Raw genomic sequence first — 72089 nt, forward strand, 5'->3', positions numbered from 1 at the left:
CTCAATCACCAAATCTGTTGGAATGTGAACAAGGAAATCACATCGAAGGACACTAGAGGCTAAAACCAGAATAAATTTTGATGTTATTTAATTTTAAACTAATTCAATACTGTTGTCAATGTTGCTAGGCATCTTCGGGACTACTTTTGACAATCAAATTATGTAGAAACGTTGCCAAATTGTACAGTGAACTGTCAATCAAGGATGTGATAATTCGAAACGGGCAATTCTATTTGTACACCTTGGGCAACGCGTAAGCCCTAGGAATATTCCCATCGCTACAGTAAAGATGCCTATACGTAGTCATCAATCAGAAATGTACTTTGATTTTTTCCATCCTGCTAACGAACATCTTAAGTTGTTATTAATTTTATTATCACAATCTTACGTTGTGCGATTACTTGGCACAAGACACTATATATACTGTGTCTCTTGAGTCTGCATCTTAATACTGTATTTTCTTTTTTAAATCTTTTTATTATTTTTCTTATTCGGTATTGTTCAACAATTATCTTATTAGTGTATATTTTGAGGTCTAGCAGCGCCAAGTTTTCGTACTTTTACTTTTTGAAATAAAGTACATGTTATATATGTGGCAAGAAAATATATTACTTTCATAATTGGCGCAATTTAAAGATTTCATTTCATTTTTTGTATACTGTAATAATACATGTAATGACTTTTTGTGAGGTGAACGGGCATACTTGGTGCCTTTTTTCTTTTTTTTTTTTTTAAAGATAATTTTGTTGAGATGTCACGCATTTTGTAATGTTAAATATCTCTTATAAATCTGTATATATTATTGTATATATACATATTAGATTATATGTATACATATGTATATGTTATTATTATATTCTTTTTAAAGACATATTTTTGAGATAATTTTATGATGAAAATTTTAATGTAAAAATGTCAAGGCTATAATAATTTTTAAATTAATCGCAATTAAATTTTGCTAATCACAGAGTTGACATTTCGCGCATGACGATATATGACAAGTGGTGAATGTACGAGGGCCTCTCTTTAACATGCAATATTTTTCAGAAAATTTGAAAAAAAATATTTGTACATTTTTAATTTTTTATTATATACACATGTGCATAATTAATATGCATAATTAATATCGGATAATATATCGTAAAATATTAATTAATTCAGTAGCAAGATAAGTATTACGAAAATATCAACTGTTAAAATAAATTCGTAACTATGCTTATTTGTCTCGTATAGTAAAAAAACATTTGTATTTACATCGATATAAAATAATAAATTTGACATTTGGACTTCTCATCGCGACATTTTCCTTCGTAAAAGTTTCCTACGTAGAAAATGAAAACACATTTATAATATAATTTAAATCCCAATAGTAAATTGAGACTACTTAAAAGTTGATAAATTCAACCGTTTATTGAGAGAATCTAATAATAATCTTATAGGTGCTCTCGCAAACTCATCGACTCGCGTAAAGATACGGTGCGGTCTCGCGCTTCGCGTTCACTTGGCGCGAGACACTATCGCGTCTCTTGATTCGCACACGAAAAATGGTTCTGCGGACAAGAGATTCACGAGGTACGTTCACGCGCGCATGTAGGTATCCTTATCATTTCGATAACGCGCGCGAGAAGACAGAGCCACTGTTAAGAGGAGAAAATCTAAAAGGAGACAGAGGGAAAGAGAAAGGTAAGAGTGAGAGTGGGTCAGTATAGGTGTCTGGTTCGGATTATGGATACAGCAGGTACCGATGCAAGATACCTTCGCAAATGATCGAGGAGGAAGCGCGAGATTGCGGTCTGCCACACGGCAACACGCGCATCCTTCCCTTTCCTCCTGAGCAACGGTACCGTCTATTTAGACGTCACGCGAGTCTAAAACCCCGACCTCGATCGTCGGCCTCGATGAGACCCCCTGTTTCTCCTTTGCTCATCTCTCTTCAAGGGCGTAGCGACAGGAGGGAGGAGGTGATGCTCTCGGATCCACTGGAGAGATATAGAGGCTGTGCGTGATTTATTTTCGATTGTGTTTTATTTATATAAAGACCCAAGTATATACGTGATAAATAAACGAGGAAAATCTTTCTCCTCTCAGATCATCTATTATCTTCTCTAAGATTATTTTACAAAAACGAAAATATCGCTGCAATATATTTCTATAATTGAAGAGAACGTATCGTTTTTTTCATATATTCAGTAAAATGAGTATAAATATCTCAAAGTTTTTAAGAGAGACCATATTTTCTTGTTTCATGCAAAAAGAGAAGATAGAGAATTTCAGAAAATGGATGCAAATAACTTTTTCTACACAGTTTATTTTGTCCTTACAGAAACTTGCACTTTGGATCGGAATTACTATATGAGACATTCCGATCCAAAGTGCAGGATTCATCCGTAGAAATGGAATAAATTGTACCTACTGTGTAAAAAAATATTTACATTCAAGGTATACAGAAAAACGGTCTAAATCGAGCAATAATAAGATTTTTTTTTAATTAATAGTTTACAATATTACTAAGAAACATAAAATAAAGATATGAAAAATATACAAAAGTATCGAATGTTTCGGAACTCACAGGTTCTTCTTCAGCGATTCATGAAGATGTTTCGATGTCAATGAAATAAATGCATAATCTCACGGTCAAAGCGACATGGTGTGGTGTTGTGCTGGTATGACAATTCGTTTGAAAGAGAAATGATTCTCCTGTTTTTGCGTGAATGTGTGGAAATTGTGTAAAATGTATGAAAACAGGGAGAGCGTCATTTGTTTGTCTGATTCCGTTAAGCGCAAGTGTTACAACACTTGCAAATTTATATAAAAGCATACTGGGAGGCCTAATATGCGCTTTTGCTTTTTTGTATTTCTGCTTTGTCAGCATTCTTCTAATCATTTGCATGGCGCAAACAGCGAGTGTATCTCTGAACATGAGTATAAATTCTGAGGTTTCCTATTAAAAAGATAATTATTTGAACTAACCTCGGCTTAAAAAATTTAAAGCCAATTTAAATTTTAAAAAACTACAATTTCATGTATCTATTCTCTCATGCGTTAAAAGAGAATTAAACTTTGAAAGGAAGTATATAGTTTAAAGACAAAATATAAAACACGATTAAATTAAATCGAGAGAATTTTTAGTATCTCTTTCTAAGGGCAGAATTAAAAAGAAATAGAAAATTAAACAAAAGCTTCGGTTAACTTCAACGACAGTGTGACTTTTAATATCGATAATTACCATCAACGTAGGGAAAATAATTTTGCTAATATAATCCGTCCTTTGTCTCGAATGTAAATATCTTACCATCGGAAGAATTTCACACTGCGTGGGTGGACCAGTAAAGTGGACTAGGTGATGCGGTCGAAAAAGATGAAGCACATAGAAAGTCGTTTTGTATATATTCATTTCCTGTCATCCTCGTTATTTTTTTTTTTTTTTTGACAAATACATTTTGACGCTGCGACTTGAAGAAGTGAAAAAAAATTATTCTTACAGGACCTTCGTATAGAAAATAATTCAGCCGGCTATAATTAACCATGTAATAACTGGTTTCCCTAGTAGTATAATTTATTGATGCAATATTGGCCCAATTCATATCAATGTTTAACCAATATCTCGTCAATAAATTGTGCTACTCGCGGATTGTAAACCTTGGGACAATTTCCTCTGTCCTCGCTCGCATCGTTCGCAATCGGTGCAAAAGTGACGAACTGTGTCCCGTTCGAGAGAATTTCGTATATACTCGCAGTCGGAGGTGCAAGCTCTCCTGTTGTAGGGTCGTATTGATTTCTATGATGGCGGCAGGCCGGCGCCTGCACCCTCCGCGATCGGAGGAATGGCCAGGGAGCGTTACTCCGTAGTGTGTTTTTCCGTCCTCGGGGACAACGCGCGCGAAAACGCGGCGACAACAGGCTAAGTGGTGAGACGCGTGAAAGCTAATTATTATCGCTTGACGGAAACGACAGTTCGTGTCGCGCCGGCGACCACATTATACTTTCGATTCCGCCCTCGTGGATTTGCACGGAGAGACCACCAAGGTGATCTGTGTTCGTGGGTGATGGTATTCGTGTTCACGTATGGATCGTCGGCGTGGACAGCGATCCCTGAGCAACCGGGCTGCACTGCGATCCCAGTGAGAAATGACTATGGAATCGACGTCGAGTCGATGCCAATTTGATGTCGATTTAATAAAGATTCTTCGATATTGAGCGAACATCGATTCGACGTCAATTCCACTGTCATTTCTTCCTGCTACCAGATTTTACTAAGCTCAGTTGGTGCTTACTGCGTTAATGGACGGACTCTCCTGAATGAGAGCTTTCGCGTATTCCAACAGGATACTCTTTGGTTGCCGTAATCGCGGCGGCGGCACCGGCAGCGAGGGTCATCGCCACAAAGTATAGAGGGTCACGCGTGATCGTCTTTATAATCACGCCGGTGAAATCAGCAGGGAAACGATATTCTTGGGTAAGAGATAGATGATCCACGCCAGATGGTTTTACTATACTGTGACTAGAATAAAAATTATACACTCGGAAAAGATTGTTGAATGTGCTAATTTCTCATGAAATGTGCTTATACTCCGCATGTAATACTGGACCGCTTTAGAGCTATTAGATATTTTGATTCCGATAATTCGAAACAGACATCAGCTAGTAAAGATCGAATTTCGATGTTTGTTGCAAAGATTGATTATACATATATCAAGAAAATTGTTTTAATTGTTAAATTATTAGATATCTCTGCCAGATGATCTAAACGTAATATAAATAGAGCTCTTGTTTATTCTAGGCTCAGAGAGAGAGAGAGAGAGAGAGAGAGAGAACAGCGTATGTTTTTATTTTCAACAGCATATCGATTTTTTTGTTTCACGTGGATCGTTTTGCAAAAAGATATACGACTACTTTTAGTGATTGACGAAAGAGTTGAAATATTCTAACTCTGTTGAAACTGATTATTCTTTAAATTGCGATATCCGTTTAAGTCTAATTGTTACTCATCATTGAAACAGTTTGCTCGAAAGACGAAATATGCTTTTCTCGTCATATTATAAACATGATTTTGAAATGTTTGTTAAATTCCAATTGTGTCAATTAAAACAAACGCGAAACTTTTCGCGGCTGTTTTACCGCATCTACACGTGAAGACTATACCGCACTTGTCACTTGTCATGTACTCGTGAATGACTCGTTTAGCTGTATAGCTTACGCTCTATCGACCGACTTATATCCCCTTTCGTCACTCGTTCATGTGTCTTACTTTTAATATCTCGGTCATCAACTCATTATAACTGCGTAGCTCTGTTCAAAGACGCCTGAACAATATCCCAGAACAATCCGAAAATTCTCGCCTAGATCCGTGAGATTGTTAATTGCCGCAGCGTGCGCCTTACGTTTCCTATCTGATTAATGTAGAATGAAATGAGAATAAGGAGACTTGATAATCAATACAACAGATTAGAAAAAGGCATAAGGGTCAAGGAAAATTAATCCCGAGAGAGAGAGAGGAGAACAAAAAGTCAAAATAATAATTTCAAAGAAGAAGAAAGTCTAAATAATATCAATTTTTTGACATTATAATAATTAATAATCGATGATATTATTTTTTTTAATGATTCGGTTAATTTTCTTGTTTTTTTGACTATGTTGTTCTTTTTTTGGAGGGCGGGAGGATAAGTTAAATGTAGCGAATTCACTTAAAACGAAAAATACATACTACATGTTTCGATTCATTTTTTAGTTATTTTCAAAGCGTATTTAAGGTAAATGTACCACTCCGTGGACATGACACAATTGTTGGACAAATTGTGACAATTTTAAATATTAAGCTGTTGATGATATGTGTTACTGTAAATAAATTTTTAAGCAATTTTTCATATTATTTAGAAATTAAGTATTATATAATTTATTCATATTAAAAATGATACTTTTGTAAAAAGAATTTCGTTTATGGACAATCGTCCATTTATTAGGACATTCACACATATGCGTGTGTCAATTATTGGACATTCCTTAGCTTACCTGTTTACTGAATGATTAAAAAACATATTTTGTATATATTACATATAAAACTTTATATAAAACTTCACTAATTACAATTTCGATAAACTTTTTTGAACAATCTTGATTGATAAGTAAGTAAAATGAGATTCTCTTCTATAATAAGAACATTGCTTATTATTTGTCCAATAATTGGGTCATACTTTTGTGGACACGTCACATTTTTTGTCCAATAATTAGGACATTTGAATCATATTATATTTATGACTAAATACAATTTATAATAAACGCAAATAACATATTTGATAATGGATTTAGTTTCAGAAAACATCCATTCTTACTAAGCATGTGTAATAAACTAAAATTTTAATGTTTCTAAAGTTTAAATAAATGATTTCGTCGTGCAATTCCTTAACTGTCCAATAACCGGTATATTTACCTTATAGGTAATAACCGAATTACACAGACAATGTTCTGAAAATGACTGTCCACAATACAAGAACGACTCGTTAGTCTCTGTAACTTGGTTGCTTATATCTACGCTTGAAGGATGGTTCAAAAATGAGTTGACACATGTATGTACTCTTCGTTTTAGTAAATCGCTTACTTGATTTACTATCTCTGTACACTTATTTCCGCGCTCGACTCTTATGTCTTTTTTTTTTATTTTGCTATTTTGAATGTAAAATGAGCTACAAAGTCGCCAACCAAAAGGCTAAAATGTATATAAGTAATCATTCAGCAATGATTGCAAAGCGGTATCTTGTAAAACACGTGTACTTCCCGTCGCGATGATCGACGATTTTCAACAAAGGAATTACGAGCAGTGCTCGATTGAGGTCGCATTCAGTAATTCGCATAAACAATTTTCTTGTTTAATATGCTATTTGACGAACCCGCGGGAAGAGGCGCTAGGTTTGCGCAGCGCTCGTCATCCTACGACATTTAACGAGACGCGACGAGACGTTCAAACGCGGTCAATCGCGCACTTAGTCATATGACATGTGACAGTAGAAAGCATCATCAACATCGCGATTCAAGGCGGTTTAGTTAGCAGATGAATCGAAATGGCTTGTACCCACCCATCATGCGTTCAGGTTGACGAATCTGTCGACATCATAGCCGTTTATTTCCTCCGCGATTCTAATTTAAACCGCGTTCCGTTTTAAAAACTCCAATCCGATTTAATTAAAATCTCGTTTCCTTCTAATTTAAACAGTATACGCACCCTTGCATTTAACTTTGACAAAAAGCACGCACTTTCCATTCTCGAGGAATTCTTGGCAGGCGCAATCGCTCGGGTATTACGCCATTAACACCGTAAAATCGCGTGCGAAGACGTTAACCGTGTTTGAGGGATTTTACTTTCGCTTCTTCATTTGTCAGATGTACTGGACATACCAGCTCTGGCGTGATACGGAGAAATCATCGCGACTGAAAGAAACACCTAATGCGCATTTACGAGACTGACGTGTCTACAATCAATAAGAATCCAGGGATATTGCTGGTTGATCTATGTTCAACACATCGTATTATCGATATAATATACGCAGGATAAGCATTATTTTATCACAACAAGGATAACTATAATTTAAAGTATATAGAAGCAGGGCGAAGAGCCAGTAAAACAATTACGAAATTTAAATTCAAATAATAACAATCATACACAGTTTAGTATAAAAAGACAGAGAAGTTTGATATAAATAATACATATTTCGTTTTATACTTATAGAGTCTTATAATGTTTATTATTTTTTTATACGCGGGCGAAACAATGCGTTGTAATAATAAGTACTTTAATTTCATAATAATCAAACAAAGAAAGGACAATAAGAGTCAGATAGTAAATAAAAAAAAAGCGGTTAAAACATTTAAATAACTTTAACTGTGTATATACATAGAATTAATTGAAATACAATAAATAAATTAGAAGTACTTAGCCGCTTGTGATGTTATAAGAATGATAAAAACGCAAATTTGTAAAAAACGCAACTAGTTTCGACTCCAAGTAGTTTCGACTTTTTTTTTATTTTATTTACTATCTGACTCTTATTGTCCTTTCTTTGTTTGATTATTATTGTATATAAAGAGTCCTTTATTTTTCATTTTACTTTAATTTCATCTTAACATTGAGAATGACCCGATCAAAGTCGAAACGTACGTATCGTATTACTTACCATATATTAAACTTCTCTGTATTTTTATACTAAACTATGTATGATTGTTATTATTTGAATTTAAATTTCACAATTGTTCTACTTTTGCCCTTCTTTCACATACTTTGTTTTATACTTATAGAGCCTTATAACGTTAACTATAATTTAATCGTAATCATTAATAACCTGATATATCGTTCTGCTGTAATAACCGGTCTTATATACCACGATAATAATTAAATGCGTAATATTGGATACACCTCGCTTCTGCGATTTTGTTTTAGGCTTCAAACAATAATAGTTAAAATTATTAATAATAAACTGAAATTTCCCGTACGGTTCACATCGCTCATTCGCACAAACGATACGTGTTGTAGAGAGGTAAGAAATTTTTGCGTGCCGAACAGTCGTCAGTCATTCTCATCAAGGAAAGTTGTGGCTATACGAGAGGAGTCAGTCGCATCTCGCGGGTTTACGCACACCAGGCCTAGACATTGACCTCGAAAGCGAGGTGATCATAGTCGGCGTAGAGACGTATCGAAGAAAGTACGCCAATCAGCCTCCAACCGGTTTGCGTCTTACGTGTATCACTATGATCGGACGTTATAGTCGATTTCCTTCCTCAGAGAATTCTCTTTTGCGAACCGATTAATCAATCGGCGCGCTGGTATTATATTCGAAAAAATGTATACGTACTCGTATTACCCCAATAGGCTAATTGATAGGTATACAATAATGGTATGATAAAACCAAGAAAATCCCATGAAAGGGAGCGAGTCAGAATGCCACGTAGTTGTTGGTACGCAATTAATTAAAAGTAGATCCCTCGAAATCCGACTCTTTTTAATTCGAATTTCGACTCTTTTTTAAGTCCTCCTCAGTTAATACAATCAGTAATTCTCCTATAAATTTTTGGACAAGCAATGTATATAATATCTTAAAAGTTTGCTCCTGAAATGTTTTTTCATCGGGAAGTGTGCGTATGCTTGGTGCATAACTTTGAAACATTTATGAATATAACGAGAGGAGGGATAACCAATACATCGTAACTACGATACGTGTCTGGCTAAAACAGTACGGATTGAAATACACAGCATGATAGAACGTAAAAAAGTGTATTATCATTTATTAAGCTTTTATTAGTTTTTCATTACTCAAATTTACTTAAACACTGCAGTTGAGATCTTTATTAATTTCTATCTTTACTTATCAATTGCTGCTGTTTTTCAAACACAAGAGAATTTAAATATAATAAAAAATAAGAGAAAAATCTTGATTTCAGAAATTAAGCATATATAATCATTAGAGAGGGTTGTTTTTTTTATCAGCATTTAGCAGAAGTGTAAAAGGAAACGATAAGTGATCGCATAAGTTCAATGAAATTGCTTTCACTTTGTCTTGAAGGTAACAATTATGTATCGTTTAAATTCAGTGCCCGATTGTTATATTGATATTGTAGATCGATCAATTCTCCGGATTAGGGTTCAAGATTCCGGTGGTATGCTATGCGGATAATCCGCGCGTTACGGTAAACTTGTGGTTTACGTAGAAAGCGAAACTTAATGGTTTTAAGTATAATATAAATATATAAAAAGGCAGTGGTGAAACCGATCATCAGATCGATATTATCTCTTTTCTACCTACGAACGATACGTGCTGTGCAACGCCGCTGTACATAACATTTCACTTTTCGCGTATGATGCCAATCTACGTTGGTCTAGAAATTAAGCACTTTCTCGAATTTAAAGAACAAAAACGACGTATTGTAAAACATCTCATTAATATTTAGATAAAAATTATGAAGATCTATATAATGAAATTATCGGAATCTCTCTAATTACTGGCGCATTGTAAGTACATATCCAAGGTTTTTAAGAAAAAAATTAACGCGTTAACGTTCGCAATATCAATAATAGAATGTAGCAAGATATATTCATATATCGCATATTTCAGGAGGAGTTAAAGTACTGAAAAAATTATTAATGTTTTTATTGTAGTTAGGTATGTCAATAATTACGATAGATACGATCCTATCTCTAACTGATGCAGGAGAAAGGAAGTGTAACCACTCTCTATCGTACAACTTTTCCCTTCTTTTCAAGCAGGCGTTAACTGTAGACTGGTTATCGCAAGAACAAACACGTCGAAAGCAGTTTCACTTATTAGAATTGTCAGCGTTTTGCATTGCGCATAAATAATACCAATTGTGCAGAAAATGCAAATTAAAAAATTCCAACAACCATTACATAAGAATTTTTTCGATTTTAGATTACCATTTCATGTTCGTTCAAGTACACTCTGTGATTCTTTTAATTAAAAGGCACTTTGTATCATTGATATCTATATAAAGTCAATAACTGATATGCTTCGCATTATGATGCGAAGCAATAACAATCGATTATGTATCTAATTTCCTAAAGAATGCAAAGGCTTTTAAACAACATCTGGAAGATTATTATAAGTCAATAGACATTTTTACAACATGTTTGAGTCATTTGCGAATTACGACGTATCTTACAACAACGATCTATGCAAAAACAAATGTTGAATTTATAGTTTGTTTGATGTTGACTTTAATTGTACGATTGTATTATTTCAGATCATGCAGCACCAACAATTATTTTATACGTAAAATTAGCGATGTAAATGGCACGCGGTAGAATAAATTTTTTCCCTCTATTTAATTCAGCGTGTGTCATGGAATACTTGATCTTTGAATGATGAGCTCAGTCACGGATTTTAGTCGGTGCACTACTATTTTACCTGTAGGAAGTTACGTGATTTGAATGACAAGAAGAATTTGAATCTTGCAAGTCTAAGATATATTGATATTTAATGTGTGACGAGTTCTCGGAAGATCTACAACGGCCGGCAAATATTTAAGGAGACGCCAAATATTATTTCTTAAATTCGTGGTTGAGTAATTCTTAACTATGCATATTTCCGCAAGAGGTGCCAAAGTGTGTCAGCTATCATTTTCCCAGGAAGTATGCGATATTAAAATCTGCTATATGACGTCCGACAAGTTTATTTTCTCTGTCGTGCGAAACCATGTTTGCCGAGTTAGGCACAGTTTGAACGCCGTAACACATCATGCATTGCAATGCAGGCTTGGTATTGCATTGTTATTGTCAATTATCGAAGCATGAGCATTCAAAGTTTCGATCATACTAGCGGCATCTCTAAAGAAATCAGATCAAAAGGTACTATCAGAGTATAGTACAACATTTCAATTAAAAGATCTCTTTTATATTTTTTATCGAAATAAAAATTGTTTACATAATTATAAATTAAATAAATTAATATCAATAAATAAAATTAATATTATTTATATATTCAGTCATTTGTTGATATATATCTTGCGAAATTCCAAATATAAATTGTGAAATATAAATATCTAACTTTTAACCGTTAATAAATTTTTTATTTTACACATAATATTGATTAATAGATTATTAAGCGAAAATGTAATGTGTTTTCTTCGCTTGTTAAAATTAAAAAAAAAATTGTTTCGTTCTAAGAGAGGAAGTATAAATAAATCTAATTTTTCGTTTCTCTCTCTTTAATCGTTGCCATTCAACTGCTTGTAAAATAGTGTAAAGTTGTCGTCGCGCTAAGCCGCTAAAGCGACGAACGAGGTCGTACAACATGTGGCATTCTGCCTTTTTTCAGCTTAAGAAAGATGTCCACTGCTTGAAGCGCTATTTATTCATGAGCAGGCGACACATTCGTCTAGGATGATTTGAAGAAATTTACTGGATGAGTACTTCACGTGTAATATGCCCTAGATAGGTCCTAGGCATGTAGGACTTAAAAAGCAATTACAAAGAATTTGTTGATTTATATCTATTATTCAATCTCTGTCGCGCGAGCAGTATGTATATTTTACAATTAGCCAAGTTTTCATTAAAGTAACAGTTGGCAATATTAACGGTAATATATGTACACGATAATGCTAATATTATAAAGTTAATAATGGCGTTTAGGAATGTATAATAATTGCTTGCGTTTGATTCCACTTCTTAGGAAATTATTGTAAAGCTCAACATTTTATTTGTAATCGAGAAATGGGTCGTTATTAGATTTTGTTATCAAGTGTTTGAAGATCCTAATAGAAAGATCCCGTTATAATTCAAGCACGTATATTAGACCTAAATCCATACGTAAGCGATAGTGATGTAGCGCCATTCTCTAATTCTATACGGCGGAGAATGTTTGCTGCAATAATTTGCTATAATGATTATTTTCATCTAAAGTTATTTCTTTATGTATGATAACAAACTATACAATATGTTCGACGTTATTGAAACATGTATTTAGAATATACGGAATGTCTCATTATTATGATGACGTACCGATATTCGATTGCTGAAGTATGACACTTTCGAAATACCTATGAGATGTTCATGTTTTAAACTTTTTAAACTACTATTGAGGAGTCAAAAGTTTTATTGAGAAGCAGACGATGATCAATACATATAGAATGACAAATGGAGTTTGTTATTTATTAATTCAACTGTCAGTTTCAATATTGAAACAATATTAAAAAGTATTTTATATTTTTTACCGAACTACTTTTTTCGTCAGATTGTTTCTGTTGATTAATTAAAAGTTGATGCATTAAAATTGACACAAATTTACATTTTATAAAGATGTCTCGGCTAGATATAAAGTGCCTCGTATAGATTCCACAAATGTATTTAATCAAATGCGCAATGTAAAATCTCCAGACATTTTTACATTTATTTAAAAAATGTATTTTTAATATTTTATTTATTAGTTTACGTAAACTAATATCGTTTCGCGATTATTTTACGATTTTTAAATAATCCTATTTCGCATGATTTCGTTCTTATTTATTTCGCTTGTGTTACATTCATCGCGCTTTATAAATCAAAACTGTACAAAAATTACGGCGACGTTTCTGGAAAATATTTCAATTTAATAGAGGGTTCCTCGTGTTTTTATTACGTCATTATGTCATTAAAAGGTACATTTTAGATTCTTTACAAACTCGTATTACTCCGTGAAGATTCGACAATCATTCGTTTGGCACAGGGCCAAACAAAAAGTATGCTTGCGAAGGAAAGTTCGCTTCGGGGAATATATTAGCCAGATTTCTTTTGGATGAACGCACGCATCTCGTAATATGTGTTATTAAATTAACGCTGAACGTGGAATATTTTTTTTATAAAGTATTCTACAGTTAATTAAGAAGAAGGAAGCCAATGACGGTCAAAGTTGGATCACAATGCTTATTATAATTATGTATTTTATAAAATTCACACATAATTATAATAAACAATAAAATTCACACATAATTATAATAAGCATTGTGATCCAGCTTTGAACGTCATTGGCTTCCTTCTTCTTGTTGTTGTTTATCATTTGCGGTCTTAAAAAGATTCTAATACTTTTGTTATCTACAGTTAATTAATGTTTAAGAATATTAATGAATATTTAATATATGTTTATCGGTGTTCCATATTATATTAAAATTTAATATTCCCTATAAGATATACGTAATACTTTTTATTTCTGTAATTATTGATTTATTAATAAATTAATATAAAACAAGAAACGAATTATGGCACAATCTAATTACCAGCAATTAAAGCCGATAATATAAGTTTTGTCTAAATTTATTATTATACTTCCTAACTTGTTAACTGCAAATGTGAACTGCAAATAATTGGATCAATTGCTCGTTCAAGAAATAAATGCCGTTTTAACCAATTCGTTATAGTTTCTAACGGTACTGCCTTTACATACGTTACTATGCTGTCTAGTTTACCGTTCGAAATTAATCAATCATAGAGATCCTCGCTCTGAAAGTGATACGTGTTCGCTTTCTTCTTTGTAAAACCGACTCCGGGTGACCTTTTTCTTCCTGCCCGTCTTTGGTTTTCTTTCGCCTCCTGCACGGTAAAAGGAGCAATTTGATAACAAAACGCCGATCGATCGATGCTCGTTTAACCGATACGGCGATACTTCGATGACCCATTGGTACCCAGTAACCCAGCTTCCAGTATATAATATATCTCACCTGCTGATTCTGGTCCGTGCTTCCGTCGGCCCACTAAACGGCCAAGAGATCACGTGAAACAGGTTCCGTTTTATCTCTTTTTCCTTATTATCATACCGGTAAGGCTCGTGCGAGGTATGTCAGCGGCTAAAAATGGCATGTCGAATTATCGGAATATTCAGAATGCGCGACACCTCAATTTTTACTCTTTCACTAAAACCATTCGCGTGTATCGTACGAATTAGCATCAGATAACTGTCGCGTGTCTGTAACTGTCACCGTATCAGATGTCATCGAGAAATGTGACTTATTGACAGTGTGTTTCTGTTTCATTCAGTGAACAATGAGAAATGTGAGAAAAGCTTACCGATTCAAATGTCAGTTCATGAGTAAATTCACGAGCAAGGACATACCGATGGATTGTTTCCGATGATTTGTCATACATTTAATTGCATTTAATTTGTATAAACGAAAAGTAAAGGGACGTTGTAAGAGTCATATGAAATAAAATTTATAAAGCTAAATAGAACATAACAGTCACATGTAATAAAACGTCATCTTGCAAAAATTCTGAGCTACAATTCTATACATTTCTAATAAATACAAATTCTAAATTTATTAGAAATGTATAGAATTTTGTATCTCAGAATTTTTGTAAGATGACGTTTTATTGTATGTGACTGTTATGTTTTATTTAGCATTTTAAATTTTATTTCATGACTCTTACAACGTCCCTTTACTTTCGTTTATGTTTATATCGAGAGTCCTTTACCAACTTTTATATTATTATCCATTTAATTTGATTCATTTAATAACTTAATTAAACACTTGGCTTCATAATACCTTTGTAAGAGTGCGTGATTATCTTTCGCATGATTCTTCATAGAAAGGAAATGCATCGCGACTTGTTTGCAAAAGAAATAAAAATCTCAAAAGTGTCATTAATTAAATTTCTGGCGACTGTACGTTGGACACGACAATACTAATTTGCCTTCCTGTTCCAAGGTCTCCCATATAACAAAATTCGTACGCAATCCTTATTGTTTGAGATTTTTGCATAAGGATCTCGCGGAGAATCAGTTTATCTTTTAGCAATCCGGAAGAAACTACTTCTTCAATTCATTCGAATCGATTATCGGTGACAGAATAACCGAACGTTTTTACACGAAACAGTTCTTATACTAGCGGTGTCGGTGAAATCTGCGAATTCGTAGATAAGTGGTACCATAGTCCATTTACCGATGTAAATGGTAAATCATGACTAGGTGAAAGGTAAACAAGCACCGATGGGGACCTTGGTGCGTGGACCAAACGATTTGGATTTTGGAACCGTGCTACACAGTCGGCGAGCGATCCATTGACCCGTTTCAATTCACCGGATTATCGTTGACATAGGTTTTGTGCCTTCCACATCGCTTTCTCCTTGATCGCCGTTTTTCTTTTCGCGCCACACTTGCTGCGAAGCTACGTGGAGAAAAATTCTCTTTTCGTCGCGTCTGCAAAGAGATACAATATCTGCAGATTTTTTTTTATATATATATATATACTGTAAAAAATAAAATGTTAATTTTAACTCAAAGACGTTGAGTAGATTTTCTGAGACACGCAAAAATGTTAGCGTTAACACAAAAATGTTAATTTTAATTTTTGCACGTCTCAGAAAATCCACTCTCAACGTCTTTGAGTTAATAAATTAACATTTTATTCTTTACAGTGTATAAGCTTATTATTTTACAAGCCATCTTATATTTTAGGACAATTAATAGAATAAGAGACAGGTCTTTTATGCGCTTTCAAAAGTAATGTTAAAGGGCAATAATTTTCTCTGAGAATCGAATTAAGACTTATCGACCCAGGGTTGCTTAAATCCTTATTATAGGTATATCTACGCTTCTATATGATTTTATACATTAAATACGCGTTGATTTCACGTTTGTAGATTATTACTTATCCTGAGGTAATATTTTCTAAGGTTAACGAGAGGGAATCTCGATATTTCTCGCATTTCTTCGTCCTCTCCGCGACGCTCCAGCGCCCACTTTTCTGACACGAGACTCTTGGGCTGCAAAAACTTCTGTGAGGAGATCTCGTGACGAGCGCGCGGAGATGCTGTACGACTCTCGCCTGGGAAACGAGGCTACAACAGTAACGTGGTAGCCGTTGGCACCTACATGACAGCATTCCGCCATCAGTTCGAGAGATGAATCGTTTCGACACATTTTTAGTCAAAGAATTCTACCAAGACGTACGTTATCTCGTTTACAATTAGCCTGCTTGCAATTAGCCATCATACGAGTAATGCCATCGACTATATCGTCTGTAACGATCGATGATTGATTATATTGTATATATACCGATGTCAGTAGCATAATCACAAAATAGAGTTTTGACAAGAGGCTACTTTTAATGAGACTAGACACTATTATGATTACTAAATTGCTTATTTTGACTAGATAAGATATGAAATGATAAAATAATGTTTTGTTGCCGATTGAAATATATCCCCGTTGTTTGTGTGAGAAAAAAGTTACTATTTAGTAAAAATTATACACATTTATTTTATATTTACATTTTCCTCAAAACTAAACGGCGTTGAAATTTAATTATTATTTTTTGCCTCACATTATTTTCAGTCTTAATTACAATTGTAATTAAGATCGATGAAGATAATTTTATTTTAAATATTCAACAAATTAATTTTATATATGTTACAGTTTACATTAGAATTAAATGAACAGGTATAATTTAAATGTAAAGTATTATATTTATGACACCAAAATCTTTGAAAACAAATAAGAGATCACGAATGGCTGAAAGCAATATAAAAACTAGAATGTATAATCCATGTATATTTTTACTGACATAAAGACCTTGATTATTAAAACAGTAAGCCTTTGTATCAATAAAAATATACATGAATTAATTACTTAAGTTAGTGACAGACCATGATATAGATTTTAATTGAATCAACAGCATTTCGTTGTCTCAGTATAGTCATTCTTATATCTTATACATTCTATTTTGAGTAACTTAATCAACACACGAACAATTGCTTCGAGTCCATCGCATTGCAAGAGGAAGTAGAAATCTACAAAAGAGACCCCGCGGGCCGTTGTCTCCATTCGTATAGATCCTGTTGCGAGATCGGCAGAAAAGGGAGGGGAAGACAGAGAGAGACTGGCAACGATCAGAGGGTGGGATATCCTGGGGATCCTACCTCGCGCGTTTCGCCTTGACCGATCTCGGCTGATCTATCCCCACGATCGATTCCCACCACGATTTTGGCCTCGTTTGCGTTTACATCGCTCATGCTCGCGGAAGATACCACCTCCGACGTTCTGATCGGCCACCACCAAAGCCCACGGGTGGCAGAGGATACCAAGAGGCAACCAAAGTTATAAAGCAGACCGGCTAAGCTGGTGCGCGGCGCTGCCACTTTGTCAAGCGACCACGACGTGCCACGGTTTTGTCTCCCGCTTTTGTAAAAGAAGAGGAGAGGTACTTTTTTTTTTCCCCGGCGGACCGACACCTCTCCCGCGGTGTCATCCTCTGAGGCGCACGGTCGTCGGGCCATGTCATTTTGACGTGGAATCGTGGGTGCGGTTGTAATACTCCTAGCATAATTCTTGGTACGCCACTACTCGCGCGCACGAAGAGAACGAGGATTCGAATTCAAATACACGACATAAGGTACTTTTGATCAAAGAACCGCGCCAGGTAAGAAGATTCTTTCCGTCCCTCGCGACAAGCTGTTTTTCCAAGTCGGGGTTACTTCGCGGAGCTACTTTGTGATAGGAAACTAGATCAACCAGTTTTTCCCTGATTGCTTAATTAACACAGTGCAAACGATAGGTGTACAAACGTCATTGGTAATTACTGGAACGGCTTTTTTTTTGCAAAGCTGTTATGCAAAGTAATATAAATTAAGCGACTTTTTTTCTAAAAATTTCAAAAGATCTTTGAGATGTGTGCATATCAAGTGTATAATTTCTGTAAAAAGTACAAACTGGAAATTTATATACTTTCCGTATTATTAATATTTTTTTTATAAATATGAAATAGTTCCGTAAGATATTCATCAGTGTTTATATTTAACAATACAATTTTACAGTTTAAATAAAAATTTTGTTATTTTATCGTAATTATTTTTAAAATAACAAAATTTTTTTAAATCGTCTAATTTTTTGTATTAATTTTAGATTAATAAACAAACAACACAAAAAATTAATAATTTCATTTTTACAATTTTTTATTCTGTTAAAAAATACGTATAATATACGTTCTTAACACAATGATTTCTTTTTATCATCACAGCGTATATTATACGATGATGAGAAAAATAATTTACTTAAATTAATTTCTAATTTTCTCTTAAAAAAAAAAAAGATAATGTCGAAATATTATATTTGTGAGCGTGTAACTGTGTATGCATGCCTTGTTAATTCTTGAAAATCATAAGTAAGCATTTATTGATTTTGCAACATAAAGACATTTTAATTTGATTTCAAGCGTCATATTACTTTCGCAATGTTTTATGATGAACAGCTGAAAAAACGTCAGTAATAAATCGAAAATTATGTTATAAAGATAGAATTCAAATATTAAGTTCAGTTGAAAAAAACTTTATACTATTTTTGCAATATGCAAAGAAATATGAAAGTTGAAAATATTTTCAACGCGCAAAAAAAAATTTTTTGCTGCTCCAGTTAGAATTATCGCTTTTTTTGTATCTCATAGAAAATTATGTATCATATGCACGCATAGAATTTATAGCACACATTTAAATTCCATCTCTGTCATCTGTATGATTAAATGCAAAACATATCCAATATTGCAATATACTTTTTAAAAATTTATCAATTTCAGCTAATTTTCGTACCTAGATAATTTTCGTGACTACTGTAAGATCACTTTTTAAGTGAATATCAAAATTAAAAGAGACATTTTGTTCAAATATTAATCATTGAATGAACGTTTATAAACTTTATATAAATGTATGAGTAATATATATAAATTATTCTTCAAATATTCAAGTTTCAAAACGTAACAAGTAAATTAAAGTAAAAGTACATAACGACGTGAATAATTATATCCTATCTAGAAATGATTAGTTGATCAATGTCAAATCAATGCTCATTTAACGTTAATCGACCATTTCTGATTGAGACGTTTATAGTTGACATAAATACACTTCTCAACAAAATTAAAGGATCACTTGTTCCACCCTGCAGAAATAGGCAAACTTTGAGATAGAATAACTTCGTCAAAAATTATCATATCGAGATGTTTAAAAAAGCATTTTAAAGCTTGAAATCTCTACTTTTCAGACCTGTACTTCAAAAAACGGTCTTACTGATATTTCGTGAAGTGGCACAATCATAAATAAAAGTGTGTCAAACCTAAGAATTTTTTACAAAATTTGCCAAGTTCCACGGAGCCAAGTAAAAATTGTGCACAATTGCGGTTTATAGCTTTCGAAAGAGTGAATCTTTACCTTCAATTTGCTTTTTCGTTGAGCTCTGTACGATTTTTTTTCACTGAGTTACTAATGTTTAAATAAAAATGGCCTTCTTACTTCAACGTTGAATAACTCGGTGAAAAAAAATCGTACAGAGCTCAACAAAAAAACAAATTGAAGGTAAAGATTCACTCTTTCGAAAGCTGTAAACCGCATTTGTGCACAATTTTTAATTGGCTCCATGGAACTCCTCAAATTTCGTATAAAATTTTCAGGTTTGAAGCACTTTTATTTATGTTTGTGTAACTTGACGAAATATCAGTAAGACCATTTTTTGGAATACCGGTCTGAAAAGTAGAAATTTCAAACTTTAAAATGCTTTTTTAATCATCTCGATACGATAATTTTTCACGAAGTTATTCTATCTCAAAGTTTGCCTATTTTTGCAGGGTGGAACAAGTGATCCTTTAATTTTGTTGAGAAGTGTATATTATTAATATAAAGAAATTGAATGTTCCATTAATGCAAGACACTCGTTTTAACATTTGTATCAGAAATTAAAAGAATAAAGGCTCAAGTGATTAACATTTAATTTTATTATTAAACTTAAAAGTAAATCCTTCATTGTAGATAAATCATACGGATGCTATTCTCTCTTCATCTTTTTCATTTCCTCTCTAAAAAGGTTTTAGAAATAAGTTGTCTTTATTAATAAGCTTATTACAGATTTGTCGGATCATTTATACGGATTTGTACTTGGATTTACCATATACTTACAGTGTTCATTAGGTTAACTTTCGCTGGATTCGTATTGCTCGTCTGTTTCGTAAAGATACATCTGTCAAGCAAAATGTACTTGAATGGAGATCAAAGTATACTTTAACGAAAAATTCAAAGATTTCTCTTTTTCGCTTCTACCTATCTATGCCTGCCTATGCCTCTCCATTCGAAATGAAAGTTTTCACGTTGTTACGTATCATACAGTACTTAATGACCGTATGATAATTATATTGTCATAAAGACTCGAGCAATAACGTTGAATAATTTTTTATTATTAATATTTGTACAATGCAGATTACTTTTATAATTAATAGGTCATTTTCATTAGTAACTAATAGATCATTATCATTAGTATTGTCATTAATATTACCCGATTTGGTTCGCGTGTAAAAGGAGAAACGCCGCGTCATGAGTTATTGGGAGTTTAAATGCTTAGACTTGAATCAAAAATGTGTGATTTTCCCGTTATTTGTTAAAGAGCTTTCACATCCTTTCTCGATTTATCATCCATATAAAAGAGGGAAGGTCTCGGGTCAGAATACTTTATTATTTTTCTTCACATAAGCAGCAATTTAAATTTTTAAATACTCCAGTTCTGTCGAGACTGTAATCTCCCTCAGCGATGATTAATATTAAAGATGCGATACTCATCATAATATTTAGAAAAAAATTAATACGTCCGTTATCCTCTCAAACATTAATGTACATTACAATATACACGAATACGTTATACAATGCATTCGCTGACATATCGCTTATTTGATAGAAAAGTGACATCTAAAAATTAGAAACTTTTCAGGAAAGCATTTTTTAATATTTCGAATTGGAACAATATTTTAGGAGCCTTTAAAAATAGTATAATTTTAAATAGAACGCTTTTTATAATTATTTAATTATCAATAACATTTCTTCGCGACATCTATAAAAAAAATGTTTTATATTTTCCAAAGACAATCATTGGAAACTTAATCTAAGGACATTTCTATCTTTTAGTGATAAATTTATCGAGAGAGTTACAAATATACCTTTCTAACAAAAATATATATCTTTAGAGTTGATTTCTTATCATTATCGTAAAATTAATTTTGAAATTGTGTCGTTCTTTTTATCAAACAAGCGATATGCATAATGACGATGGTAAATGATACGTTTTGCAGTGAAGTAACAATTTGTTACGCGCCGTAATTTTCATAGTTTTCGAAAATTTTAAAGAAAATTTCTCTGGAGAAAAGCCTTTATCTGGAGAAAAGGTCCAATAACTTTTTGCAGCCCTCTTTCTCCAAAAAATCTTTTCGAAATATATCTAATTTTTTTAGACGAAGATTTATCTTTTTTTTTTTTTTTTACGAAAAGATGAATCTCTTTTGTCTTTCTGCAAAACAATTACTTTGATTTCCGTTGCAAAGTGAATTAGTGAACCGAGATAAGACTAACTTCTCCAATTAGAGCTTAACTTATTCAAAGTCTCAACAATTATGCCATAAGTTCAATGCGAAATCGCTCACTCAAGGAAAGTAACTTTCCTTCAAAGGATATGCTAGTTGATGGATCGTCGACTTGACAACAAGCTGCTCGGAAAAAGAAAGAAAAAATCCGTAAAGAAACAAGTGTTCACGTCGGGACACGTTTATGGAGACTTCGGGAGATAGCGGTAGTAGTTTCTTCGGAGCGTGAAAGTTATGTTCCGCGGTACATACTGCGAGTGAACGACCGGATGATGTGCATCGAGGAAATAGCTATTAAGAACTAATTGCGAGCTGATGCATGTGTACAGCATGTTTCGTTTACTGATTGCTCTGTCGATCTCTCGAATATCTTAATATCATGCGCACGCATAAACGTAGCGATTTATTTGTTCGGAATGCATGTATACTTTCTCGTTCGAGTAAATTTCAAAAATATCGGATATATCTTTTCGGAAAAAAGATATCCGATCGAGAAATAATTAAAATGGCAAAGCTCGTGCTCGTTGTTATGCCTCGTTCAAATAAACCATACATACATCGGAATGTTGGGTCATGTCAATTATTTTTAACGATGTGGTAGTAGCTTTCGATTGCTCATTTCTCAGATTCGCTACGTCAGTAAAAAAAAAAAAAATACGTCAGCGGTAAAGAATGCATAAAAATTTGATATTACAACGCCTTGTTGTATCTAAAAGCAGGATTGGATAGTAACACGTTACTTTATTATTTATTGTAACAAAGTTAGTTAACAAATAGAATTATTTGTTTGAATAACTGTAACATAACTTCCTTTCCTTTCGTCTATGACAATAACTTACGTTAGACACATTTTTTTGATAACTAGAAACTAATATAATAGTTATTTTTGTAGTTACTTTACAGTTATAGTTTATTTCAAACTTATTTGTCACACAACATATAGATTGTCCAAAATGAAGTGCTTACAATTAGTGAACAATTATATAAAAAAAAATAATTATTTATTGTGATTGGAATATTTTAGTATGTAAATGCATCTGAAAATATTTATCTCAAAATTTTGAGATTCCACGTAAACATCTTAATTTACTATAAATAATAAAGCTTATAATGTTTAGCATAATTAATAAAATAATTTAATAATGTCATAAATATATAAGATTTTTGTGTAGGAATGCAAAAATTAATTTTTAAAAATTAACAGAAAAGTAACTGAAAATAACGATTTGTTACTTTTTAAGTAACTATAATTGCATAATGTGTTCCTTTTCAGAATGGGTAATGCAACAGTAATAGTTACTTTTCAAGAGAAAAACTATAACTGTAACTCTAGTTTTTTTTTTTACAAAATAACTTTTCCAATTCTGCTTAAAAACCTTGACGTGGTCAAAGCGATTCTAAAGATAAGGTACTATATATGTATATAAAGTGCTATTTCATTAAATTATTCAACGAAATAATCGACGCATTTGACGGCTTTTAACATTAATGGAAATGATATTTACAAATAAAATAATTCGATGTGTGTTATAATTTTTCGAAAATGCGAGTTTATTAGAATCAACCTATTCTTCGTGTTGCAGGCGATGGCGAGCCTCATTAATTCGACAACACAATTTTGTAACGATGCGTACGACTATTACCTCTGGACTCTGTCCCTCGCAGGTAATCCATAAAACTTCTATTATATTATATATTACAATTATCTATGATATATATATTTAGTATTAAATAATCTCTTTAACAAATATCGTTTGCAATGTCATTATAGATATGCTTTTAAAGAGCTTCAACTTACGTAACTTTAACAATATAAATTGTTTTAAATATAATTACAAATTTCTATACATATTATATATTATTTATAAATTAAAAAAATCGATTTAATTGTATAGAATATTAAGTGTTTTAAACAAATATAAGGTATACCGCGAAATTTTTACAAAATTATTGACACATTTTGATTTTCAGATGAAAGATCAAGGGGGTGGTTATTGGTTGACTCGCCGAAACCGACATTAATATACACAATGCTGTACCTCTTTATCGTCTGGATGGGTCCTAAGGTCATGAAGAAACGGAAAGCTTTCAAATTAACGTGGGCTTTGGTACCCTACAACCTCGCCATGGCTTGCCTCAATGCTTATATTGCCATTCAGGTGAACGCATTACTTCCTCTCCTTGATGATGGGAAAATATCACGGAACTTACCTTCGTTTTTCTTATTGATCTCTATGTAGTCACTTTCACTTGAAAGTGGGTTTCCATCGCTTATCTGACATCTCTCTGTATTCTTGCAGTTGTTCGTAGCATCCACAAGGTTACGATATAGTTACGTGTGCCAGCCTATAAGGCACATCACGCGTCCTGATGAACTTCAGGTAAGAGAATTATTATAAAACAAAAATATAGAATATTCAAGATCGTTCCTCTATATCTTTTTCCGTTATAGTTTAGCTTAAAAATATTTACTAAAAATAAGTGTTTTGTTTTATTATGTTAAGAAAAAGATGGTACGCGTATAAAAAAGGATTTATAATTAAAACTTTCCACTTATAAATTAAAAAAGATTATTTTGTTAGTATATTAATAATATAACAGATTTAACAAGGTACAAAAATGTTCAAAGAGATCTAAAAGAAAATATGTAAAATATGTAAAATATGTTAAAATAAATAATACATTGATAGAAACATTTTTGAGCCCCAAATATAAATAACGCGAATAAGGAACAGAAATTTGGTTTTTCTTGTTTATATATAGATTGCTCACGCGGTTTGGTGGTACTACTTTAGCAAGCTTCTGGAATTTTGCGATACATTCTTCTTCATTTTGCGAAAGAAGGACAATCAGTTGAGCTTCCTCCACGTTTATCATCACTCTACCATGTTCTCATTATGGTGGATCGGTATTAAATGGGTACCGAGCGGATCCAGTAAGTGTCTCTTTATTTTATTATAATATTAATTCTAGTATGCCATTGATAACAATTATTATTTTAGATTGACTTATTAGATTACTTAAAATAACGGTATTAATTATTGGTAGCAGTAAGCTTATATCTTTGGATGAATTTTAATATAGTACTGCTCCAAGTACGACTAAAGTTTGTGTGACACAAAAAAATATTTTGCTGATGGAGATAGATTTCTAGGTGTTGCAGCGAAAAATTATCGCTCTTTTTCGTATCTGCTAAAATATTGTTTGTCACATATAAAATTTATAGCAGCATTATTCTAGCAATACCTTCTAGAAAATTTAGATCTCACTGGCAATTATAAATTATTGTATTGCATAAATATAAGTTTCGACAGAAACTTCGATAGGAAAAACGAACTAGAACAATCTTTATGAGAAATAATGGCTGCCGATTATAACTATAGTATCAAGATATAGTAATATACATCTAGAGTCACAATTAATTTTTTAGCTGTAGCTAAATTATACAGCCTTTTTATACCAAACGTGTTCTGCTTTAGTCTTCAAAGCTAAAACGCCATTAGAGCCATCGACAGAAAAAATTCAATGTGGGTATAAAGAGATTCAGAAAATCTCAATAAAATAAAATATTAGTAAGTGTTTGAACGACGCTTATTAACACTTTACAATCCCCGAAATCTTACCCACGTTGAATTTTTTTGCGTCGATAGCGTTGCGAGATTTCACGTTCTTAATAAATCTTTCAATCGCGATTACGACAATCATCTCTGGCATTACACAACGGAGTATAACACTTTTTCGCAATGAACACTTTTCCAACATGACTATTGAATAGGCAGTATTTGCACGCGCTCGTTTACACGCAATTGCTTCCAATACGGCTCCTGCACGTATCTAGAATGTTTGCCGTGCGACAAGATTAAGTTCGTTCACCGTGCTCCAGGATGTAGCACGTTCGCTGCGCGACAAAAGGTATAATAAACTTATACTCGACACAACAGTAGCGTGATACGCAACTCGATCGGTTCACTGGTTCAGTTCTTATTGAGATCTGACAATCTCGATCCCCTGCGCAACTCGCTGATGTGTCATCGCGCCATAACAATTTTTAAAAGAGCTAAACCGCAATGGAAGCATTATACAAACTATGTTAGGCCTGAAGATCATACATATTTATTTGTCTCCCCCGCAGTTAGTCTTTTCTATGTATTTTAGTCAAACTTGATAACAAGATTGATCTTAACATGAATAGATGCACCACGGACAAATTTTCTTTCTACATTTCATTAACTGTTCAAATATAAATTCTGTCATCTATACCGATTAGGTGCCAAACATACAGGGTGTTTTGAGAATATGACTGTTTACTAGAAGTATCAGGCTTTCTTGGAAAGCCAACATCCTCTGGCGGAGGCACAATATAGCGGAAAATTTTAATTGAATTTAGTTGAATTGAAGTTATTTGTAAAAATGTATATTTTCAACGCGCTTTTGTGAAAATTAATTATTTGCTACACCGAAATACGAAATAAATTTTATCCTATTCATTGTAATCCACGGATTTTTGGGTAAGCACAATTTTTTGCTTAATTAATTTAATTTAATTATTATAACATACATTTAATTTTATATAGAAAAAACAGAATCATATCATTAGGAAGCTTATTGACTTCAAAAGAGAATGATTGTGCTTGCCGTATGGATTACACAACTGATGAACAATAATCAACGTAGCTAGAAGTTTATACTGTACACTCTTTTGCTGAAGATGGCCAAAACCAATGGCCGAAACGTCCAAATACATTTGTACTTCTAAATTATAGTAACGTATTTATAGTAATATATTTTTTAAATTGAAAGTCCTGATTTTGGTGATACACCCTGTATGTAACATCGCAATGCTTGCTAATCATTTATCTATTTTAGCTAATTCTTCGTACCTAGATAATTTTCGCTACAACTGCAAGATCACTTTTTTGAGTGAATGGAAATATGTAAAAGTCAGTTAATTATGTCTCTTAGTCCTAGACAATTAAAATTTATGTGAAAACCCTGATGAAAAAATTTCGCTGAAATTATTCCACATTTTGGAACATTCAGGCAAAATTGCTGAAAGTTTTCTGAAACTTTACTGGAAGTGGATTTTTTAATTAACGTACTGAAATGTCGCTGAAGTTGATTTAAAATTTCTCTGAAATTTCTAAAAATCGCTGAAATTAAACTGAAAATTTTCAGAAATGCTGAAATTTCGGTGAAAATGTTTCAAAACGTAAAATAATTTCAGCAAAATTTTTCCACCAGGGAAAAGACGTGAAGATTTTTATATTTACGTGTACCCTTGCAGCTTTCCTGCCAGCAATGGTGAACAGCTTCATTCACGTGCTGATGTACTCGTACTATGGACTCGCCGCGTTAGGTCCTTCGGTGACCAAGTACCTCTGGTGGAAGAAGTACTTGACGATCCTCCAGCTCATCCAGTTCACGACTGCCTTGATTCTGGGGATCAATGGCATTCGATCGGGATGCGACTTCCCTCTCTGGATGCAGTACGCCCTTGTAATTTACATGCTCTCTTTCATCGTTCTGTTCGGGAACTTCTATGCCAAAGCCTATATCGCAAAGGTCAGATGCAGATTTCGTACATGATTCAGGGCGAGTTATTTCGCGCCCCTATATGCCTGCGTGTTATCAGTTTATGATTGACGTTTATTTGCAGGGTAAACAAGTGTATGCGGAGAAACGGCTTGAGAGGCTAAGAGCTGCCGAGAAGGCGTCGACGAGTAAGCAACTCGACGGTGCAATCAGCAATGGGAAGGTCGCGAATGGACACACGAATGGACACGCGAACGGCTACACGAATGAAAGATCCAAGAAAAAGACTCAATGAGGCGGTTCTCCTCAAGGATATCCTTATCGGGAGATCCAATCCACGGTACTTGCGACGCACGATGATGAAGAAACAATAGTCACAGACGTTAGTCGGCGTCGAGCAGTGCGTCGTGGACAGAAGTAGTTTAACGAGAAAAAAAAAAAAAATTAAATAAAAATGCAAAAAGGGGCAAGGGGAATAAATAAATGGATTTTTTGCTTAAATCCAGCACGTTATCAGGTTTTGTGCTTTCGCGAGGCGAAAATTAGCACCGTGATTCCAAAGTTATAACGGATCAGCAATTGTACATTCACGGCACCACGCTGATTCTAGCAACTGTACATATTAACGAACATTCACTGAAGAAGCGGTCTAATACCGAATGCGTTTTGTAGCGATTAGCGCGATGGGCCTGCAAGGATGAGAGTTTGCACATGAATAAATTATGTATGAAACTGAGGTGGAAAGATTTACATATTGTGCGAGGATTCAGGTAAATATCAAAATATCATCAGAAAAGTAAACAGTCTTTCTTTCAAGGGACAGCCACATATAGGGTAGATAAGTTTTTAGTTTGTGAAAAATAAATTTTCTTCTAAATGTAAGATTATTCAGAAAAATAGTCATAACGAGAAGGTGCGTATGTGTGCATGTTTAGATAAAAATAAGTAAACGGACTGTCAGGGAAAGAAAGGGGACGAAAATGCGAAGATCTTTTTTTTGGAAGAATGAACGATAAATTTGTAACGAAAAATTATTATGAGAGGATTGAAAGGAAATAAATTAAAAATAAAAAGTCTTTGAGAATCAATACTGGATATTGTTGCAATTATGACTTATTGTATATAACAATTAATGAGACATTTCGACCCACGATTAAGATCCTCTTCAGCAATTACATCAGGGAATGGAAGTAACTCGTTACTTGTAACGAAGTTACAGTTACAAGTTACTTTTTTGGTAACTTTACTGGTAACTGCGTTACTTTCTTTTTTTGGTAACTGTAACGGTAACGAGTTACATTTTTTGGGTAACGGTAACGAAATTTACAGTTACTTTCGTCGTTACTTTGCACACGATTGAACACGGTTTGATTGGATACATGCTATTTATAGCGCTTATCAATAAGACTTGAAAGCCCTTAGACATTCGGCTGTCATGATTCAGTAATTATTTTACACTTCTATCTTCTATATAATACATAGGACATACAAATATTTCAGTTTGCTGCATATTTTACAGATTTTAGAATTACAAAATTGTGTTTAAAAGAAATTAAAAGATAAATTAAATAATAGTAAAATGAGAAGGGCTACGAACCCAAAAGCGAAACAGTTTAAAAGACGATGACAATAAGTGTCGAAATGTCGTTTGTTTTTATCTTGTTTTATCCATGTTATTGTTCTAATATATATTTATTCATTTAATTACATTGTCATCGTCGTTCTTATCGGAAATAAACTGTTTCATTTTTGGCTCGTAACCCTTCTCATTTTACTTTTATTTAATTTATTATTTGAGCCATTCTACATTGTTTTTTTTTTAAATAAAATTATATATTTGTCAGTATTACAAATAAAAAAAAAATGCAAAAGTACATTTTTAAATTGATTTTAAAAAAGTAACGGAAAAGTAACGAAAAGTTATTTTTCAAGTAACGGTAACTGTAACGAGTTACTATTAAAAAGCGATAACTGTAACTAGTTACATTTTTTACTCGGTAACGAGTAACTGTAACTAGTTACTTTTAAAAAGTAACTTTCCATTCCCTGAATTACATTAACAACAATAAAGTAAGGTATATATACAAGATATAATCATGGGTTGAAACGTCTTATTAATTGTTATATGCAATAAATCATTCTTTGCAACAACATCCAACTTGACTTTCAAAAGCCTTTTATTTTTTATCGATTTCATTAAAGCTTATACAATTTCTATTGATTAAAAGAGAGCTACGTCTTTTAAAAAGAAATAAGAAATGCAATTTAGTGCAACCCTTCAGTTTGTGAAATTTTTGATAACGAAATGTATGTGAGTGTGTGCATATAAAAATTTCTCGATCAAACTTCGCAAGTGCCGTTTCGCCAACGAGCAACAATATGAATCAATATTTAAAGATTCCGGATTATATGGAAAGCCTATCACGCAGCTATACTCCTGATTGATCCGCACAGAAACGGGGAGATACGCGATACACAAGAAGTTTGTCCGCTTTCGTCAAATTATATACTGTACGTTCAAATGAAAGAGGATCAAACGCGGGGTCTACAACAAAAATCGTAGCGATCATAAGGTCTTATAAGTCGTAGAAGATTAACCAATCACAGTCGAATATGAGAAGAAATAATCAACTATGATTGATCAAATTACTTTCTAAGACTCTGTGACTTTTATTGTGGATCCTGTAATCCTTTTTGGTTCAAATAATATAATCGACTGATTTCTATTCGTTTTTAAATTTAATAAAAAAAGAAGATAATTTTAATAACAAAAAAATATATCGATTGGCTGGACGAAGGTTTTTATACCAATCTTTTTCTACAACGAATAATCTAGATACCAAATGACGCGCTTTCGTCGCAATGAGAACTATGATAGTAATAAAAAATTCGTAGTAAAGAAAAATGTGGCAAAAAGTGATAAAGTAAACATCTCCACTGCAATTTACATCATAAATCATGATGATTCTGTTCTTTATACAGCGTATGATTTATATTCTCATGTTAAAATTTACAAATAATAATTAGCAACTGAATAAATTACAAGATACTTATTTGCGACGATGGATTATGTTCATTTATGCGGGGATCGTGTGTTTCCTCATAATATATTTCTCTTAGGTAATTAGGTTATTCTATTATATTGTTAATGTGTTTATATAAATACATGTATATCATTATTATAATATAACGGATCATACAATTGTTATAAAAATAGCATTGCTGCGCAATGCGTTAAAACAAAGAAATTGTGTTAATTCTCTTCACAGATTACGTTTATTTGTCCTTTCGATTAAATCTTTTATGAAGTTTTTTTATTAACTTTTGACTTTCAATTGTTATATATTAAATATTATATATAAAATAATTTTTTCTTACGTTCTTTTATTGTATACATCTTAAAGTTAATAAAATTACTTTAAAACAAATATTGTACTCGCACATAGTTTATGATGAGATTACACCAGACACGCAAATTGCTGCGTATTAAATCGTAACTTTTTACGTAAAATATTGAGAAACGATAACTTAAAATGAACTAATATGTTTGAATATAAACTGGAATATTTTTAATCCTTTCTATTGTTTCTCTCTTATTTATCAAACAATATTTACATCACATTCTAACAGCGTAATTTGCAAACGAGGCCCATTCATTTACTCTTTAAGAAACAATTCTTTCCAGTTTGAGTCGTAATTAAATAATATTTACAACTATATATTTATTTTATTTTTGGACATATCGATTGAAGATCTTAAATATCTCTATTGTACGAGATTATGTTAACCACGGCTACGCAAAATTGCTAGAGTCAACCATATCGAGCAGGTTTTGCCAATGTACCGTTGTACATGACAAACGAGGGCAAATTCGACGGGACCCGTGATATTGTGAATCTTCGTAGCGGCTATTTGCTCAACCAGTTCATCAAGGGCAGTCTGACGCAGGTTCAGCAGGAAACCATGCGTGTGATAAGCTCTGTACAATTGTTTCAGGTCCCTCTTGTCCACTTGACGCGTCATGTCGTTTGGAATGTCGGAGACAAAGCTTCGCAGAACGTTGACCGCGTGACGATTAAATATTGTTGTTAAACCAAGAGCGCTACGCCAGCCGGACAATTTATCTCGCAAATATTGCTCCATTTCGAGCGCACTTTCCTTTTCCTGCGCGTCTTCCTCGGTTATCTGTATCACTGTTGGTTCCGATGTGTGAACAGATCGACTGCTGGCGACGGACACAAGTGGCCGCCAATCTTTACTAATCGTTACGTCGTATCTTAAATTGTGAGGCAGAATAGACTTCTGCATATTCTCCCATATCTACAATAGCGAGATTGTTATGAAAAAAACGGGAAAGACATATAAAATAAAAATAAAGAGATCACACAAAGTGGGAAAGAAATGTAAACTTGTGATTGTTTGGAGAAATGAATTAATTTTTTTATACTAACGCCAGAGTGATTAATCAAGCGAGACACTTTCATCAACGAACAGCGACTGTCACTCAATTTATAATGATCCCCGATCTCGGGATCCCACAGAACGATGTCGTTTTTCTCAATGCTTAAAACAAATGCGGTCCATCGGCTTATTTGTGAGGAACCTGTGCCGACAAATATATATGCTAAATAAAATCGCGCTTCAATGCATATCGACGAGACAAAAATGATAGCATAGTTGTTCGAAAAACAAATTCATAACAAATTGTCTCCAAATTGGCATCAAACTCGATTAGAATTGGTGATCTAGTCTGTGTCAGGAACAAGTTTAAGGTGGATCAATCACTCACAAATCCGAAAACAATTTGATTCGAGAAACGAATATAGGCCTCGGACAAAAGTGGAAGAGGCCTGTAGACGTCCTATGCTCCACATGAGGAGATAAAAGGAATCATCATACATAGACAGAGTAAAAACCGAGCAAAGCTTTGATCAATTTTAATTTTGATCGTTTGTTATTAAACATATAAATAAAGGACTCTTAGTATTGAAAAAATATAATAAATAGGTAAAAGGCTAATAAGAGTCAAACATATAAAATTAAAAATTGTATCGACACAAATATATATTGACTTAACTGTATATAAAAAAATTAAACATAAAAATTAAACATAAAAATTAATAAAATATGTAATTTGTTGAATAATAAACAATCATATTATTATAATAGTAAAAAGCGCATTACATGTTTTGTAACCACGGGTTTTGGCCATCATCAGATGTACAAAATTTAAATACGCGAAGTAAAGCGTTAAAGCAGACTAGAGACGGTTTTAGTTAAGAATTAATAAAAAAATGTCGTTTATTATTATTGTCAATTCGCTGTCAGCAAGCTTCGTATCATTTTGCCGATAATTTGTTGTCATGTTTCACGTCAGAGGATTTGTGTGTCTGTCATCAATTTATTGATGTTATTGAATATAATAGAGAATTTGCAAATTAATGCCTTTTTTGTTGTAATAAAAATTTGTAAGAAGCATTTGGATAAAGCTTGTTTTCTCGACAGACTTCGACTGTTCCAAAATTCATTGTCGGACTAAAAATCTATAGAGTTCACGTTACGTGTATTATAGGGCATGGTAGTGAATGTTGAAGTACAATCTTGGTTGATTGCATAATGATACGCAGTGTTTTATCTTATCTGAATAAAATTATCTAGATGATCATCTAGATGAAATGTTGATGCTATCTTATCTTTATCTAGATAATAAAAATATTAATTATCTTTATCTGCATGTTAGATGGAAAAAAACCATCTTTATCTAGAATGATGTTTAGATACTTTGGTTTATATTTTACGTTGCTAAAAATGTGAAAATATTAAAATACTTTCTTCTACGCAGTTCATGTTTGCAGGAAAATTTTCAACCTCAGGAAGAGAGTGGGTGCATCTAATAGGATATATAATCTAATCATTCACATTGCTTACTTCCATGCAATTAATATAGAGGAAAAGAACTGTATAGAATTTTTATATGATTCTTCATTATTTTTTTGAAAATTATAAGAGGCATTGTAACAAACGAGTTATTAAATATAAAAATTGTTAAATTTAGTATTTTTCAATGATTTTGAGAAAAAACTGATTCTTAATTTATAAACGAATAAATAGTCTTAAAAATAAAAAATTATCTGGAACTTTTCAGATAAATTTATCTATATTATCTAGATTAATTCAAATGTATAATCATCTTTATCTTATCTAAGATAAATTTCCAAATTTTCATCTTATCTTTATCTAGCTAATTTTAAAATCATCTACACGCAACATTAATGATACGTACCTAACAACACATACGACTGCAAACCGAAACCTTGCAGCAACGTTGCTAGCAAAGCCGCTCTGCCGTAGTGATCCACCTTGTTCACGTTTAAAGCCTGGCGCGGCGGGACCGGGCCGTAGTGCATTGGCAAGGACGGCAGAAGCATGGTGAGCCGTGCAGCGTCGTCGGGGGTCTCTACACCGGCTATTCTGTAAGACGTCGCCAGGCAGCGTTGGATCCCCTTTAACAAAGCATCGATGGCGTTAGCTTCCAAAGACTTGGCATTGCTGGGCTGCTCCATCTTCATCAACACGTAGATCCGGGTGTGCGAGTGACCCGGACTGGCCTGCACGTAGCCGAACGACAGTACGGGGCTAAAGAGAGGGGACAGGCCGACCCAGCGTTCGAGTTCCTGATAATTCCTGTGACTCTCCAGAGGTATCCTCGCCTCGCCCAGCCATTGCTGACCCCAGACGGGATGCTGATCGTACAGGCGGAATTTCACGTGGTGTTCGCCGTTCTGCCTCGGCAACTCGAAGTGCATGGTCTGTTGCCAAATCGGCGCCGGCCCGTCCGCCGTTGCGGTCGCGTGAACGACGTTGCCCCATTCGACCTCCAACAGAGGAGCGACCAGCGCCGATTCCTCCCTCACCGGCACCTCCACCCCTCGCAGGATCGTCACGGCGAGGATCGTTCTCCCTGCGGTGTGATGCCTGCGACCGCTGGACGACGGCCTGAGCGGCCGGCTAGCCTGGAACAAATTCTTCAGGGACACGTCCAGCAGGGAGAACGCCGACTGCTCGGTCACGACGATGTCCGGCGGTTTCGATTCGCGCGACGACGACGCTTTGCGAGTCACGCCGACGACGTCCGCGTTGATAGCCAGAGCTGGGTCCGCCAGCAGAAAGTACTTGGCGTCTTTCCTGCTGGCGGAGCGTCTGCGAGGCCGCGATAAGGAGAGGCTGTTCTGCGGATCGTTCGGATCGTTGCTCGGCCTGTAAAGATACGCGTTGCTCTCCTCCGCCTCGCTGCTGCCGTCCGTCTCCCACAGGGAGACGGTGCAGACGACAGTCCCGGCGTACATTCTACCCGAGCTGCCGCTGATCGCGAAATCAATCTCCACTTTGTGGTCCCTGACGCTGCGCTGCGGCAACGGTAACGGCAGCACGCTGGACACCCCGTGTCGTGCGTGCACCTGTATCAAGAGACCGTGGCATTCCGCATTTCGCATCAACAATTTGTACAGCTTCCGATTGAACGGACCGTTCGTCGTGAATATCAGCTTCCCGCCGAAAAGCAAGGAGACCGAGACGATCTCGGGGACCGTCCCGGGCCGATCTTGCCGTTCTTCCTCGCGCGGCGCGTGAACGCGGACGTCCCGCACGGCGATCTCGATTAGTTTCCCGCGAAACCGCGGCTGCGACTCGAAGTCTAGCGATTTAACGTCGTCGAGCCGGTAAGGCTTGACTATCTTGTCGGTGAATGGATTCTCGGGGACGTAAAGTCCGTCCTCGACCGACGTGTTTTTATCTCGGTCTTTCCTGTCCGACACTCGCACGGTTCTCTTACTCGTCGTAAGTACTTCGTCCGTTTTCCGATCGTCGTCGATCACCGGATACGCGTAGCAGAGGCTGAAATCTTCCTCAGTTTTGTCTTGCGAGCCTCGTGCGAATCCGGTTACGAAATCAATGTCAGAGGAGGACATGTCGCGATTATGGGAAAAAGGAAACGGTTTCACTCTCTAAGGTGCGCTTTAATTCCCGCGTGATTTATTTATTACGGCATATTCAGCTGTTATTTATTATTTTACTTTTAACGAGAACAGTATCAACATTTCTAACTGCTTCTGAATTATTTCTAAATTGTGTTAAGTTTTCTCGCCATGGTGCTATAAAATCGTTGTAAATGTGAAGTTTATTTGTTTTATTGCTGCACTGAACTCTATTAGAACTTTTCTTCTCGCTTTCGTATATAATATCAAAATATATATACTTATTTCATTTTAAGTACAAAAAAGGTATACTATAGTTATAACAAAACTTTATTTATATAAAAAACAGACTTGTACTGGGCCTGTAATCCGAGGACGGAACCTAAATAAACGTTTGTTTTGGCGTCTTTAATTTCCATGGCAACGATCCTCGTGACAGATCAGCTGGCAACAAATCAATAGAACAAACAGCGACATCTCATAGAGTTTTAAGATGAATTTGTATGAATATGCCGCTCGATCGATAAGGTGATCCTACTTGGTCAATGATAATCGTGGCCAGTAATATTGATCTTATTTATTGCACTGATGTGACGTACTAGCAGGGAATGGAAGTAACTCGTTACTTGTAACGAAGTTACAGATACAAGTTACTTTTTTGGTAACTTTACTGGTAACTGCGTTACTTTCTTTTTTTGGTAACTGTAACGGTAACGAGTTACATTTTTTGGGTAACGGTAACGAAATTTACAGTTACTTTTGTCGTTACTTTGCACACGATTGAACACGGTTCGATTGGATACATGCTATTTATAGCGCTTATCAATAAGACTTGAAAGCCCTTAGACATTCGGCCGTTATGATTCAGTAATTATTTTACACTTCTATCTTCTATGTAATACATAGGACATACAAATATTTCAATTTGCTGCATATTTTACAGGTTTTAGAATTACAAAATTGTGTTTAAAAAAAATTAAAAAATAAATTAAATAATAGTAAAATGAGTAGGGCTATGAACCCAAAAGCGAAACAGTTTAAAAGACGATGACAATAAGTGTCGAAACGTCGTTTGTTTTTATCTTGTTTTATCTATGTATTGTTCTAATATATATTTATACATTTAATTACATTGTCATCGTCGTTCTTATCGGAAATAAACTGTTTCATTTTTGGCTCGTAACCCTTCTCATTTTACTATTATTTAATTTATTATTTGAGCCATTCTACATTGTGTTTTTTTTTTTTAAATAAAACTATATATTTGTCAGTATTACATATAAAAAAAAAAAATGCAAAAATACATTTTTAAATTGATTTTAAAAAAGTAACGGAAAAGTAACGAAAAGTTATTTTTCAAGTAACGGTAACTGTAACGAGTTACTTTTAAAAAGCGATAACTGTAACTGTAACTAGTTACATTTTTTACTCGGTAACGAGTAACTGTAATTAGTTATTTTTAAAAAGTAACTTTCCATTCCCTGCGTACTAGTATCTGAGAATGGATTGAAATGGATTCAGATTTTCAGAAATACGGATGTTAAAATGAATTCTTTTCAATCCGAATACGTTTTATTCATTTATAGGAATTGCATGGAGCATATCTGTATACCTTTCAATCGAAAAATAATATCAAACTAATAAAATAAAATAATAGAAATTTTGAATAGGAAGTTTTTCAATCCAATTGCATCCAATTGAATCTGATTGAATCCAAAAAAAAGTTTTTGCTGTTTAAAATACGAATTCGAATAGACAAAATGTCCAATCCATTTTAATCCATTCTCGGATGCTGGGGTAACTGTAACATAAATCCTAAAGCCATTAATATAAACCATACTGATTTCTGATGCTCGAATACTAAAATTCAGACATTTATCAGTATTCTACATCAAGCCATCGTACTACGTTTACACGGCAACGCTTTACGCCGAAGTTATATAACATCGATGTTACGAAACTGGCCAATCATAGCTATTCCTCTGAAGAATGGAATGACTGTGATTGGCCACTTTCATAACATCGATGTTATAACTTTGGCGTAAATCGAACCGTGTAAACGTAGTAAATATTAACCATACACGATTAGTAATATTGTCAGTATTTATTAATGTTGACAATATTATATTGACCATGTAGGGTCATCTATAAACATACGACGTACGTATCATCAGCAATTACGAGATAGTGGCGCCGATAGCGGCAGAAAAAAAGAAAAGACATGAAAACATAACCTTCCTAGTCCTGCTGTGACAGTTGTGAAAGGCAAATTGTTATCTTCTAAAGTGAATTAGCGGATTTCCTTAGCGATTGATTGCAAGGACGTCAATTGAGCTTGAGTTGCGAGAATGGACGAGGAGATGGACGCTGTGAACGAGGAAGTTCCTCCAGGAGAAGCCTCGGACGAGGAAGAGATGGTGACGAGCGAAACGGAGGAGCAAGCTGACACGGAAGTAGTAGAAATCGAGTCGGAGAGCGACGATGACGACGACGAGGATGACGATTACGAGGACGCTAAAGAGGCCGAGGTGAAAGCCCTGGAAGCTTCCTTGTCGAAAAACCCGTATGACTATTCTAGTCATGTGGCCCTGATCGACAAATTGCACACAATGGGCGAGCTCGACCGCTTGCGAGCTGCTAGGAACAATATGAGCACCATATATCCACTGAGCTCCGAGCTCTGGCTTGCTTGGATAAGCGACGAGATCAAATTAGCTACCACTGATGACCAGAAGACTGAAATAGTCAAATTATGTGAACGAGCTATTCAAGATTATCTATGTAAGTTTTTCCTTGATAGCCTTGATCATAAAGCTTCCCTACACGGTTAGTAATACTGAGTCAGTACTACTGATCAGTATTCCTGACATAGTTTTTACAATCTTATACGATCAGGTATTATTGATAATATTTCACTTTAGTTTGACGTGATTTGACGTATATTGTTATCTATGGCGACGTGGATCTTAAGGAAAAAGCATGTATTTAAATACAAATCATTGTCAGTATTCTATGTCAATCCATTAATATTAACCACACACAATCAATAATATTGTCAGTATTCGTTGATACTGACAGTATTACTGACCGTATACAGAGGCCTATAGATTTGAGACTATTATTTATATGGAGACAAGGAGATCTTAACACTGTAATTATATTTTAGCTGTAGAAGTATGGTTGGAGTATCTACAGTTCAGCATTGGATACATGGGCAAGGATGAAGAGAAAGTTCGTCAACTCTTTGAACGTGCGTTGGTTGTTGTTGGAACACATGTCACAAAAGGAGCGATAATATGGGAAGCATATCGTGAATATGAGAATATAATATTTGCCTCTCTACTGTCATTGGTAAGAGATACTTACTGAACTAAATAAAATAATAGGAACAAATTTTCCATTGGACATTATATAATGTTTTTTTTTTTTTCTTATATTTATATTTACTTTAAATTTATCTTTGTCCTACATTTATGTTTTAGGATGATGATACTGAAAAAAGAAAAAAGAAGGCTCAATTGGAACGTATTATAAGTTTGTTCAAACGTCAATTATCTAATCCTCTTTTGGACATGGATAAGACATATGAGGAATATCAATCTTGGTGTACAAAATATGATACTGAAGTAGATACTGATGAGAAGTCCATTTCAAAATGCTATAAACAGAGTTCTGCAAAATTGACATTGTTTCTTCCTTATGAGGAGAAGCTTGTCTCTGCACAAAACCAAAATGAACTACTTGATGCTTATAAAGGATACTTATTGTACATAAAACAAAATAACCCAGATTTTGTTAAAATGCTATATGAGAGAGCAATAACTGATTTAAATTGTTTAGAAACGTCGATTTGGTTGGATTATATCACTTATCTAGAAAATGAATCAAGACTTGAACGTGAATTAGATTCAGTTTATCAAAGAGCATCGAGGAACATTCCTTGGTGTGCAATAATTTGGCAAAAATGGATGAGATCGTATGAGAAATGGGACAAACACATATCGGAAATACAAACGCTATTAGAGAATGCCTTGTCTGCTGGATTTTCAACGGCAGAAGATTATCGCAATTTGTGGATTACGTATCTTGAATGTCTGCGGCGCAGACTCGACCAATATCCTGACGAAGAGAGGGATAAGTATTTGAATGTTGTTCGTAAAACGTTTAACAGAGCGTGTGAGCATCTGGCAAAATACTTTGGTCTGGATGGCGATCCTAATTGTGTTATCCTGCAATACTGGGCAAGATTTGAAGCAATACATGCAGATAACATGGAACAAACTAGAAGATTATGGGCTGATATTCTTTCGCAAGAGCATTCTGCAACAGCTTCTTATTGGTTGGAATACATAATTCTAGAAAAGTAATTATATATATTTAAATATAATGATGATTTTTACATTTATAACTTTGTTCCATTTCTTAAAGCATTTTTCTAATTTATTTATAGAAGTTACGGAGATTCAAAGCATTTAAGGAAACTGTACCAGAAAGCATTAAGTTCCACACAAGATTGGCCAGAAAGTATAGCGAATTCGTGGATAGATTTTGAACGTGATAAAGGAACTTTAGAGCAAATGGAGTTCTGTGAAGAAAAAACGAAGGAAAAGCTCGATAAAATTATGACAGAAAGGCAAAAAGCGCAACAAATTCTTTCTCAGAGTGAATTGTCTACACAGGATAAGAAAATGACGAGTAAGAGAAAGGTTGATGATGGCAAGTGGAAAAATTTAGGAAGTTCTCCATCGAAAATTGTGAAAACTGACGTCCGAATGAAACCAAAATTACGAGCAAATATTTTTAGTACTGACAGAAAAACAACAAATGATCAAGAGAAATCAAAGCTAGAAGTCGTACCACCACCAGGTTATAAAACGACCGAGGATAAAGATATGGATGATAAAGATAGTCAGCATGAAGTAGATGATAATATTACAATTTTTGTCAGCAATTTAGATTACACCACGACCGAAGATGAAGTAAGAGATGTTCTAAAATCTATTGAGCCGATAACGTTATTCAGAATGATTAAGGATTACAAGGGACGTAGCAAAGGATATTGCTATATACAATTAAGTAGTACAGTACGTATACTTTAATACATATTTAATTTTGTTTAATAAACTTCAAACGAAAATGTAGTTACGTATGAATAAGTAAAAAAGATAACCGTTGAAATATGCGTATAAACTATATACAAATCATATCATTGTAACATTTCATTACATATCTTGTCTTAAAATTTTGAAGCATTTAAATAAAGATAATTATTTAACCTTTTAGGAAGCCGTGAAAGAAGCTTTGAAATTAGATAGAACAACCATAAAAGGACGTCCAATGTTTATTTCAAAGTGTGATTCTAACAGAAATACCAGGAGTTCAGTATTTAAATATAGCTCTATACTTGAAAAGAATAAACTCTTTGTTAAAGGTACAACATGTTTATCAACAAATCATATATACGCAACAGTTACAGAATTGATTAAGAAGATAGGGGTCAATAATGAGCATAAAATAAGGTCATACATAATAATTTATTAAGACATCAAATTCATCACAAGAACTAATTAGAAATTCTATAAAATTCTAATATATAGAATGTTTCGACTTAACTCAGTTTTCTTTAACCATTGAAATTACAATAAAAATTATACTTTAATTAAATAAAAATTGTTTACTTATTAAAGTCTCAAATGGCTGAAGAAAACTCAGTTAGTTAAAACATTCCATATATTAGAATTTGTTTGAATTTGATAAATTATTGTGTATGACCTTATTTTATGCTCGTTATTGATTTCTCTTTTTAATCAATTGTTTTTATAAATTCAAGTAGTTAATTTATATTTTATTGATTTTTCTTACGTTTAGTCAAACCATATATTTTCAAATTTTTTGATAATATCACTCCTGCATTTAATATTATGTTTAAGGACTTCCACTTACAATGACAAAAGAACAATTGGAAGAGATTTTTAAGGTTCATGGAGATTTGAAGGAAGTTCGCTTAGTTACTTACCGTAATGGACACTCGAAAGGGTTGGCTTATGTTGAATATCATGATGAAGCGACCGCTGCAAAAGCCCTTTTGAGCACAGACGGTATGAAGGTTGAGGATAAAGTAATCAATGTTGCGATAAGTCAACCGCCCGATCGCAAGAAAATGCAAACAGAGGAAAATGCAGAACAAGTAAAATCACTAGGAGGAACATCAACGAGCCGTACAACATTCGGTGTGCCCAAGACTTTATTGTCTATGGTTCCCCGTAATGTTAAAAAGAATACCAATAACGGCAGCGCAGCTTCGAATGGAAATCACACACAGTCGATGAGCAATCAAGATTTTAGGAATATGTTTCTCAATAAAAAATAACTTGCCGTATCACACGAATGTTTTTTCTCACTCTATATTAATGCTGCATTAATTTTAAAATTTATATTAACTCTCCTCTCTACGTATGTGTTATGTATTATAATATTAAAACTTACATATATGCTAGTAGTAATACTGTTACTGTTAGTGAACGAATCTGTTGTTAAAAATTTATCAAATGTGCGTTGTATATTATGATATACAAGTGCTGTCAAATAGTCAAATGTGCAGTTACTACAAAATTCTGTACGTTACGTTATTATACGTTAAAAGATTTGTATAAATTGTACTCAATTATGTATGCGTATATATCAGTGCTTTGCTTTTTTTTTACGTATATATAAACATTTTTTTTTCTAAAATATCTTATGTTCTAATCTAAAAGATGCCACAATCCATAGAGATAGATAATTACTAATTCAGTATTAGTCAACTTAAACTATTTGTACAAATCGATCTTTTTATTTTATATTAAAAGATTATAAAGGAGAAATATATCACAAGATAAATATAATTATATAAAATAAATACTTTTAATACATATATATATAATTATTGATATTTATATACAAGAGAGAGTACGTGCTGAGTATGAAGATATATGAAGATATATCGCTTGAAATGAAGTTTGTTGACAAATGTATAATACTTCGCGCAACAATTGGCGTATGGATTGAATTCGAAAATGCCTTCGAGCTACTTTTTCTCCAGGGTGCGATACTGACAAATTGAATACTGTTCTACAGCTGAAGCTGTGTGTTCGATACGTGATGTTGTCGTTTATGTCTCGGTGGGGCAACTGGCGGACTCTCCTGCACCAGGAGTCTCCTTGCCATGAGCCATTTTTTGACTCTACCAGCATGATAGTAGTACGTGTAAAGCAACGCCATAGCAGCCAGCACCACCAACAGGCACGTACCAGCGATGATAAAATTGAACAGCCAATTTGGCCCGGATTTCGGCAACGGGCTCGTATCCGTCGGCAATCTATCTGTGGGTGTGGGACTAGTCGATGGCCTCGGTGGTAACGTCGCCTCATTATCACCAATGACGATATCGGCGCATGCCCGAAATTCTTCTTGAGGCCCACATCCTACCGCTCCTAAACATTCATGTGACTTTGTGATTTGATGTGTGAAAAAATTCTGATATTTTACTTATTATATGTCGCAGCCTTTTTGCGAAATCAGCCTTTTCAGGAAATGCCTGCGGCATTTATACACACAGATATAAGCAATGTTCACGATTATTCTATATAACACATTTTGTTTCCAAATAATCAGATTACAATCAGATTTAGTTTTTATAAAAAGTGTAGTGAAAAGAAATCCATTATTTTTGCATGAAATCTATTGGAAAAATAATGGATTTCTTTTTACTACACCTGTATAACGATTTGTTAATAGTGTGCTAATTATATTTACTTGAAGTAAACTAGACACGCTTTGCCTTACTAAACCAAAGCCATCAAATGGTGCAGATGTTATGCAAGAAGAGTTGCAACTCTATTGAGTCATTCTTATTATGTAGGCTAAAGTAATAGCACTTTCTAGCGCTCCGATAGAATCTTAATGATGTATGGCAGAATTACTGATTGTTATATCACATTTATACATATGTAGTTAAAATGTACGAATCAAAAATATAAGATAGAATAATTCATAAATTCACATTTTTAGATTATTTGCAACACAGCAAAAAGCTTGTTCCAAATATTATATCTTTGACATATGAATTTTCTGACCTACTTTAATTCTTCGTTGCCATTTGGACCGTTATAAATTTAGTAGACAATATATTATTTTTTTTTTTTTTCAGAATCTATATACGTTTCAGCTTAATAACAGCGACCTTTCATACTTCGGTAATTATATATGTCTCATTCATAGCGACGCCGCACAGGCATTTCACGGTCAAATATCGGAGAAAATCGGCGTACCTGTGCCGTTGCCACAGTCGCCCCAGTTATTCCCAGCAATGTATCGCCACTGGAAGACGCATTGAGCGCAGGTCAGACCCTCCGGTAATTTGTAATAGCCCTCAAAGACCCGATTGCCGGGGCCAGGGTAATAACGGGTGGATCCATTCTCAGCACTCAGCAGATGTTGGTCCAGGCATTCCTGGGTGACCTCCTGGTCACGATAGGTCATAGCGCAGGTGCGGAACTCGAAGTAGCCGTGATGGTTCGCTGTCAACTCCACACGGACCGGTATGACCGATCCGGTCCGGTAACGCCGAACGATCACGGCGTTCCCGTATTTGCCACCCGTTTCATGAATACGTGGCTAAAAAATGAAATAAAATGAAATAAATTAGAATATTTACTGCGTCTTCCCCTTTTTCATACTTATATAATACGTTATATATACAATCTTTTATACAGGGTGTTCATTTCCAGCTGATTATCTCAAAAAATATAAAAAAAATACAAAAATAAGTTAATTAAAACACGTGTTCCATGATTTCGAGGGGGAAAGAGAACGGCGCTCTCAATTTTTTATTTGGAAGGCATTTTCAACGTAATTTGAAGCTCAAATTTATTATAACAAATGTTCAAAATGTTCTCCGTTGTTTGCTAAACAATAATAAAGGCGATTTTGGAATTCTAAACGAACATTTTGGAAAATATTTGCTGGAATAGCTCTCTACATTTCTGTACAATTCTTTGACGTAAATCGTTGATATTTTCCGGTGGAGTTTTATAAACAACGGATTTTAAGTGTCCCCATAAGAAAAAGTCGAGTGGCCACCATAAGATCTGACTCCACTCGACTTTTTCTTATGGGGCACTTAAAATCCGTTATTTATTAAACTCCACCGGAAAATATCAACGATTTACGTCAAAGAATCGAGAGGGTAACCACTTAATGTAATCGTGGGATAGAGTTCCTGAAATCAGTATAAGATTCATATGAAATCCTTATATGTACAATCCGATAATTACATATGCAATTGCAAGGAATAATTGTATAATATCAGATATAATCGTTTATTTTACTAAATAACTTCATATGTAAATATATAGTGAAGAAAATTATTTTTCATCAGATGGAATCGTATGAAATCAAATAAAATTATGTAATCTGTGGGACAATATTTCAACTAGTGTGATTACCCCCTCGTAAAGAATTATATAGGAATGTAGAGCTATTCCAGCAAATACTTTCCAAAATGTTTGTTCAGAATTCCAGAATCGCCTTTATTATTTTGTTTAGCAAACAACGGAGAACATTTTGAACATTTGTTATAATAAATAATAAAATTTTATGTAATAACTATGCCTTGCTATTTTCTTAAATATCTCCTAAAATAGTGATCAAACAAAAAAATGTTTCCTACAGAAGCTACTTGTTTTTTTTTTTTACGTAAAATAAGATTCTGTAATAAAAAATATTCATTTCCATTTAAAAAAACAAATTTGACCTTCAAATTACGTTGAAAACGCCCTTCAAATAAAAAATTGAGAGTGCCGTCCTCTTTTCCCCTTGAAATCATGGAACACGTACGTGTTTTAACTTTTTTTTGTATCTTTTATATCTTTCGAGATAATCAGCTGGAAAGTTTTCAAATGGACACCCTGTATATATATTAACATTAGGATATTTTTCTTTTAGAACTCCATTGCATATGTGTGAAACGACGAAGAAAATAAATGCGAATGTTGATAAAGGAGAAAGAAAGAAGAAAACGGATTTCACTTCCGTTTCGAGCTACTTTCGTCCGTACGATATCAGACATACATATCAAGGCCAAGTGTCCCGCATAAAAAGCTTCGCAATAAAAATGCGGTCGATTATTATAGGAAAACGAGACACACGAGATCACGAAAGCTATGAGAGATTATCGAAGAGATTATAACCGCCATCTTTTTCTTCTTTCGAGTACTACAGTCAATATACCGCATGCACAATATCCAAGTGAAAGCTAAATTCTAGGTCTATAATTTTGTATGCTGTAATCCGATGATTTAATTCGCGATTAAATCCAAAATAGAATTTTGTCGTCCTAGTTTATTGTTTATTAATAAAGTTCACTTTGACGATCTATAAGATAAATAAATGTACCACTTCGTGGACATGACCCAATTGTTGGACAAATTGTGACAATTTTAAATATTAAGTTTTTGATGATATGTGTTACTGTAAATAAATTTTTAAGCAATTTTTCATATTATTTAGAAATTAAGTATTATATAATTTATTCATATTAAAAATGATACTTTTGTAAAAAAAATTTCGTTTATAGACAATCGTCTATTTATTAGGATATTCACATATATGCCTGTATCAATTATTAGACATTCCTTAGCGTATCTGTTTACTGAATGATCAAAAAACATATTTTGTATATATTACATATAAACTTTATATAAAACTTCACTAATTACTGCAATTTCGATAAACTTTTTTGTACAATCTTGATTGATAAATAAGTAAAATGCGATTCTCTTCTATAATAAAAAAATTGCTTATTATTTGTCCAATAATTGGGTCATACTTTTGTAGACACAGAGAGACACGTCACATTTTTTGCCTAATAATTAGGACATTTGAATCATATTATATTTATGACTAAATACAATTTATAGTAAACGCAAATAACATATTTGATAATGGATTTAGTTTCAGAAAACATCCATTCTTACTAAGCATGTGTAATAAACTAAAATTTTAATGTTTCTAAAGTTTAAATAAATAATTTCGTCGTGCAATTCCTTAACTGTTCAATAACCGGTACATTTACCTTAATACACGACAGAATTGGAGACAAGATTCTGTATGAAGTATTAATTCGTAATTGAAAAATAAAATGAATTAGAGTGAATTAGAATTGTAAAATTGAAAGATTTTTTTTTCAAATGTATGGTTTCATTGCGTGCTTGGATGTACGATTCTAAGGAAAACAATCAATAATCGGTTCACGGTTGCAAAGCCGCGCTCTGTTATTAAACAGCGAAGAAAGTAATTACTTCTTTCTCTCGTGTCACGAGTCATTGCACGTCGTTTAATTCAGAATAATAAACTGCGCTTCGCAGCAAGGTACATTTCACTCACTTTCATTAGGGATAGGAAGGGAGAAATGAATAATAAGCGTCTAACAAATAGCGTCGAAAATTTTGTTAGCATAGCCACTAGTAGCACTTTCTTCCGAACGGAAATGTTCGATGAAAGTTTTTTTTCCCTTTAAGAGTTGTGACTTACAATTATCGAGTCAATCGAATAATTATTTCGCATTAATCATGCCATTTGTTCCATCGACTTGACATTTGTCTCAAGCTTAATGGTTGCTTTCTCATCCAAGTGACTTCTTTTACTATGTAAATTTCGGCGTATTTTATTATCATTAACATTTAGATAGAAGAATCAGCCGACAGGCAGACCTTCTACATTCATACTGCATAATTTTTAGAAACGTGTCGACATTACGGTGATACTGTATGGTACTCCACGGTCAACAGAGCGAAGAATCGCGCGTAATGATGTGTAAGAGTCGGTGTTGTAAGAGGGATGTCGGGAAGTAATTAAATACATATATAGCGTAGCTGGATTATCATCTTTGAATCGCAAACAACTACCTTCGCAGACTTTCCATTGTCATTGCAATTAAATCTCTCAGATTCCCATTATTTGGCAAGGCCAATGCAGGCCGTGTCGTGTGATAAACAGCTCATCTTGAAACATAATGATGAGACATACTATTCTTAATACTGTATATATATATATGTATATGTACCAACATATTATGATTCTAGTCTTAGAAAACAAATAAAACTCACTCATGTATGTATGTCAGATTATAATTGCAGAGTGATCTATCTAAAGAGATTACTTTGGAATTAAAATATATACATAAAAAAGGTTTACCATGTATGTATTTTATAATTCTCCAATCAATATCGACACAAACACGCACGCACGCACACTAAGAATATAATATAATATCAATATAATAATTTCGTACTCTCGACAATACAAATGTAATATAATACGTGATAAACACAACCAATGAGAAATTGCCTTTAACGGTCGAGCTTGGATCTTAGGTGTTATTACAACTTTGTGTAAAAATTTATATATTACGTATGTAGTCTTTTAAACCGCACGCCGAATAATTTTTCGGTCTTGAAACGCTACTCTACCACAATAATATCATGAGTTAAATTATCTACCAATTTAACAATTTTGATGCTTACAGCATCTTGGATCTCATTAATAATGTTGAATGACATGTTAAAATCTATGAATGACATATTAAAAATCTGTAAAATAATTAATTTATACAGCGAAAAATATTACATCGGCCGGGAGTCGAATCTTGATCTGTAACATTCCGTGCGAGCGTCCTACCAGTTAGACATAATGCGTAATGTTACGTAACAATTACATTTTCTATTGAATGTAAAATAATTATAACATTAATATTATCGCAAAGTTTGAAAATAACGCTGTTACTTTTTTTGCAGTAACGATAATAATTCAGTCGCGTTACAGACGTTTCACTTTAGTGTCCCTAGAAGTGTACCTCTAGTTGTGTCGTTGTTATAACAAAACAGTGAAATACTTGAATTTTTTAAATGCTTGTGTAAACATGCAAATATATATTTACAATTTAACACTGTATATAATAAAAGATTATATTTTATATTATTTGCAATAAATACGATTATAAAATATTTACTGTCTTATTTTTATTCCTTAAAAAAGTATTTTACATCTTAGATTGCATTCTGATTCGTTGTAAATACTGAAAAATTGTAATTTACATTACATATATATGCTACGGATTTTCAATACTGCGGAAGTGAATCTTAAAATACATTTGTAATAATGACGTTAATGTTTGAAAACAATATTTAATTAAAATCCGGCAATTGTTGAGTTTAGCTCACGATGATTGTTTCTGCCAGATTCGATCGTTTTTTGTACAAAAACGCGTTGAATGAGTCTAATCTTATCAATATGAGGGAGCTAAACTCAACGATTTCCCGAAAAGTAACGATTCGTTACTCTATTACTTTTTCAAGTATAACGGTAACAGTAACGAGATATTTTTAACAAAAAGTGACTATAACGGTAACGCGGCTTTTTTTTAAGGTAACATTCCCACCCACTGATAATGTTATTACTTTTACAGTTGGTGTTGGTGACTGGATTTTTAACTCACCGTTGGAGAATCCCAGGGATCGCCGCAAATGCCACATTTCCCTTTATTCCGTTGCCACTGCCTGGTAAATCCACCGCAATAGCACTCGTGATCGTTATAATCGTGAGGTGTGTCAAAGCCGTACCTCCACATGGAGGCCCTCGAGGGTGGCTCTATCAGTCTTCCATGGGCAGAGGCTCTTCTAACGACTAGCAGACTTGCAATTAATGTCAGACCAAGAACGAAGAAACGCATGTCGGTCACGAAACGAGCCGGCCTCTGTAAAAGTTCGAGTCATCAGGTATAAGTGCCGATCGAACGATCGCAAATGCAATGCGGTTGTGATGCAATTTGTATGTGTACTTGAACGCGCATTTGAATTCGAAATTTTTCTTCCGTCGTGCTGTAGATCGTTATGTATTCGCATATCAATGATTCACGCTACGTTAACGCCGTTCGGAGCTATCTAATCGATTAATCCGATCGAAGGGGACAGAATGCCTTCTCTTTCGTTTTATTTGACAATTTACTTCAGTATCAACTGAACATAACTTACGTATATCAATCTGTTTCGTGCTCGTGTATTTAACAATTTATCACATTTAGCAGGCTCTTTTATTTTGCTATTATATGCCTGTTCTGATATACATACAATCGCGATTACATTAATAATTAATCTATTATTGTTTCAAACAAAGCAGAATTAATTCACTATTATTAGTTAAAACGTAATTGTTGCAGGCAAAACAAAATTAATTTACTGTTATCGTCACTTTTAATTAACATTATTATTTAAAAGAATAAGCGTTACAACAATGTACATCCGCGGGTGAACAATTACGTATGGAAATGATCAAACGGAGGTTTGATGACCTCTCTGCCTACTACCGAGCGTTACTCAAAAAGTAACGGAGAAACACACACGCGAATTACAATGATTAGCAACAGTCACAACAACAGTACATTAGAGACGCAAGAACAAGCATTCAATGAGCAATGAAGGTCAAATGGAGTTTCCACGTTGATTCGGAGTATACTTTATGTTGGACGTATAAGCGTGAATTCTGGTACTTAATCGATATATATCTCTGTCTCAACACGACCAAGGCATGAAGGAGTCACGAAGGTGCATAATGTCGATGGTTTAAATGCCACATTCGAAAGCTACGCGAAAGAGAGAAAGAGACACAATGGTGAAGGAGCCACTGAACCGGTTATTACACCGACACTTCACGCATATAGTATCCCAGATATCGCGAAATAAATATTCGTCAAAGTAAGAATCTAGAAATATTTGAATATATATATATATTCATTCAAGATAAGAACAATATGAATATAGTCAGATTAAAAAGAAGATAAATTGTAACCCACGCAATATTTTAGCATTAGAATTCTCGTCTCAGGTTTAAAAGTTCGGTTTTAATCATTTACGTATTGATTCGACTTTGCGCTGCTCCATCACAGAAATATTTGCAAATGCTTCAAGGCAGAAACGTAAGAGTATATCTCTCTCTGAAAATATTAAAAGATAAATGTGACAAATGTGGTCTTTTAAAGCGTCCTTGGCGTGAAAATTTTTTTCTTAGATATAAATGACTATTAATTTGCTTTCAATTCTGGAAATATTCAAAATAAAAGTAGGTGACATCGAACTTTTTTTTAACTTCAAATGTATCTTTAAATCTAGAAACTCTAGTGTCTAGTCATTGTCATAAAATTACTTTCTTGTGTGTTCTCATATCCAGAGAATTAAATACTTATTATCGCATGTAACTTCAGCATTGTGGGATAACGAAAGTACAAATAATAACGTATATAAAATTATGGATAAAAAAAGAGTAGAAAGAATTCTATAGCATCTCTACAATTGTTAATGATTTAATGTATCTTTCAATACGTATTGACCTAAAAAGTTCGAAATTCATGGATCCTTCGGCTTCAATATTTCCAGAAGAAAAGTGCTGATAGTTTTTAAACAATTAATGAATGAAAGTAAAAAACTTCTCGAAATAAAATAACTGTATATAGGAGATGTAAAAGGCATATTTTAATTTCGTGATTCAGTGAATAACTCTTTGCTGCTCGAAGAATTCTTGAGAGTAAAAACCGTTATTTGGACCTTTGTTCAATTACGATCTTGAAAATTTATTAATAAGCAAATTAATTGTCGTCGATTCCTCGTGCTTACCTGTTCGTGTGAAAGAAGCGAAGGCTCTGCTTTCCCGCGGCACTATTCTCGCATCGGTCGCAACTGTGAGTCAGACTCGGCCGTGCGGTGAACAAGGTCCGGACCTCGGAACCGGTCGCTAGACGACTAAAGCCGACTTCGAGTCAGACTCGGGGGACCGACCGAGAGAGCACTCGCTGGCCGATCGCCGGTGTGGGAGTAGGTTATTAGAACGAAGCGTTCATTCACATTCACGACACGTTTTGACACGAGGCGAGGATGACAAGAGGTCCCCAAGCAATTTGACACTATCGTTCAGTTGCGTAAATTTGAGAAGCCATTGATATCGCAATCTCAGTATGCATTCCTTGTTAGACGTTTGTATTAAGAATCGTTTTTTTTATATATTAGCAGTTTATAGATTATCATAAAATTATAAATCGATTAATTTATACATATTTAATTTAATTCAATTTAATTTTTTATTTTTTTATCAATTTATTTTAGAGATATTTTACTCACATATATTTAGAAATTACATTCAAAAATTATATCGTGCTATATATGTATGTATAAAATATGTTTAGAAATCATACATAAAATTATTCATTATTAACGCATCTTAATAATCAATTTTATTAAGATATCAGTAATAAAACTTACTAATTAATAGATTATAATTAGTAGTGTTGTTTCTGAAATCCAAACACCAGGATATGAGAGAAATTTCGGTATTAAATTCTTGAGACACCTGAGAAGCACGCTAGTCGCATAAATTGGAAATTGCTTCTGACATGCCCCGACATGCTCGATGGAACGTTCAGGTGAAAATCGGGTTCGACGATCGATAGCTTCCTTCCTCTGCAAGGAACCATGGAATTATAAGATAATGTTAAGGTCAAAAAAAAATGGGCAATGAATATATATTCTAAATAAAATAAAATAAAATAAAAATAGAACTCTCGAGAATGTTAAAATTAAAAATAGAAACGGGCTAATATGAGAGTAAATCTGCAGTAATTAGTGCGAATTTTATATAATAATTAATATTTTATTAAACTCTAACACTTATAATAATTTGTCAGACGTTTCGGCTTCACTCTGAGCCGTCTTCAATGATCTGAACGATAATAATATTAAAGATAAGGTCTGTTCTTTATTGCTGAACTTTTGCACTAGTTCATATCTTTCTTCCTTTTCTTTCCAGGAGAAGGCTGGTGCAAGACCTATAGTCTTCAATGACTGGACCAGGAGAGTGGTAACTCCTTCATCTCTTCGTTCGACTTTGACAAAAAATTAGATGGTTTTTTGGCAATGAATGTAAGATCAATATATATTCTTTTCGACAAATTTGAAATATACTACTTTAGAAAGAGAAAAGATCTGATTTTGATCAACTATTGAAATATTGGCTTTTGACTGAATCTTTGAAAAGACAAAAAAAAAAACGATATTTTTATTGGTGAACGTTTCCTAGCCGAGATGTCAGGAGATTAGAATATTTCACACACATACTGACTACAATTATAGTATATCAGTTGACACGCATTTCACATGTCTAGGCTATTAGACAGATAAGAATAATGACGAAGAGGCTCTTTCCATTTCTCAACGAAAGACCAGTGCCTTTCACGGAGTTTTCTTCCTGTCGCATCGCTGTAATGAAAGCGTTCGAGTACGCACCCGTATACTCGCCGTGTCTCGAATTGTGACTTTCGCGAGACATCGCTCGAAACGGGACGGAAAATATTTCCGCAGTTTGTACTGTGCGACGAAGTCAACAAAGCGGCAAGGTTAGCCACGAGGAAGATACAAATCGGCAGACGCCACCGCACTCTCGCTCCTTCCGCAGGGTTCTCTCTTTCAACTTCCGGTCGACAGCTTACTCGATACGCTCCTCGAACATCCGCTTCCGGCTTTTGTAGCTCTCAGAAATTTCATCACTATGTAGTGGTCCATCTCCATCCAACGTTTCTGGCTAAAATAGTTGTTGCGGAGAGGAAGAATAGATTTGTTGTGGATAATGATTTCTAATTTTCCAAATTCTTTTGTGAATTATATATATATATGTCATTTATGACTCTAATATTTATCTATATTACTCATAAAATAGTTATGTCCATATTATAGATTTCTATAGAGTTTTTTTATTTATAAATTATTATTTGTTAGAAAAAGTGCAGTCTTGTATTATATCACCAGTAGAACTCTGTCAAACAACCCGCGATTGTGTCTCTTTTCGCTACACAACTTCTCATTACACGTGAACCGTCCCGCGCGGATGCATCTGTATCACGACCGGAATAAGAATACTTTCCCACGAGAACGATGGAAATTGAGCGGAAAGAGCCGCCCGCTGTAACGGCTAGCCGAAGTGTAAATATCCTGAAAAGGAAATGAATCACATGGGCGAGATTGTCTAGTGATTTCTATAAATTTCTAATTGACGAGCAGATTCGCATGATTCATAAATGATACGCTCTTCGATTATATACATATACACTTGACACAAGAACCAACGCGACAAACTCTCTCTTCGCCGTTCAATTAATTTCCAATTGGAGAACTAAATCGTTCTGAAAAGTTTTGGACGTGTGTTTTGTGATTCTTCACATATTGATATGTAAGAGGTGTTCGCAAATTGCAATTTTAATCCTTCAACTAGTATAGAGTTGATCTTTCCTCAGCGAAAAGCAGCGTAATAGTAGGTCGTCAAGATTTTAATTAAAAATTTTATTACGAATTTATAATGCTAAGAGTTAGAAAGTAAAGTAGCTGCTAATGACAACCTCCTTGGACACTTTAATCAATGAAAAATTTGAATTTAAATTAGCCAGAGGCTGTAATTAAAAAGACATCCGGTAATTTCGGGACACTGCACAGAACATATACCTTGGTTAATTATAATGACAATTCATTAGAGGAAAATGATGAATATTCCAGTATGGTTAAATTTGGTCAAGTTTGCGATGCACAGGTATTAATATTCATCAGTCAGTCCTAACGCTGCAGGAAGAGAGTATCGTATTGAATGCGCATTGTGAACGTCTATCGGTTCTAACGCAAATTCCGCCGTAAGCGAGAAGGTCTACAACCTTCGTTCCTATTTAAGAGGCCTTTCCTTGATCCGTGCGCGGAATAACCGGTCCGTGCTCGGGTCCACCTACGAGGTCAAGTCCAACTCGCAACATCTCTCGCGTACAGAGGCGTATTCTCCAGAGCAAGTACATGTCTAATATAAAATATGAATACACGCATTCTGGTTGATGAATCGAACGAAACGGGGTGAACGCTTTTGCTTTTCATGGTGAAAGGCTGCTCTTCTGATAATTTTTTTTTCGAATATCTTTCCCTATCTTCTTCTTCCTGCGGTAACGTTCAAAATAGTTCGAGCTCATTAAGAAGCGCTTCTACCATATGTCGTGGGCGTTAGTGTGGGAAAATGAGTAATTGATTAGACTTACCTATGCTTAGCTCATCTGACCTCGTACCTGACATTTCAAGTAATATAGAACTTTCTTCATCAGAACGAAATAGAAACTTTCAATTTTTCTTTCAGAGAAATGCATTTAATTTTGTAAAATTACGTATCGCTTATCTTACTCGAATATATATAACATAATAACTATTGGTTTTGTAATGTTATAGACAATATGGACTCGTAGATGATTGCTAGAGATAACAATTTATTACGTAATAATACAATAAATATTTAAAAAGATACAGAGTTTGTCTCACAAATCGTAGTTAATATACATAAAAATTTTGAGCAATTGTATAAAATATTATACTATATATTAATGAATAATCGATAAATTTCAATATTTTGATATCGCACATAATTTGATGTACAGTCAATTCCAGTACATAACAAATTTCAACAGAGAGAGTTAAATAAAATTTGTTTAAATAAAAATTTTTTAATTACAAGTTAAAATATATAATTATAAATATAAGTATGCTCTTTATAATTTTTATTGCAATATATATATTTTTTACACATCAAATATATCTCGAGAATATTGCTATTCTAATTTTAAAATATTATGTATGTACATTAAAGTTTTGATATCTCATATGTCTTCAACTGTACTGATATATATGTATAAATTTAACACAAAATTCTTTATTAAATAACGATTTTACATGTTAAATTTCGGCTAATTTTTAAGCCCTTTTCAGATATACATTTAAAACTGTATTTACAATATTAAAAATTATAATTGCATCATCCGAAGCGCCTACAGATATGCGCTCCGTCCGTGATCACTTATGAAAGACACACACTATACTCATTTCAACTTTTTTTAAATTTCATATTACATGAAATAAGTATCTGGACGCCATATTGGGTCAGCCATTTTGAATTTTATACTTTTGATATAAGATTTATAGCGTTTTCTCTTGGCTGCACTATAACCTCGCGCGAACTCCTCAGTCAAGGCATATTTGTCCCTGTCCGCCGGGCGATGAGGATTTGCGGGAACACTCGTTGGAGACGTTTGAACAGTCTAGTGACCAGGATGCTAATGGTGGCAAATTCTCTGACCGTCGTCCAATGAAATCCTATAATAATCTGCTATATTCTCTCCTATATGTGCATCTAATGGCAGACTTCCTGAGTCTCTCCTCTTCCTATTACCCCTCTTCCCATTTCCTCTGCTCCCTTATCCTCTAATTCTTCCTCTCCCTCGCCCCCTTCCTTCCACCGCTTCTGCGTACCCCCTAACTCCACCTCTTCTTTACCCCCCCTACCTCCACTTCTTCTTTACCCCCATTTCCTCTATAACTCTCTCAATCATATACAGTCTTATATACAAATCTTGCAATTGACAATCTCGTTCTTTCTTAAAAAAAAAAATTCTTATAATTCTAATATCTCAGATGTGTAATTGAATTCAAATTTTGATAGCAGATTCTTTAATAGCCTCAGTGCTCTACAAGCTCTCATCAGCACATAATGAGTGATTTGCGTTCTCTTCGGATACTTTTTTGGAATTGAATAATGTAGATATTATGGCTCAATAAATTAAAAATTAAATATAATATAAAGGCTACGAGCCAAAAACATATATGTATATTTAAATTAATAACAAAAGAATATAATAAATTAAATAAATACATCGAGATATTATAATCGAAAAGGTGTTATAAACAATTATTATAAAAACAAAAGATTGATAAACAGACGTTTCGATCTCGCTTGGGTCATCCTCAATGTTAAAACGTATAAATTTAAATGATAATTAGCGAACCTTATAAAAAATAATGAAGTTACTTGTTGCACCATTCCTAACTTCATCATATATGAGATGTCAGCGATGTTGCTGATTATTGACATTGCAATAGTAGTTTTATTTTCCACAATTGAAAGATGAAAATCAACCTAGGTTACTTTCATTACTATGGACGAAATATGGATCCATAATTACTTCACACCCGAAACGAAGGACCAGTCAAAACAATATATGGACTTCATCGGGTGAACCAGCTCCGAAGGAGGCGAAGACCGTGAAGTCGGCCGAAAAGGTGATGGCCACAGTTTTTGGGATGCATGCGTTATAATTCATATCGATCATCTTCTGTCGAAGCAAACTAATTAATAGTGATTACTAGGGGGAGCCTTATTGAATCGTTTCAATAACATTTTAACGAAAAAACGTCCCCATTTATCCTCGTTAAACATGGGTGAACAACAAGGATAAGACGATACACGGGGGTACTCGGGTGATGTTTCCGAACGCAGCCTTGGTGAAGAAGAAAGTGCTCTTCCATCAAGATAATGCACGTGTTCACACGTGCTCGGCACCGATGCGGCCAAATTCAATGAATTCCGCTACGAATTGCTTCCCCATCCAACATATATTCGCCAGATTTAGTCATCTGCAACTATTTCCTGTTTCCAAACTTGAAGAAATGGTTCGGAGAAAAGAGATTCACCACCAGAGAACAGCTCATCCCCGAAACAGAAGCTTATTATTTTGAAGGGTTGGATAAATCATATTATTCGGACGGCTTGAAAAAGTCGGAGAATTATTGGATCAAGTGTATCGAGCTGAAAGGAGACTACGTTGAGAAATAAAAATAAATCGATTAAAAAAAATGTGTTTTACTATGTTTTTCTAAAAACTTATTGACTTGCCCTCGTAAAAAAATAAAAGATGAAAAAGACATGAATGTGAAACGAAAGAATGACATAAGGGTATTATCGCATGGAGGAGGAAGAGGAGAGGATTGTATCGTAAAAATATCCTTCCTATGTACGATATATAAAGTACAGGCAAGAAGAAAATAGTTAGAGGAATAGATGGATGTATTTATAAGAATTAGACCAGAAAATGTGGTTAAGGAATATAATGTTGATAGATGAGTGGAGGTTAGTTGAGTAAATTAAGATAAAGAAAAGAGAAAAAAAGAATGTGTGAGGACAGGTTGATAAATTGTAAACCAAATCCCCTTCTTAGGCTATGTGTGCTCTTGAAGATAATAAAGTTCTTCATTATTATCAGACTGGTAATTATTTAGAATACACTCGTCACCTCCGATTTTGATAAAATTAGGCTTATTCGATACATTTTTGCACAAAACGAAAGAATCTGTAAGAAAAAACCTTAGGACGGCCCTGCCAATCGAGATATTAAACATTATGCTGATTCTACAATGAGTCGGTAGTCAGTGTACTGTCAGTAGTCCTAAAAATCTTATCGGTAAAATTGACCAGTAGTATAGCTACACCGATTCTAAATCAGGTCCTCTGAGGGGGATGAGGGGCGAGGGAGTATGACGACACGGATGCGGGCGAGGGGATATGACATCACGGGGAGGGGAGAGGGGTGACGTCACAGGGTGAGGGGTAAACGTCATAGAGGGAGGGGAGAAGGTGACGTTACAGATTACGACGTCACTAGGCGAGGGATACAACGTCTCGGGAAGGGGATGTCATTACAGGGTGAAGGGGAGAGGAGAAAATTACGGGGCTCGCGAAGGTGTGGTTGCCACGGTGTATTACGTCACGCGGGGGTTAGTAGCCGCCGGGTGTGGTCCTTCCGGATGCTACACTTACTGTGTATACTTGCTATCCCTCTTCCTCTTATACGCCGTCATTTTCTTCCCCTTATGCGACTATATTTCACATCTTTGTTCCAACAATTATTTTATTTTATAATTTGCTTAAATAATGATAAGGTCGTACGCAAAAAGATATTTCTTATCCTATAGAAGTAATTATTTTTAACAGAATTATTTTATTCTACCGAACGCTTACTACGAGCAATGACGCCGTCGCAGCGTGATGTAACGTAATACGCTGAGATAGGAAGGAAGAAAGGAAACAAATAATGACAAATACTGAGATATATAGAATATTAGTATTATTACAATATTTGTAGGACCGTTAGTATTCAAACAATGATTAAATAAAGGCCGAATGACGGTCAAGCAAGATTTAGATTGCTACAGTAATGTGTAAATTTTATTTACCACGTATGTAGTTTTCTTTAATCGCGCGCCGAAATATTTTCAGACTTTTTACAAACGCAATTAGTATTATATTTAATTAATATTTAAGACATATATTTGTGTGTGTGTGTGTTTTATTTAATATAATAATAATATAATACATAATATAATTGATTAATAATAATTCCTCCGTAATTTCTGAAAAAGGAAATAAAAGATACATTAATACGTGGTACAAAGGGGTTTACCAAATATAAATATAAACATAAATTTAAATATAAATTTAAATATGCATACAGTTTCAGTCCTCTGGTTTAGTATCCACCTCGTAGGGCTGTAAATCAAATAGCTCCGGGAGGTGCATATTTTCCTTCCACATGAGGAACATTTTCTTCCTGTAGCATCGCCGTTGCTTTCTAATTATGCTACGCAACTTGTGGCTGAAAAACCCTTGTATTTTAACGAAACATGGCGATTTTTCCTGAAAAAAGTAAATATTTTGAAAAAAAATGTACATTGTGTGTATAATTTATGTATAATTTGTAGTTAACTTACAAACTGGATAATTTTCAGCACTCGTCCAGACTCGTCTTTTATTTCTAGGTAGGGTTCATCATGTTTCACCATCTGCACCACTCGTCCAAACTTGTCTTTCATTTCCAGGTAGGAGTTCTTATTCATCATCAGGTGCTGAAAATAAAAAGTGAAAACGATAAAAGGTTACTAAGTCTGCATTAAATATATTAAATATATTAAATAAATATTAATATATAATTTAACGGATAACGGGCTGAAATAACAATACTACGCAATTAGGAAGAAAAACAAAGAAGAATATATTTAAATTAATGACAAATAAACAGACGTTTCGACACCGATTGTGTCAATCTCAATGTTAACAAATTATTAAAATATTAACGGAAATTTAACACATAATAAGAATATTAACGGAATTTTAACAAAGAATCATAATCTTAAATAAGTTTTTTAACATTATGTTGATTGTTAGGATGCTTGCCAAATATAGTCAAGGCCGAATTAAAGTTGTCCATTATTCAAAAGTCGTTAAGTAATCAAAAGTCGTAAAATTTAGGAACCAACATAACGGTGCAACAAATAACCGATCGGTGTCGAAACATCTGTTTATTTATCATTAATTTAAATATATCTGTTTTTCTTCTTAAGGCTCCTGAATACTCAGCCAAGAACTCCGTGTTGATGGGTAGCGACACCGAATCAGTCGGTGGCTAGCAAAACTGGTAGTACGCTACTGGTTATACACACAATTGCAAGCTCATGTTCGTGTGCTCATTTTCGGGTAGAAGGGAAGCGCACAGACATGGGTTCATGCTTGTGTGTGTGTATAACGCCTCGCCATGGTAAAAGTCTGAACTAATAGGCGTGAAAAAGTGATGTTTTGACGACAAATTTTTTCTTGCGTGCCATTTTGTCAATATTTGCTTATTATTTGTGAAAATGTGATTTCCCTCGTACTCGTGAAAGTCCTAAAAATTGGCGGAAACTGCAGTTATCGTGAAATTTTATACGTAAAAGCGTATATTTCACTCGTTTCATCAGCTGTTAAACTGTGTGATTCTGCCCGAAAATAGGCTCACTTTACGTGTCTTTTACGACCATTTACTGACTATCAGAAGAGGAAAGGACAGTTTCCGGCAATTTTCACAAGTGTTTTTGAGCGATCTCGCCTTTTAAATTTATCCAAATTGTCTTTATTAAAAAATGGGACGCAAGAAAAATTAATGTGTTTTTCTCGCCTATGACGTCACAATTCCAACATGGCCGTCGCCGGTATTCAGGAGCCTTAATTGTAATATTTTTATTTCGGCTCGTTGCCCGTTAAATTATATTAATATTTATTTATTATTATCGAGCCTCCTCTTAACCTTATATTTTTTTAAATGTATTAGAAAAGAGCCCCGAACTGGTTACACATGCACTTTTAATATGTTATGCAGATTTGCCACTGTGTCTCTCTTTGATAGAATAACAGATTGACTGACGGATTGATGAGAAATCATAATAAAGTTGTTAATACTGAACGTTAGAAAGAAACATACAATATAACGAACCTGAAGTCATATCACAGGTAGAATACACTATGTGAATTAACTTTATAATAAACGTACATAAAAATGAAGAAATATTTTTCTTTTACATCATTTATGCTTCTTTCTAATGTTTAGTACTAAGAAATTTATTATGATTTCTCTTTCTTGATAATGGTATCTGAACGGTATGTGTACATTGATGTTCTCTAAAATATTTTAACATATAATATTTTATTATTGAAAGATAATGCAATGAAAGTGAATATCTATTTATTCCAATGTCAAAATATTACATACATATAATCAAATATGCTAATAAATGTAATAAATTTTTTTGGTATAATGTTATTCCGAAATTGATTATCAGAACAACCCTTCGTCACGATATTATTAATTAGAATAATAATTTGTAAATTTATACTTACGAAGATATACGTGATTGAAAACTACTTAACTTACACTCCAAAATCTTGAATCAAATATAGTGTTCTAGGTGAGAGATCAAACTATAACAGTTTTTTATATTATTATTGAAAGATAATGAAATGGAAATAAATATGTATATAAAAAATACTATTATACATATTACCATGAAAAATGACTCTTATATTATTGAATCTGCCAGTTCAAAGTAAACATACATAAAGTGTATATTCTTTTGTTGTATATATACGTAATAATAATGATTTAACATTACTATTATAAACATCTAGTGTGCATGTGTTGTTAAATCATTAATACGTATATATGCAACAAAAGGATATACATTTTATGAATATTCACTTTTGAACTGGCACCTTCAATAATATATTAGTTTGTTTTCTAACGTCAAAATTGTCGGTTGCATTTTACCTTCAGAATTTAATGTACTTTTTATTGTAATGTACTACTGCGTTGCTGTCAACTATTTTGAGACCACTCTTATTTAGGGCAACATTATTGTCGACAAGCTTTGCATTAGTCACATCCAAGATTATAGCACTCTGGCATCAAGAACTTTCAATATACTCGGATCTAATATATCTTTATATTATTATCGTTTAATATATACTGACATTGTATTTTGCGGCAATTCTCCCATGATCGTGTAGTATCTTTATGGTCTTTCCTCCTCCCAATTGAAGACCATTTTGATAAATCACTCCTTTGTGTACCTGCAAAATATATAAATAATTTAAATAATTTCAATCATTTTTTTCAAAAATTACGTTTATTAGCGTATTTGATTATATGTAATAGATTTTGACATTGGAATTAATACATTTTATTATTGAAAGATAATGCAATGAAAGTGAATATGTATTTATTCCAATGTCAAAATATTACGTACCTATACCATAATCAAATAAGTCTAATAAACGTAATAAATTTTTTTGGTATAATGTTATTACGAAATTGATTATCAGAACAATCCTTTTTCACGATTTTAATTATTAATTAGAATAATAATTTGTAAACGTATACTTATGAAGATATACGTGATTGAAAACTAGTTAACTTACACTCCAAAATCTTGAATCAAAAATATAGTGTTCTAGGTGAGAGATTAAACTATAACAGTTTTTTACATTTTAAAAATAAATCACAAAAGATCAATATTAATTTTAAAAGAATTCTTATACCTAATTGTCTATTTTAACGTAATACATTTTATTACTGAAAGATAATGAAATGGTACATATTACCATGAAAAATGACTCATATATTATTGAAGGTGCCAGTTCAAAGTAAACATACATAAAATAAAGTGTATATTCTTTTGTTGCATATATACGTAATGATTTAACGTTACTATTACAAACAACTAGTGTGCATGTGTTGTTAAATCATTATTACGTATATATGCAACAAATGGCGATATACATTTTATGAATGTTCACTTTGAACTGGCACAATAATATATCAGTTACTTTCCATGATAATATATTTCATTATTAGATAATTAGATATTTATTTAAAGATTTCAATACTAAAACCAAGTAATTTTATGTTTTGATTAACTGTATCAAATAAGTTTTATCTTTATTATTATAAAAGAATTGATTCTTTGTGCTGTATTTTATCATCAGATTTATTGAAGGGAAAGTCCTGAAAAGAAAAGGTAAGGATCTTTTAAATCCATACCTTTTTTTCTTTTCAGACTTTTCCTATCAACGAAGTACAAAGAATCAATTCTTTTACAATAATATCGGACGAACACCACTATTGTTAGGTTTTGATATTAAGTAGGCAAGAGAGTGGGACCATTGGCTAGGAAAAACAGAACACGAAAGGTAAATGGATTAAAAGTTTGGAGAGGAGAGCTTTGAGTAAGCGATAATCGATTCTATCAAGAATCGACCCAGACTGGAAGAAGATTTAACGGATTAAAGTGCTAATTGGAGTTCGTTCATAGAGAAGGGAGAATCGAGCCAGAAAAGATTGCTCTGAAATAGCAGAGAAATCTCGGCAGAAGGAGAAGGACAAAGTTTGTCAATAGCATCCTGAATAACTTTGTAACAACCTGATTTTATGCTCGGACTAGGTCGTCGGTACAAAATGCGTGTCGCACAAAAAAAGGTTCGGCAGGAGGAGTATTCGCGTCAGATCGGTGTTTCGGAAATAGTAAAAAAGAAACAGTGTAAAAGAATAGTTGAGTACAACGAACACGATTTATTATAACAATAAAATAGAATAGAAATGATATAATAATACAGAACAGAAGACTGAAATAAAATGAAAACGATACAATACGGAACGCGAGTAGTAGATATACCGACAAATAGTATAACGAACGCGGATAGTACAGTAATACTTAATTCTAATTTCGCGAAGTATTTATAAACGAATCGCGAGATGTCAGCAGGTACCGGGTCGAGCGAAATCGTGGCGGTCCTACTGACGTCGTGAGTTTTTCGGCTGCTCGCTGATTTACGGTAATGCCGGCGCGAGCTGTACGAGGTGGCGTTTGACAATACGGTGGAACGCGGGTATACGCCAACAAATAAGATTTCGCGGCGCGACGCGTAATTCGAAGATGGTTGAGATTAGAAAATGGATCCGATAATTGACGGCCGGGAACGCTCGATGGAGGCAGAGAGCGCCCTACCCCTTTTCAATTATCGGGAAGGAAAATACGGGATGCGGAAAAGAATAAACGAAAGATTGTGGAAGCAGTTACAGCGGTTGTCCGGCGGCCGAGAACGCCCGGCAGAGGCAGAGTACACTCTACCCCTCAGGTTCGTCGGAACAACACGTTGCGTGAAGTCGCGATTCGCGTGCCAGGGGCCGAAGCGTTTACGTTGTCCGGCGGCCGAGAACGCCCGGCAGAGGCAGAGTACGCCCTACCCCTCAGGTTCGTCGGAACAAGCGTGTTCGCAGGTCTGGCAACGGAATCGAGTGCCTGGAATTCGTATCGTTGACAGTTCGTCCGGCGGCCGAGAACACCCAGGCAGAGGCAGAGTACGCCCTACCCCTCAGGTTCGTCGGAACGAGCGAGTCTCAGCGACGGCTTTGGAGCACTGGATCGTGTTTTAGGAGCAGGAAAATCGGCAAAAATGGTCCCGACGTCTTGTCGACGCGATATTTTATACTAGACCGCCAGTCTCGCTCGTTTAGTTCCGATCGGTCTCGATATTTTCCGCCGATCGGCGGTCCCCGGCGGCGGCCGGAATTTCCCGACAAGACTGGCGGTATAACGGTGGTTGCTGTCCCTGCGAATTATTCTTAGTAATTAGTATATGCGCGAGCGCATTGCGCCCTTATTACCACTGGCACCATAATGACGATGCATTTTAGGGGAGCATCGTTACAACCTCAGAGTTCTCAAAGTTTCTGTTGAGTGTTAGAATTAGCAGGAATGAGACGGCGATTACGAAAGCATTTAAGCATATGCTAGATTTCTACGGTGGGAGTCATGCAATCAAGAGAACCGTAAAAAGCTTTCTAATCATTACGCTTAGTCCTGCGAAGAATCTTGCGACTCTGACAGACCACCGAACGATAGAAAACATAGTTATCAAAGAAAGGATTCAGCTTGAAGACTTTGAGAGCGTTACTACGGTTCTTGACAGCTTCGGTATCCAAAAAGGGGCCGGTGAGAAGCCCTTATAAGTGGAAGACGCACGAGGGGATCGGGTACCACTAGGAGGCTTCGAGGAAGAAAACCGCTCGTAACTGAAGGAGATGACTTCCAGGAAAGTATTATATTGAATGATAGGATCGTCAGAGTGAATTAAATTAATAGTTTGAGAGATGGTGTTGGAATTATCGCATAAATATTGCTTGACTTCAGCCCATTGGGCTTTAGAGAGCTTAATCTTATAAGAAAAAACAGTAGATATTTTGACTACGCAATTCATACGACCTCAAGGGAATGAAAGGGAAGGCAGTAAGAGGAGGAGGAGAGACTAGGAAGTCTGCTATAAAGTGCATATAGGAGAAAATTGTAGGATTTATGCAGATTATTATAGGATTTCATTGGACGACGGTCAGAGAATTTGCCGCCATTAGCATCCCGGTTACTAGACTGTTCAAACATCTCCGACAAGTGTTCCCGCAAATTCTCATCGCGCTGTGGACAGGGACAAATATGTCTCGACTGTGGAGGAGTTCGCGCGAGATCGGCGTGAGAGCAAAAGACCTCGCGCCGTGAATCAGCAAATTCAGGGATATTACCAATAACATCTTGGGAATTAAGATCATGGTAGCTTGAAGTGTACGAGTAATCTTTGGAAGTGCGGGAAAGTTCATATGATGAAAAGGGTTAGGGGGAAGGAAACTGAAGGAGAGGGAGCCCCGAATCTGAGACGTGCCTCAGAGTAAGAGATTTTCAATAGCAGCGTAAGCGTAAATTTGTTTGTGGCGTACATAAGTGGGCACACCAAGGAAGAAGGTAAATGTTCCTCCCTACTGCAGCAGATCGGAGGTAAAAGGGTTGCCGCAGCGCGCACAACACGGCTTACTCTTGCAATTCACACTAACGTGACCGTAACGTAAACAAGAAAAACACAATAAGTATCTTTGGAAAATAAAGTAGAACCGGGAAATTAATGTGTAAAAAGGTACACGTTACCGATCGTGGTAAAGATTGACCGCGAAATTTCATCATCACCGTTCACGAGGGTGAGATAATCAATTCACCATCTTTGCGTGCCCTGATACTCAGACGTTTTGGCGAAATGATCTTATATGGCGAGTTAAAGCAGTTGACGATATCGCTTTCTGAAATATCCAGGGGGACATTCCTAATCACACCAGTACACGAAAAGCCGGGATAAAGGCTGAGAGGCCGTTACCTTTAAGCAACGGATGCGTAAGGATACTATTCGCTGCAACACGATCATTAAAATGTACAACGACTTCATTACAGCCTGATGATTTAACTTCTATAATTTTACCGTTGGCGATACTCATCATTACGCGCACAACCGTAATCAAATCAAGTCAAGAATCCCCGCCATTACTTTCCGCAATACGTCCCACGAAAATAACAAAGGGAGAGAGATCCCCCCCTCATCACAGGTTACACTCACATCATTTGAATTAGAATTATTCGTATGTAATGTAGTAGGCGTAACCTTCGCCGGGGTTTCCCCAGCTGCTGGCTCCCCATCGCGGAGACATTTCTTAGAGATAGACACTTCATCGACGCGAGAAGTAGTTCCCACAATCAGACGATCGCCGCGGGGCGGAACATCGGCCAAGAGGGGAAGAGGATTCTAGCATTGTAAAGAGGTCGAACGATCCTCGCAGACTGCGATGCTTATCTCTATATTTTCATCCTCATGTATCGAAGAAACATCGGATTCCGGAAATGAATCTTCACCGGAGATCGTGATCGAGAACGGGTCAACTCAGATACAGAGACCGTAGGGGGGAAGTTCGCGCGAACATCGCGTTTCCTTCCCTTTCTTTACTTTTTTCTTCTTTATGTTGTCAGACTTAACGAGATCACCGTTATTTACTAATAATGAAGGTGATGCAACAGGCGAAGCCCTTTTCATGTAACTGACAGCCAGGGATGGCTTTCCGTTTGAAAGCGAGTTCTCTTTAAATCGTTGTTATTATCGATACTCACACGTTTGGAAAAACTATCAAAGTCCTCCAGAGAAGCCGAGAGACGATTGCTGATCGATACTGAGCCACCGCCGGGATCCGGCGTGGCGGGGACATTGGCTTGCATAGCAGAGGGCTGGATTAAATGCTAATATACTACAGAAAGCAGGCAAAACTGAGAATACTTACAAGTAAAGGAGAGAGAAACCCTCTCAATAAAGTCGCAGAAGGACAAGCCAAAGTCAAGGAAGCGCAGGAAACAAAGGCAGGCGCAAAGGAGGTCCGCATCGTTCGGCTACACACGAGCGAATACTCTAAATGTTATGATTCGTGCGGCACGCTTACCCAGTGTTGTTAGTCTTCACGCCGAGCTACCAATTGGCGTACACTCGGCAATTGTAGGTTGGGAGCACGCACGTAGTCGGTATAATCTTTAGACATTAAAGGGATGCTGGAGCCGACTGTATTACCGATAAAACTGGCGTTTTTGACGTTTCCATTCCTGTCTAAATTTTTCGTAATATAAAATATAAGTAATTATAAGATTCTATATGTATAAAATAGTAAAAAATATAAAAAGGATAAAGAGCCAAGTAAATCAACGAACAAATTTAATTCAAAATATCAGGGGATATACAAATAACTAAAACAAACGTTTCTCGACTCCGATCGGGTCATTTTCAATGTTACAAAAAATATATAAAGTATTTTGAGTTAGAATTTACTGCATACATATTACATAACCATATCTGCAACTACCGGTGATAATGGAGGCCCTCCAATCGGGATTCCAAATATTTATTTGTAATATTTATTATTTAAAATAAAAACAGTAGAATTTAACACTAATCTAAAGGCTATCATAAATTCTAATGGAGAAGTTTAGTTTTTTTCAGATATGAAATCTCATCTCTTAACAATACTATCAGATGCTAAATCTGTAGGTATGTTAGTGAAAAGGAAAACCACATCTAATGAAATCAGTAAAGAATCAGGTTCAAGTTTGACATTTTTTAGTTTATTAATCAAATCAAAACTATTTTTTTATAAAATTTGGAGCTTCATGTATAGAATCATTAATAATGTGTAAATACAATAATAAATTATATAAAGGACTATTGACAGATGAAACTATAATTCTTAGAGGATAATTAATTTGATGAATTTTTGTCAAACCATACTCTCTCTCTTGGAATATTACCATCGGTAGTAAGTAAATTCCTATATGTGAAGTCATCAATAAAACCTTCACTTTTCCACCTAACTATTAGTATATTGCGCAAATCTGTAGTAAGTTTTTTGTAGGATCTTTTTTTATTATCTCATATGTTTTGTTATTAGAAAGCATTAATTCCATCTTATTGATATAATCAATATTATTTTGAGCAACAATTATATTACCTTTGCTTATGTGGTTTAGAAAAACATATTTCAGGGTGATCCTCAGTGATTCTCAAATTTTTTTTGTAGCTTTAATCCAATTAAATAGTAATTTACTGTTAGAATCTGTTTTTGGGAATTCATTCTGAAATTTCTCAAGAATTGGAGCAGCATTATTTCTTACAAAATTGACTATGTTATTAGGACGATTGTTAATGTTATTTTCAATGCTTTTTATAAACTCTATAAATGTATGTTCTAAATTATGTTTGTTTATGGGAAGGCCAAACCCTTTACCTAACTGGGTGTTTTCCAACAACGTACACAGATGACACAGTGTAACACTGTGTCTTACACAAAGTGTTTCAACGGTGACACAGTGTTACACTGCTCAACAAGTAAAAAGCTAAGTACGAACGTGTAAAGTATGCCAGTGTTACCAACTTTTCAAGAAAATTATATTTAACGTGTGTAAATGTTTACAAAAAAACTTATTTCAACTTATATTAGTTATTCGTTACATTTTATGTTATTACATTAATCATACTAATAATAGATGACTAACAGTAAAAATAGAGAATTCAAACACACTCTGGCGGTTTTCTCAGAAATTAAATCTAGAGTTCTATCGTTCTAATAAGTACTTTACACAGTGGAGCACAGTGTAACGTTTCTGTGTCCTAGCTGGAAAACAGCCTATAACAAGTACATCAATAGGTATGTCAATGTTGCTCAAATTAAGGCTCCTGAATACTCAGCCAAGAACTCCGTGTTGATGGGTAGCGACACCGAATTAGTCGGTGGCTAGCAAAACTGGTAGTACGTTACTGGTTATACACACAATTGCAAGCTCATGTCCGTGTGCTCATTTTCGGGTAGAAGGAGAGCGCACAGCATGGGTTCATGCTTGTGTGTGTGTATAGCGCCTCGCCATGGTAAAAGTCTGAACTAATAGGCGTGAAAAAGTGATGTTTTGACGACAAATTTTTTCTTGCGTGCCATTTCGTCAATATTTGCTTATTTGTGAAAATGTGACTTCCCTCGTACTCGTGAAAGTCCTAAAAATTGCCGGAAACTGCAGTTATCGTGAAATTTTATACGTAAAAGCGTATATTTCACTCGTTTCATCAGCTGTTAAACTGTGTAATTCTGCCCGAAAATAGGCTCACTTTACATGTCTTTTACGACCATTTACTGACTATCAGAAGAGGAAAGGACAGTTTCCGGCAATTTTCACAAGTGTTTTTGTGCGATCTCGCCTTTTAAATTTATCCAAATTGTCTTTATTAAAAAATGGGACGCAAGAAAAATTAATGTGTTTTTCTCGCCTATGATGTCACAATTCCAACATGGCCGTCGCCGGTATTCAGGAGCCTTAAAGAACCATTTTTTATTGAGTCCAGCATCATCTTAATATCTCGTTAAGGTGATGTTGGACCCGCCTCTATTATCGATAAAACTAGTATTTTTGACGTTTTCGTTCCTGTCTAAATTCTTCATAATAACCCGTCATCACTGACCCAGCCCACTAGATCATACCAGACTGTACTGTAGTAAACGGAAAGTTATACAGAATCACTCGACCGCGATGGACGCATTTCGGTTTGGATGCTTTCAATCATATTTTTTGAAAAGTGGTGGCGACTTTGCCGTGTTTTGCATTTCATTTGGATTTGGTTTATCTCGCTAATCTAGACGATCCGTTCGTTCTGACGCGCGCTATTGCAGCGTGATGACGTTGTAGACGCAGGTGCCCGGTGTCCTTGCGGGCTACACCATTTTCGCGGATTTCATCATCCTCTCCATTTACAAATCACTACATCAGATACTGGCCGTATCACGAGCGTTCGTCTGCGGGAGCCATTAAAAATAAAGAAGATGTAGTAAACGGACTAAGTTACTACTAGCGCCCCCAGCGAATTTCAAATAATAAGGGGACGATTCTCCACATCACATGAAACTATCAAGTGCCTAAGGGTGCGATCCACTAGACACTTCAAACGCTTCAGACGCTATTGCTACAAATACTTCCGATAGAGTGATCCGTTAGCGTTACTAACGTTGCCAATACTACACAAGTGGATCAATCGTGAAGTGTTGGAAGCGTTATTATTGAACGTAACCTGCTAAAAAATCTCGTAACCATCGTATTCCTAGGCTGCGGAAGACATAATTCATGTTAATATGGAGACGAACGTGGTATTACGTGGTTATATTATACATTCTTACCTTCATTAACCTTTCTTGCATCTTCTTCGGAAACTTCTAAAGTATGAATATCTCCGGTATTAACATCTATTAATTGTATAATCGGCATTACTTTTAATTTCGATCAATATAAAACGTTAAAACCAAACGAAATCACGAAACACAGGTTATAGTTAATTGATATTTCTGATTATTTCCCGCGCTTTTATGCATTCAAAATATCGCTTTAGCCGTACTACCTCTTCGGCAGAAGCATTTGCAGCACGCTGGAAGCGAAAACCTATGACGTCATATATGACGTCGTATCTGCTATAGAAACGCTTCGAAGGGTCTAGTGGATCACATCTGAAGCACTTCGAAGCGTTTGAAGCGTCTAGTGGATCGCACCCATAGACTTGATCAGAATCTAGCGATGAAGAAATTTTCTCAAATTAAAAGAAATACATCACTATTCTAAGTTTACAATTATCATCGTCGTTTGTTCAATCAAATGAACATCTTTTCTTGCGAAGGATTGAAATCTTACTAAAAAGTTACTACCAAGAGCAGAAAAGAATCTTAAGAAAAACTAATATCTTGGAATTCTAGCAAGAAAAACGTACTCATCTAGAGTTGTACAAATTAGCAAGAGTTAGGGTCTACGCACAATAGGAGAAATATTAGGAACAGATATTAAATTTAAGAATTTTAACCTGTCAGAAAGCGCACATTCCACAGTACACAGTTCTGATAGGTTAAAATTCTTATATTTAATATCTGGTCCTAATATTTCTCCTATTGTGCGTAGACCCTAACTCTTGCTAATTTGTACATAGGAATAGATATTAAATATTAACTTATCAGATACTAGTTACATTGGAATACACGATTCTGATAGGTTAATATTTTAATATCTAATATCTGTTCCTCCATTGTGCGTAGACCCTACAGGTTGATTTATACTGGCCATAATCTGTTAACTTATGCCGTAATCTGTAAAAATTGACCAATCACAGTCGAATGAGAGGGGAATAATCGATTATAATTGGTCAATTTTTACAGATTACGGCATAAGTTAACAGATTACGGCTAGTATAATCCAACCCTTACTCTAGTTGTACCAGTCTAGTTGTACCATGCAAGTGAGCTGGTCGAAAGGTTGTTTTCAAGATTAAAATTTGTATTATCTCCGCTAAGAACAAATATCACTGAAGCGATCTTGGAGGATCAACTTCTAGTCAGAGCCAATCGAATTTTTAACAAGAAGGACACGTACGTTTGTAATCTTATCCTCATATTTTTAACGCTCCATTCATAGGCACACTAGGCATACAGTTGATTTTAAAGTTGAATAATCGCGCTGTAGCGACTTTGGATCGTGAGAACGTTAGAAGTGAAAAATGAAACGTTAAAGTTGTTCGCATGTCACTTTTTAGTAAACTACTATTGATAATTATAATTATATGATATAACTATATGATAATTTATGTAAGATTAATGTTATTTTATATAAAATTATTAATTGGAGACGTTTCAAATTGCTGATGTAGTTGACGTCAGAGAAGATGAAAATGAAAGTGCAGCAAAGAAAGAAAAAGAAATAATCTGTAAAATCTGTTTATACTTTTATTAGATTAAAATGCTTACATGTCGATATCTCCAATTAAAACTAATTTTTTTTATTACCTTTTTATACAATAATATAGAAATAGATTATCATTCCTATAACCAAACAAAACTAAAATCCAAATGGTTATGGTAGTGTCCCTAGAATACAGAGTCTGGTAATTCGTAGATCTCTTTTTATTGGATCAGGAATAGATCCCCTAAAAATGGCGGCACCAATCACATTACTTACTTATGCACTTTATAACCTCTGTGTCGGAAAGAACTTATGAATTGTTTATCCCTCTCCTCTC

The 72089-nt window shown here is 34.5% G+C and overlaps 5 protein-coding genes across 5 annotated transcripts in view; 2 read left to right on the plus strand and 3 right to left on the minus strand.

Annotated features, from left to right (window-relative positions):
• The first annotated feature begins 4250 nt into the window (after nucleotides 1-4250).
• On the plus strand, nucleotides 4251-28619 carry LOC108777676 (elongation of very long chain fatty acids protein 4). Its single transcript, XM_018544622.1, has 7 exons — nucleotides 4251-4456; nucleotides 23436-23517; nucleotides 23824-24011; nucleotides 24153-24233; nucleotides 24616-24787; nucleotides 27137-27414; nucleotides 27509-28619. Exons 2-7 carry the CDS (start codon nucleotides 23439-23441, stop codon nucleotides 27677-27679), a joined length of 969 nt encoding a protein of 322 aa, XP_018400124.1. The 5' UTR covers nucleotides 4251-4456; nucleotides 23436-23438; the 3' UTR covers nucleotides 27680-28619.
• Nucleotides 28620-31167: 2548 nt separating this feature from the next.
• On the minus strand, nucleotides 31168-35351 carry LOC108777698 (coiled-coil and C2 domain-containing protein 2A). The gene is made up of 3 exons (XM_018544644.1): nucleotides 33668-35351; nucleotides 31836-31987; nucleotides 31168-31704 (listed from the first exon to the last, which is right to left on the minus strand). The coding sequence occupies exons 1-3, from the start codon at nucleotides 35349-35351 to the stop codon at nucleotides 31168-31170; spliced, it is 2373 nt and encodes a 790-aa protein (XP_018400146.1).
• Nucleotides 35352-37579: 2228 nt separating this feature from the next.
• On the plus strand, nucleotides 37580-41793 carry LOC108777673 (squamous cell carcinoma antigen recognized by T-cells 3). Its single transcript, XM_018544619.1, has 6 exons — nucleotides 37580-38138; nucleotides 38524-38708; nucleotides 38840-39720; nucleotides 39808-40441; nucleotides 40641-40788; nucleotides 41288-41793. Exons 1-6 carry the CDS (start codon nucleotides 37706-37708, stop codon nucleotides 41725-41727), a joined length of 2721 nt encoding a protein of 906 aa, XP_018400121.1. The 5' UTR covers nucleotides 37580-37705; the 3' UTR covers nucleotides 41728-41793.
• Nucleotides 41794-42311: 518 nt separating this feature from the next.
• Nucleotides 42312-51135, minus strand: LOC108777684 (uncharacterized). Its single transcript, XM_018544630.1, has 4 exons — nucleotides 51062-51135; nucleotides 48892-49149; nucleotides 43667-44012; nucleotides 42312-42829 (listed from the first exon to the last, which is right to left on the minus strand). The coding sequence occupies exons 2-4, from the start codon at nucleotides 49123-49125 to the stop codon at nucleotides 42468-42470; spliced, it is 942 nt and encodes a 313-aa protein (XP_018400132.1). The 5' UTR covers nucleotides 49126-49149; nucleotides 51062-51135; the 3' UTR covers nucleotides 42312-42467.
• Nucleotides 51136-58661: 7526 nt separating this feature from the next.
• The window catches only part of LOC108777670 (uncharacterized), a 27977-nt gene continuing 14549 nt past the window's right edge, over nucleotides 58662-72089 (minus strand). Inside the window, exons 3-6 of the mRNA XM_018544614.1 lie at nucleotides 61623-61721; nucleotides 59054-59188; nucleotides 58796-58979; nucleotides 58662-58696 (exon numbers count right to left, since the gene is read on the minus strand). Coding sequence (XP_018400116.1) covers nucleotides 58800-58979; nucleotides 59054-59188; nucleotides 61623-61721 — 414 coding nt within the window. The 3' untranslated portion in view covers nucleotides 58662-58696; nucleotides 58796-58799. The remainder of the gene's footprint in view (nucleotides 58697-58795; nucleotides 58980-59053; nucleotides 59189-61622; nucleotides 61722-72089) is intronic.

The sequence above is a fragment of the Cyphomyrmex costatus genome, unplaced genomic scaffold (assembly GCF_001594065.2).
Source record: "Cyphomyrmex costatus isolate MS0001 unplaced genomic scaffold, Ccosl1.0 scaffold455, whole genome shotgun sequence".
Taxonomy (NCBI): Eukaryota; Metazoa; Arthropoda; class Insecta; order Hymenoptera; family Formicidae; genus Cyphomyrmex; species Cyphomyrmex costatus.

Excerpts from the sequence above, each read along its gene's own strand:
- LOC108777684 (XM_018544630.1), bottom strand. The coding sequence starts at position 49,125 with ATGCGTTTCTTCGTTCTTGGTCTGACATTAATTGCAAGTCTGCTAGTC. Across the intron at positions 44,013-48,891 it reads ATCCCTGGGATTCTCCAACG|CCACGTATTCATGAAACGGG; the intron begins GTGAGTTAAAAA and ends TTCATTTTTTAG. Across the intron at positions 42,830-43,666 it reads CGACTGTGGCAACGGCACAG|GAGCGGTAGGATGTGGGCCT; the intron begins GTACGCCGATTT and ends ATGAATGTTTAG.
- LOC108777676 (XM_018544622.1), top strand. The coding sequence starts at position 23,439 with ATGGCGAGCCTCATTAATTCGACAACACAATTTTGTAACGATGCGTAC. Across the intron at positions 23,518-23,823 it reads CTGGACTCTGTCCCTCGCAG|ATGAAAGATCAAGGGGGTGG; the intron begins GTAATCCATAAA and ends TTTGATTTTCAG. Across the intron at positions 27,415-27,508 it reads CCAAAGCCTATATCGCAAAG|GGTAAACAAGTGTATGCGGA; the intron begins GTCAGATGCAGA and ends GTTTATTTGCAG.
- LOC108777698 (XM_018544644.1), bottom strand. The coding sequence starts at position 35,351 with ATGTCCTCCTCTGACATTGATTTCGTAACCGGATTCGCACGAGGCTCG. Across the intron at positions 31,988-33,667 it reads GCAGTCGTATGTGTTGTTAG|GTTCCTCACAAATAAGCCGA; the intron begins GTACGTATCATT and ends TTGTCGGCACAG. Across the intron at positions 31,705-31,835 it reads GCTTGATTAATCACTCTGGC|ATATGGGAGAATATGCAGAA; the intron begins GTTAGTATAAAA and ends TCGCTATTGTAG.
- LOC108777673 (XM_018544619.1), top strand. The coding sequence starts at position 37,706 with ATGGACGAGGAGATGGACGCTGTGAACGAGGAAGTTCCTCCAGGAGAA. Across the intron at positions 38,709-38,839 it reads TTGCCTCTCTACTGTCATTG|GATGATGATACTGAAAAAAG; the intron begins GTAAGAGATACT and ends TTTATGTTTTAG. Across the intron at positions 40,442-40,640 it reads ATATACAATTAAGTAGTACA|GAAGCCGTGAAAGAAGCTTT; the intron begins GTACGTATACTT and ends TTAACCTTTTAG.